Below are 61,649 nucleotides of genomic sequence, written 5' to 3' on the forward strand. Positions count from 1 at the left end.
TAGAGATCAGGATTATCCTACCGAAAATGAAGCCTTCAGCCCCCTTCAGAGAAGGGTGGCATGGACAGGAGCAGCCTGGCGGTTCTGTTCCTTGATTGCACCGAACCTATCTGTTTAGAAGTCGAGATCCCTTTCTTGGCAGCTCTTCCTATATTTCCAGGAGCACTGGCAGCGTTATCTGAATGAAACCCAAAGGCTGCATCGCCCGGGGACCACGTCTGTTGCAGTTCCCCCCTGTCTAGATGAAGTTGCGCACTGCCGGGGCTGATAACCGCTCTGCAGGGGCAGAGCGCCGCCAGCGAGCGCGGGCAGCTGTGCCCTCCCGTAGGGGGGGCAGGGAATGCCAGCCTGGTTGGAGAGCCCAATGAATAATACAGAACCTGCAGGCACTTTGCTGGCTCCTGCAGCAGAACTCGCTTGCTCCCCTGCCAAGCAACTGCTCAACCTGCGATCAGCAATCCAACTCAGAAAAAAAAAAAGCACAGACTGCAGAACTGAGAATCGATACTACATGTGCAAGAAAGCAAAAATTAAAATGCTTGAAAGGAGCCAGCCTGCATGCTGAGAGGGAGAAGCAACAGCTGGGGAACCGGAGAAGGAACAGAAGCTAGGGCAGAGGGAATGTAAAGAACCCCTGCAGGGGCCGATGGGCTGAAAGATTCCCGAGTAGAACAGGCAAGAGCTCAGCAGCCTCCCGGGAATAGTGATGAATGTGCACCAGTGTCACTGTCCCTTGCAGTGCACGTCCTCCAGCCCTGAGCCAACCCGTTGGGTGCCAGTCCTCCATCGCCCTCTCCCCCCCCCCCCCCCATGCCTGCTGGCAAAGGCGCAGGGTGTGGCAAAGCAAGCAGACAGGACAGCCGGCGTCCGAAGGTGGTGAACTCAGCGCAAGGGAGGGGGTGGGGTGAGCGGCCGCACGAAGGGTCTTGCTTTTCCACGGAATTGCCAGGCACAAGATCCGGCTTTATTTGTGTAAATCGTCCTTTGAAAAATTGCCCCGGGGGGTGTGCACCCAAAAATGCGCGCCAGAGCCATTCCACGCCGACTTTTTTGCGCTTACTAGAAAGGGGCGCTGCCGGGAGTGGCAGCGTAACCGTTTACACGCATGCTTTCCGTTTTCAAACGTACGCGCCTAAAGGGTACCCATAGACCTTTCTGTCTGCTCCCAAGCAGTAATAACTGTGTGCGGGCATGCTGGGCAGGGCGCTGCGTGCGCCCGCTGATTTTCACAGCAGCCTTGATGCACGTGAGTCCCCTTTGAAAATTCAGGCTGCAGCTCTAAGTAAGCGGTTATAAAATTGCCTTCAAAAGGAAATTTATTCCATAAAAAAGAGTGCAAAAGTTTTTGAAAAGAAAGGAGACCTTGGAAGATTAAAAAAAAAAAAAAAAAAAGTACAGTTGAGAAGCAGCCACAAGTTGAAAGATCTGGGTGCAGGGTGCACTGTAAACTTCTAACAGATTTTGGTTTTGCAGTGTGGTGTAGGGGTCTGGTTTCAAGCATGCTCCTTGGATGGGAGGAGATACAATCTGTGCCCAGCAATAGATTTAGTTTCTCTGTAAAATATTTTTTGGGGTAATTAAAAAAAAAAATAAATTTTTTTTCAGCCTTCTAAGTTTATCCCAGGATTGTCTGATGCCCGTGAGCTCTATGCCTCATCCCAGCCAGGATGTCTAACTGCTGCTTTTGTGTCCACCTTCGGAGGGACGGGCAGGTCGGCCCCATGTGGTTAATGATGAGCTCTCACAGGGCTCAGTCTTGGCACCATCACCCTTTAACATCTGTTTGAGTTGGCGATGCAGGCTTAGCTGTACAGGGACCTGCCAGCCCCTTAACCAGCGCCATACTGAATAAGGACCTTGAGGAACTGGAGCGATACAATCTGTTGCTCAGGACTGTCAGCTGCATTGGGAGGAGCAGTGATGCCCCCTAGTGAAGGGCTCCCTAATACACCTGCCCTGCATGTACAAGCACATTTGGTGGATGCATGTATATAATGTATACGGTATATTCATTTGTGTGTAGGGTATGTTGTGGAGGCGACCAGGGTGGGCTATGATTGCCTAGGGCGTAATAAATTATCCAAATCTTGCTAACCTCAACTGTGTCTGGGAGAGTCCAGAACAAGGATTTGAGGCATAGATGCCAGTCCTGTCGGTGCCATGGCTCTTTGAGACATTCCAGAGTTGAGCGTCACTGAGACCAGGAAGGGCTAATTTGTGCTGAGTTTAGCACTCCCAGTTGTTGGCTCCTGTTGAGGACTAAAAGCTGCTGCGGGTAGCCAAGTTTTCAGTTGCTTCCTGAAGGCAAGGAGGTCTGGCGTGCCAGCCTGATGTGAAGAGGTAGGATGTTCCAGAGGAGAAGGACCAATCCTGCAAAATTCAGGTTTCCATGGGGGCTGGTACCGCAATGCAGGTGTGAGGTAGTAAGCAGGGGGTGCGAGAAGGAAGGTGTGGCCCTGGTTGGTTCCTAAGTTAGCCTGGTGGCCGTCCCTTGAAAGCCAGGACTGGGATTTGGAACATAGTGCAGTAGGGCATTGAGAGCCAGTGTAGGGCTCTTAGGACTGGGCTGATGCTTTCAAACTTATTCTTCTTCAGCAAAATTTGCACTGCGGCGTTTTGAGGCAGTCGCAGCTGTCTGTTTACCTTTTTTTTTTTTTGGGTTGTTCAATGTAGAGGGAATGGCTGGAATCCAGGCAGGCGATGCCACAGGCCTAGATCACTGTTGCAAAGGCGGGGGCCGTTGAAGCAGGGACAGGGGTGGAGCAGTTGCGAGAAGGCTGGTTTTGCTGTTTAGGCTTCGGTGGAGTTGGGAGTCTTGTATCAAACCCAGGTTCCGGATTTGGTGGCCGAGGGACTCATTTTGGAGTGAATGTGGCCATAGTTAGTTTCTCCAATCCATAGCCCTTCAGGGGTTTTCCTTGTGGTTTGGAACGTGCACCGTGAGCGTGGTTTGTTCTTTTTTTCAAGCATGCTCCCCTTTAGCACTCAGGAGGCTTATCCTGTCCCATCACAGAATCTGCGCTTCCCAACCCTGCAACGAGTAAGTCCGTGCTCAGCAGGGACTGGAAGTGAGGGGAGGTACCCAATGCTAGCCCAAATGATTGCAGACAGCTCAAAGATTGTATTCATAAAAACAAAAAAATATATATGCATCAAATAAATATCAAGTCATTAAAAAAAAATGTAATGAATATTTTAGGGGAAAAAATCCCTTTAACAAATTATTTTCAAAAACTTTTTCTAAAGAAAAAATGTAACAGACTATGAACCCTGCCCTATCACCTGTGTCAATATCTATGATGAATTCACTTCTAATCATTTACCTGCAATTAATTTCCAATCATTATCCAAATATCATTTTAGTGCTCAAAACTACCCTTAAGGTATCCAACAAACATTCCCCAACAAAAAAAACCCCATGCAAAATGTATTCACAATGAGCAGAACAGACTGACTCTAAACTGCAGGAGTCTCCTCTCAGTGTACGGTCTATAGTGAATGTAGAAATAAATAAATAACCCCATTAAATACATTTTGTATGGCACTCAAGAAAAACTGCAGTAAGAAACACACAAGGCTTCTTTCTTTCTAACAGAGAAGAGAGAGCAGCAGTCTCACCTGCAGCAAAGCGGAGGAGCAGGCCTGGGTCTGCACCACTGTTAAGTGATGTGGTAAATCAGCCTGCAATGCGGTTCCTTGGGGACCCCCCTAGTCCCTTCCCTCCCCCCCCTCCCCCTATCAAACAGGAAAGGAGGTCTTTTTCCAGCAGAGGAGCTGGCAGGGACTTTAAGAGCATCACTCCAGGCAAAAGCCCTGAGACGGTCCTTCCCTGCCTGATCCGTCTCAATCATGCCATCTTGCAGGTCCTGCATGGGGGGCTGCAGAAAGCCCTGCTGCACTGTAAGAGCACAGGCTAGTAAGGCTGGCTACTGCCACAGGAGACGAGTGCTTTTTTTCTCTCAGCTCTGCAGCTCTATCCCTTCTATCTCACTGTATCCCACACTGCAAGGAATAAAGACCATCCCCAGGTGTTTCTATTCCTTCTATCTCACTGTATCCCACACTGCAAAGAATAAAGACCATCCCCAGGTGTTTCTATCCCTTCTATCTCACTGTATCACATGGTGCAGGGAATAAAGACCATCCCCAGGTGTTTCTATCCCTTCTATCTCATTGTATCCCACACTGCAAGGAATAAAGACCATCCCCAGGTGTTTCTATCCCTTCTATCTCACTGTATCACATGGTGCAGGGAATAAAGACCATCCCCAGGTGTTTCTATCCCTTCTATCTCACTGTATCACACACTGCAGGGAATAAAGACCATCCCCAGGCATATCTATCCCTTCCAGCTCACTGTATCACACACTGCAGGGAATAAAGACCATCTCCAGGCGTTTCTATCCCTTCTATCTCACTGTATCACACACTGCAGGGAATAAAGACCATCCCCAGGCATTTCTATCCCTTCTATCTCACTGTGTCACACACTGCAGGGAATAAAGACCATCCCCGGGTGTTTCTATCCCTTCTATCTCACTGTATCACATGGTGCAGGAATAAATCCCATTCTTGGAATGGCTAGAAATGCCCAAGGATGGTCTTTATTCCCTGCACCATGTGGTTGTAGTGAAATAAAAGAGAGAGTTGCCTGGAAATGCTCTTTGTTCCTGTATCATGTGATGCAGTGAGATTGAAGGGAGAGGAATGCCCATCTCACTGTATCAGCTGCTTGAACGGCTGCTGATGTCTCCCCTGATAATCCTGTTCCACCTTCCACATTTGAGGAAAGGTCAGTTGTCTCTCACCGAAAATGCCAGCCTCTGTGTATGGTAGAAAGCATAGCCAGCCGCAGTACTGAACAGTGTCCCAAATCCAATCCAATTAGGCTGCTGAGTGAGAATTTGTCTGGTTCCCCTAGCTCTGATAATAGACACACGCGCATGTATATATATATATATATATATATATATATATATATATACACACACAGATATAGGGATGTATGTCTGTATGTTTATGACTGTGTATGTGCATGTAATATTTATATACGTACTTAATCTAAATCCATGACTATTGTTTAAGCAATAGAGCCTTTTTTTCTTCAGGAAAATATTTTAACCACATAAATTAAAAACACAAAGAAAGGAGCCAAGGAATGCATTCCAAATATTAAATCATCAACATCCAAGGAGATGCAAGTGCAGTAATAAAGTCCCCAACTTTCAAGTGGTTTTTGAAGAAAAGGGGACCCTATTGAGAACTGTGTTTGTTCTGATAGATGAGCAATGGGGTTGCCATTTTAAAAGTCAAATTAAAAGTTATTTTCTTCACAAACCACTTGAAAGTTGGGGACTTTATTACTGTACTTGCATCTCCTTGGATGTTGATAACCACCTAAATTATTCATTAAAAAAAAAAAAAAAAAAAGCAGAAACCTGCCCTCAGTTTGTGAGGGGACTCGGGCAGGTCCCTCTCATTACGGTTCTGAGTGCTGGGTCTGTATGCAGTGGATTTCTCAGGGCAGGGGAACCACAGTAGCCTGGTTGGCCTCTCTCCCCTGCCCACCCATTCCTAGCACCATCTGCCCTTCTCGGTGTCCTTTCTCGGGCTTGTTACTCCAAAAGGTTTCAAATTAGCAAAGGGGGAGTAGTGAAAGGGGTCAGGCCCCAGCAATGCCGCTTGCCTTTCAAAGAGAGGGGAATCCACCGTCACCACGCCCACTGCCTACAGCACTAGGAGACCCAACTCTTGCCCCCTGTGTGCATCCTGCCCTCCCACGGAGAGGACCAGAGTGGGGAAAATCAGATGAGCAGTAACAGCATCCAAGTCTCCTTTTCTACACAAAACACTGAAAAAGAGCTAAGACCCCTCCCCTTATGGAAAAGCCCATCCCATAACCTACTGTAGAAATCCAGCATCTTGAAATCCGAGAGCATAGATTGAAACTAATTAATAAGAAATGTACTTCAAACCCCCAGAAAAAAAAAATGTCATTTTCTTTTGTTTTTTTTTTTACAAATCCAAGGACATGGCTGTAGGGAGAGTCTTATCCTCTGATCTCACTAAGGTATCTTTCAGAGAGCTATTGAAATATAAAAAGGAGGTATTCTTAGTTCACATCATTGACAGATACAAGCATGTAGAAAGGGCAAATGACATTTTGAAGACACCTAGAAGGTTAAACATAATGGATAAATCTCGCTCTCTCTGTCTATATATATATATCTCTAAAAGGCTCGTGTTGGTTAGTTGTGTCAGTCACACTGTCCTGTCTCTGTAGCCACCAGCTGCCGCCTGCAACAGTGGAAGATGTAAAATGAAGGACTATGCTGTGCCTGCAAAGCACAGTCGCAAACACACAGGTGTGTACAGAGATACAAGTATGCACAAGCAGAGGCACGAGCACACATAGGTGCACATACAATGCAGGTGGCTATTGACCAGAGAACCCAAGTAATGCCAGGGTAATGTTTGCTGAGATGCTCCAGCTGTGAAGTCCCGTTTCTCACGCTCCCACAACCAGGAACAGGCAGACATAGGTACCCGCAAGCATGCAGAAGATGTACACACGCTCTCACGAGGGCACCTAGCTCACCCAAAGCATGCACAAGCACACCCACGTTCGTGCAAGAGCTTGCATAATTGTACAGGGGCTCCCAGATACTCACACACGGATAAGCACACATACAGGCACACGCACAAGCAGAGCTACTCCCCCCCCCCCCCCACACACACACATGTACACAGAGGCAGACACATCCACAGGCTCCACAGGCTGTTAAAGATAAGGCACTTTTCACTAGTGTATGTGTATATATATATAGTTTTTGTTGTTTTTTTTTTTTAATTCAAATTTCTATTACATTTCCAAATATTATGTAACAAACATCAAAAAATGCAATACCAGTTACATTCAGCATAAGGTTCCTACATTTTAGAAGCAAATGCAAATATACAGAAGGAAAACCCAGAATTAAAAATAATGGAAATGGGAATTTACACTACCCTGCGAGTGACTGATCTCTTATTTACCATCTTGCCAGGCTGATTTATTCGATGCTGCCTTCCCGATCCAATTTGAAATGCCCGAAGCTGCATACAGCAATTAAATACACTCAAATGAATCAATAATAAGATAATCAATTTCTTTAATTATCATCGACCTCTTCTGTCCCTGGCGGCCAGTTAACTGAGGTCGCCCCGTACAGAGGCGTCACCCGTCATGTAATGCTAAGAAACTGTAGGCCTTGTTGATGCTTCGCTCTATGTTTGTGTCTTTTTAAAAGCTTTCAGAAAGGCATATCAAGTTTCATGGGATTTATCCCATTACGCTCCTGTCTGAAGTTAACTTCCCCGTAGCAGCACAGTCCCATACGCTGTTCAGCCAACCAATGGCTCGGTCTTTTTATAGTTGACTTTATATGGAGCGCTCAATTAGGTAGGGAGGTGTGCGGTCTTGATATGGCCAGTGGGACATCATGAGCAAATATCACTAACTTCACTTCATGAAGATCCAGCTTTACTCCTCTAATATTTACTTTCTCTCTAACGTGAGCAGGCACGGGGTCCATCATGTGTACAAAATCAGTGTGTGTGTGTGTGGGGGGGGGGGGGGGGGGGTGGGACAGGCATCCTTGTTTTCTTAGGCAACAAGTATGTTTCATGATCAGGGAGCCCTGGGGAGGAGAAGCAGCCCCTGATGGAGTCCATGGCCACTGCCACCAAGAAGAAGAGGGTGGTCAGCAGAGCCCATCGGCCGGTGCCATGCACTGAAGAGCAGCAGTCCATGGTGACGGCGATGGAGAGTGCCCGAGCAAGCCCGTCTCCCCAGTGCATGATCTCGTGCACCGCCATGTTAGCGTAGCCAGCTCCTGCGTTCTTTCCTGCCCGTTTAGGACTGGCCTGCTCAGGTGCCCTTTAGCAGCCACCACCGTGGGATAAGCACTGCTGGCCACCCCATCCCCATCTCTCTTTCTCCTTGGCGACTGGCCGGATGGATTCCACCAAGGCTGCCCCTGCCTCTGCCCCGACTCTTGGAGAGGTGAGGGCATTGCAGGTTCATACTGCTGCCAACGCCCATCTCCACCTCTCTCTCTCTGTAGGGTGGCTGGTGGGATGGGCTCTGCCAGCCACCCTCCCACTGCCAGCGGAAACTCTTAGTCACTGGGGCCAAAGCCCCTACCCATGCCAACTCCAGTCCCATCATCACAGGTTAGGGCTTTAAAGTATTTTGGGAAGGGTTAGCCTTCCTAATGCCGGCTGCCTTTATGTGTGTGGCCTCCTTCAGTAAGGTGGGGGGGGGATTAGAGGAACTCTCTCCCAGTGTGGGGGAAGCTACACCTCAGGGCCTTACTGGTGCCTCTCTGGGAAAGCAAAGGTAGCCAGCACTCAATCACCACACTCCACGCAAGGCCAGTGTCAGAAGGAAAGATCTTTACTCAAAATGAACTCAAGTCACAAACGGTCCATTTAGTGTCAGCAGCATCCATCCCCCACCCTTTCTTCCACACCGTAAGCAGTTAAATCTTGACTAGCAGCCCGCATCTAAGGAATGTCCTGGCCACTTTTTCGCGATTGGCATTGCTGCTGTCCAGAAACCTACAATTAAGAATTGTACCATTAAGAATCTTTGCACTTCCTGCTGTCCTTGATCAGGTGTTGCCCCACGCTGACAACTTTCTCAGGGAGTTCCTCTGTCACACTCCTTCAAAATCCTTGCTTTGAATTGCTCTCAACCTACTTGGCTGCAGGTAAGACCCCTCTCCTCTTTATTTGTGCTGGGTAGGCACGCTGTGGCTCTCGCTGGGTTTGTCAGATCCCTCCTTCAGGACCTGGATTCACATTGCATCTTCCAGAACGCCTTGGAGACCATTGGAAGACACCTCTTCTGCAACTGAAGGGGGCCGCCTCCTTTTACTGTTTTCTGGGACAAGGTACTCTCCTCTCCTGGATAGGGGAGATCCTACCCCTTCCTTATCCCAATAACATCTCTCTCTCTCCATTCAGTGTTTATCGAAGAGGGTAATCATAGACATGAAATATGCATTGCAGTCCCTACACTAGGGACAGTAACACTAGAGGGTAGCACAGGGGTCCCTGCATTTTTATCGTGCTTCTCCAGCTGATAAATTACAAATATATTGTTGTTATTCATTTTATTGCATTTAAAAACTCTGTTACTATGTAAAGTACCAGGTCGTAGAAGGAGCTGTCAAACCTCTCAAGGGTGAAACAGAAATAAAACCCAGCAAGGGAGCTGTTTCTGAATGCAGTGCAGCGTGAGGCACCCCTGGACGGATTGTCCCATGTTGGGAGCACAGCTCCAGAAAGCAGGGACGCACGGCAGCAGAGGCAGGAATACATAGCTTATAGAAAGGCCTGGGATCACCAGACACGGAAAAGTCAGGTGGGCTCCTCCGAGGGTGGAGATTCACAGGCTAGGTGTGCTCCTCGGAAAGGGAGGGAGGGGATGTGCTTCTCTGAGGGTAGAAGAGATTTACAGAAGGCCGTGTGCTCCTCTGAGGTGTGTGTGTGTGGGGGGGGGGGGGGGGGAATTCACAGAAAGCCGTAAGAACATAAGAAATTCCATGCTTGGTCAGACCAAGGTCCATTGAGCCCAGCATTCTGTCTCCAACAGTAGTGGGTCTGGGTCACAAGTACTCAGCAGATCCCCAGTAGTTTTAAATTTTACTCCCGAGTCTACCCAGCTAATAACTGGTCATGGACTTTTCCTTCAGGAACTTGTCCCATCCTCTTTTGAACCCCACTGTGTTACTTCACTTGACCACGTCCTCTGGCAACAGATTCCCCAGCTTGAGTGTGCACTGAGTGACAAAATGCTTCTATGAATTGTTTTAAATCTGCCGGTTCCTAATTTCATGTAGTGACCCCCAGTCCTCGGGTTGTTTGACAGAGTAAATAACCGCTCCCTATTTACCTGTTCCACCCCACTCAGGATTTTATAAATTTCAATCATCTCCCCTCTCCTTAAGGAATAGCCGTGCAGAATTGTGTAGACAATGTCAACTGTATGGGAGACCAAGTCACAGTGCTCAGAGCCTTTCACAGTCATCAAACGCTACACGCACTTCTAGCATATTCACTGGCATGGAAGCTGGGCACCAAAAGTCAAGGAGCAGTAACCAACTTATTACAGCAAAAAAATCAAACTGATCAAGCAGAGGCCAGATAGACTGGGCAGGGGCTGGGTTTGCTAGGCAGAGGCTGGATCATTCGTTGAAAGAATCCATGGCAGAGATCAGATCCTCTCAGCGGAGGCTGGAAAGGGTGAGCAAAGAGCCTGGATCCGCCGAGAAGAAGCTGGACAGGATGAGCAGAATCTAGTGCTGCTGGATCGATGCTGGACCGGGTAAGTCGAGCATCTGCATCTGTTGGATGGAGGAGAGACTGGGTGAGCAGAGAGAGTCTGGAGCCGCTGAGAAGAAGCTGGATTGATTAAGTAGAGAATCTGGATCTGCTGGACAGGGTGACCAGAGGTTCTGGGTCTGCTTTGAAGAGAGAGCAATCACTGGATTGGCTGAGTACATACACATTGTGTGTGAATCTGCTGCTCCTGGGGCGTGCGATTCAGCTCATGATCTCTTTCAGCAGTGGAGCCATGGCAAAGTTGTTCCTGTCTTGGATATGAAAAATCTGTCGTGTGCTCTCCATGGTCAGAGATCGTAGCTCAGTCAGCAGGGAGAGCAGTTTGGCATAGAGAAACCTGTGGAGAGGAGCCAGGAAGCAAAGCATAAAAATTACCACAGCCCTCAGATGAGCAGGCAGAACACTTGTCCAGTTTCTGTATCATCCTTAAATTGAACTAGAGCCATCTCCCTGCTTGCACCCTCTAGCCCTTCCCCACAAGTATAGCTTCCCACCCATCCCCATGCATACACCCTCCTGCCCATCCCCATGCATACACCCTCCTACCCATCCCTATGAGTTACACCCTCCTGCCCATCCCTATAAAGTACACCCTCCCACCCATCCCCATGCATACACCCTCCCGCCCATCCCCATGCATACACCCTCCCGCCCATCCCCATGCATACACCCTCCTGCCCATCCCTATAAAGTACACCTTCCCACCCATCCCCATGCATACACCCTCCTGCCCATCCCTATAAAGTACACCTTCCCACCCATCCCCATGCATCCACCCTCCTGCCAATCTCCTTGGATATTCTCCACTATTAGGAGAATAGATGTAGTTTAGGTGAATCAGGCAAACAAGGGTCATAGAAATAGAGAATCTAACGGCAAATAAAAGCCATACGGCCTATCTAATCTCTGCCCAATTTGCTTCCTGCATGCAGATGTAGCTCATGCCTATGAATAAGGGATAGCTGAAAAACTGTCCCGGCTGTGGTCCTCCAGAATTGGAATTTGCCACCCCTTCCATAGCTGATCTCTGGTTTTTTCCTTCACTTCTGTGCGATGATATTCCAGGACAGATGAGGTCTCACCAATGACCTGTACAGAAGCACCCCCTCATCTCTCTATGCACCCCAGCATCCCTCCGGCTCCGGCCAACACAGTTTTGCTGCCCTGAGAGCTTTAAACACGACCACTCCAAGGTCTCCAGCCTGGTTGGTGCACATTAATACCTCACCTCCTGACCCCAGTGCACTGATCTCTTGGATTTCTGCACTTTTCCTAAAATGAATCTTAGATACCAAGCACTTGACTGTTCCTCAAGTCTCCAGGAGAGTTTGGGGAATGAGGCTGGGGAGATAATCGTACAGAGGAGAGCTGCAGCTCTTGGAAAGAAGTGGTGGGCTGAGACGATGGGAAGAGAGGAAGAGGAGAGAGTTTGGGAAGGGTGAGTAGGTGGGGCAAGAAAGGAGGGTGGAGGTGATGGATATGGATAGGGCAGAGAGGAGGATAGTGAGGTGGGTAGATGCAGGGGACGGGAGAGGGAGGCATGGAAGTGAATGAGGAGGGAGAAAGAAGGGGCCTGAGTGAGCGGCGAGTGGGAGGAAAAAGGGTGAATGGTAGAGGGGGAGAGGACTGCATTAAGGATGGGTGGATGGGGAGGGAGGGAGAAGAGGAGAAAGACAAGGTTGCATGGTGAAGGGATGGGGTGTAACATATATAGTAACATAGTAATGACGGCAGAAAAAGACCAAAGTGGTCCCATCCAGTCAGCCCAGCAAGCCTCACAAGGTAGTAACTGCCGCTCCGTGCAGATCACCCCCATGTTTCTCTTAAGGGCAGTAACTGCCGCTCCGTGCAGGTTACCCCCATGTTTCTCTTAAGGGCAGTAACTGCCGCTCCGGGCAGGTTACCCCCATGTTTCTCTTAAGGGCAGTAACTGCCGTTCTGTGCAGGTTACCCCCATGTTTCTCTTAAGGGCAGTAACTGCCGCTCCGTGCAGGTTACCCCCATGTTTCCGTTAAGGGTAGTAACTGCCGTTCTGTGCAGGTTACCCCCATGTTTCCGTTAAGGGTAGTAACTGCCGCTCCGTGCAGGTTACCCCCATGTTTCTGTTAAGGGTAGTAACTGCCGCTCCGTGCAGGTTACCCCCATGTTTCTTTTAAGGGTAGTGACTGCCGCTCCGTGCAGGTTACCCCCATGTTTCTCTTAAGGGTAGTGACTGCCGCTCCGTGCAGGTTACCCCCATGTTTCTGTTAAGAGTAGTGACTGCCGCTCCGTGCAGGTTACCCCCATGTTTCTCTTAAGGGTAGTGACTGCCGCTCCGTGCAGGTTACCCCCATGTTTCCGTTAAGGGTAGTGACTGCCGCTCCGTGCAGGTTACCCCCATGTTTCTCTTAAGGGTAGTGACTGCCGCTCCGTGCAGGTTACCCCCATGTTTCTGTTAAGGGTAGTCACTGCCGCTCCGTGCAGGTTACCCCCATGTTTCTTTTAAGGGTAGTGACTGCCGCTCCGTGCAGGTTACCCCCATGTTTCTCTTAAGGGTAGTGACTGCCGCTCCGTGCAGGTTACCCCCATGTTTCTCTTAAGGGTAGTGACTGCCGCTCCGTGCAGGTTACCCCCATGTTTCTGTTAAGGGTAGTGACTGCCGCTCCGTGCAGGTTACCCCCATGTTTCTCTTAAGGGTAGTGACTGCCGCTCCGTGCAGGTTACCCCCATGTTTCTGTTAAGAGTAGTGACTGCCGCTCCGTGCAGGTTACCCCCATGTTTCTCTTAAGGGTAGTGACTGCCGCTCCGTGCAGGTTACCCCCATGTTTCCGTTAAGAGTAGTGACTGCCGCTCCGTGCAGGTTACCCCCATGTTTCCGTTAAGGGTAGTGACTGCCGCTCCGTGCAGGTTACCCCCATGTTTCTCTTAAGGGTAGTGACTGCCGCTCCATCCGGTTTAGCTTTTTTATTTATTCCCATCCTCTGGCCTTTTAGGGATCCACAGTGTTTATCCCATGCCCCTTTGAAATCTTTCACTGTTTTTGTTTTCACCACTTCCGGAAGGGTATTCCAGGCATCCACCACCCTCTCCCTGAAGAAATATTTCCTGACATTGGTTCTGAGTCATCCCCCCTGGCGTTTCAAATCGTGACCCCTAATTCTACTAAATGCCCCTAGTAACAGCCGGGGAAGAGGTGAGTGGGGTTGTGGGGAGGAGAAGACGAGGCCGGGGGAAAAGTGCACTCATCATATACTCCTGCAGTGCCAACCTTACCCCTCAAAAAAAGTTAGGGGGAGGTGGGAGTACCTGATGAATAAGTGCTGGAGGTTATGAACGCTTCCATGAGCGCATGTTCAATCTTATTCTTTTTCCCTTCTGGATATGACCTCTTCGTTTTCTCCACTTCTCTAATTAGCGACTCACTTCCTGGATTCCCCGAGGTTCACTCTCCTCAGCAGCCTCTCACTGTCCTCTCACGGTTGTCATTATGGAAAAAACTGAAACGTAATGGCCCGAGTGGCTGGCAGTCATTACAAAGCTGCTATTGCCAGCAGGGCTATTCAGGGGAGGATTCAGCACTAGGGAGATTTTGCCTGCGCCCAGGATATAAATATTGTTAGATCAAAGGAGAAACACCAGTTACAGTGCAGTGGAAAAACTGCTTCAGGTGTCAGAGGGGCACAGGGAGGAAGAACGACACGCTAACACCTACAGGCCACGCTTACCGTCACGGGGCTCTAAGGAATCACTGCAGGCCGCAACGGTTTTTATTGGAGTAACCTGAGGACTTATCCCAAAATGATGCTGAACACTACACTGCAAGGCCCTTTCTTCAGCTAATTCCTACTGTTGTCCAATGAAGGATATCAGCCTGCAAGGAATCCAGTTTCCTCCAAGGACGAGCAGGATGGTAGTCCTTACCCATGGGTAACATTATCAGCTGGAGCCCCAATGCAGAAAACCCATGACAACATTTCTAGAACTTTGACTAGGCACACTGAGCATGCCCAGCTCGCCTGTACCACGCGTCCACGCAGGGTCCCTGACCAGTCTGTATTTTTCCATGGAGCTGTAAGCCTCTCGCTGTGAGAGAGCTCACTTTTGGCTGTTTTTGGCCTTGTGGAAAACTTTCCTTGTGATTTTGGTAGATTTTTTTCGTGTTATTGTTACCAGGTCCCTCTCAGTGCCTTCCTGTAGTGTTCCTAGTCAGGGTTTCTAGCGAGTCTGGTAAGTTTCCTTTTGCGGTCAATTCCCTGTGGTGGTGGTGGTGCTTCAGTGCCAGCTGGCCATCGACGCCCACCACCATCTTTTTCGGTTTGAACCCCTTTTGTTTTGTCCGACATGGCCACCTCTGGTTTTTGGCGATGTCCCCAGTGCACGAGGACCATGTCCATCACTGATCAGCATGAGATATGTGTCCTCTGCCTGGGGGAAATCGCATGATGTCTGGGGTTGCCACTTATGCACCCAGGTGACCCCAAAGTGACGTCTGCTTTGACTCAACAAGATGGACCAGCTCTTCGAGTTGAAGAAATCTGAGCCACCGGCATCGAAGGACCAAGGAACAGTACCAATGGACATGAGCCATCGACGTTGGTGCCGTTGGTGGATAGGGATGCCGGAGACCAACCACCGTTCATCTCCTCCAGGCCAAGGACATTGAGTTCATCATCATCAGCCATGGCACCAGCGAAGGACCAGGCCGAGTACTGAGGGAAGCTAAAGGAGCATCGGCACTGGTCCCCATCGATGCACGGGGCTGCACCAGCTCCTAGCGCAATGACCCCAAAGCGACCTCGCAGCAAGGAGTGCCAGTCCTCCTTCAGTGTCGGGGGTCTGCGACAGTCTCCATCAATCCTGATGCCAGTCACCGATCCACCTCATGGGTCTGAAGAAGATCTGGCCACCCTGCCTTCCTCCCAGTCGACGTTGGCATCGGCAGTGTTTGAGGGAGGAGCTACAGCGGGTGCTGTAGGTGGAGCGGGGCACCATACCCGGTGCCATCTGTCCTCGTACTGCTATTGGAGAAGCTCAGTGTGCACATCAGTGCATTACCGACCCAGCTGGTGTTGGTTCCCGGGATGGAATCGGTGCCTGGCGTGACACCGAGGCTTCCCCCCATACCAGTAGGGTGGTTGTTGCCAGTTCCTCTGAGGAGGAGGAAGTTCCACCGGGGCTGGCAGAGACACCAAGGCTTGCAATCCCCTGTCCGGATTTACCGTGCCTGCACCTCTGGACGAAGGCCCAAGCACCTATGGCACCATCCCCTGTAGCTAACAGTGAGGATGAGAAGCCCTAAGACCCCCGGGAGGATGATGCCTCAGAGTCCTCCGACGAGGGCGCCAAAGAATTCCCATCAGACCCATCTCCTCCAAAGGACTTGGACCTTGCAAGGTTTGTGAGGCTGATGGTGGAAGCCATCCTATTTCAATTGTTAACGGAGAAGGATGCCAGGCACAAAATGCCTCCTAAGGAGATTGTGGCAGTTTCGGTGCACGAGATCCATAAGGATCTGTTGCTGAGGACATGGGAACACCTCCTCACAGTGCCTCCCATTAGTAAGAAGGCGGAAGGGGTCTACCTGGTTTGGAAGCTGACAGATTTGATAAGCGTCAGCTGCCCCACCAGTTGGTGGTGGTCGAATCCACCCTCAAGAGAGCCAAGCGTTCTTCTTTGGTGCCCCCGGGGAAGGACCACAGAACGATGGATGCTCTTGGGAGGAAGGTGTTTCAAGGCGCCATGCTCATTGCCTGCATTGCTGCTTACCAGCTCTAAATGAGCCAGTTCTCACAAGAAATCTGGAAGCAGGTGCAGGAGGTAGCCAAGCAGCTGCCTCAATAGCAGCAGGACATCCTCATGTCACTGGTGCATAAGGGCCTGAAGTGCAGAAAGTACTAGGTCTGAGCAAATTATGTTTTCCAGACAGCATCGATAGTCTCTGCGGCGGGAATCAGTGCTCACACAATAGCATGGCTGCGAGCCTTGGATCTCCGACCAGAGATATGGGAACGACTCACCAATGTGCCGTGTACTGGGGAGAATCTCTTCGGAGATAAGGTGAGGGATGCCATACCCCAACTTCGGGATCACCATGAAACCCTCTAACAACTCTCCGCCAGTATTCCGGAACAACCTTCCTCTTCTAGGAGGCCAGCAAGACAGGGGCAGAGGAAATTTTTCTATCGCCAAAGGAAGTATTATCCTCCATCCCCTAGCTCCTGTCAACAGCAATAGGGCTTCCGCAGCCGTCCCAGGCAGCAGAGACCCCCCAAAGCCCCAGCCGGGGCCTTAGTCAACTCCAGGGACCAGGTTTTGACTGGGTTTAGGGAGCATAGGCCAGTCGCCCGTACCCACGATGGTGGACTCTCCTATTGGGGGCAGGCTACAGTTCTTTGCGAACCAGTGGCCCAGTATAACCTTGGACTAGTGGGTTCTTTCTATCGTCCGTCAAGAGTATTAATTGAACCTATTGGGTGTCCTTCCAAATTGCCCTCTGTGCCCATTTTGGGGGCTGGTAGAGCATCAGGAGGTACTGCTAGCCGAGCTCTTCTCCCTCTTAATGGCCAGAGTGATCAAACCCATACCCCCAGGGCAAAGAGGGCGGGGATTCTACTCCAGGTACTTCCTGATTCCGAAGAGAACAGGAGCTTTCCATCCCAACCTAGACCTGAGGGCTTGAACAAGTTTCTAAAAAAAAGAAAAGTTATGGTTTCCCTGGGCACCTTAATCCCTCCCTTGATCTAAAGGACGCATACATTCACATCAAGTTCTTCCCCAGTCACAGGAACTATCTCTGATTTGTGGTGTGAAAACAGCACTTCCAGTACCGGTTGTTGATGTTTGAGCTAGCATCAGCTCCACAAGTCTTCACAAAATGCCTGGCCATGGTGGCAGCGTATCTCTGCAGGCTGGGAGTGCATATTTTCCCTTATCTGGATGACTGGCTGGTCAAGAGCACAACTTAGGCAGGGGCTGCCAGGTGCATGCACTTGACCATCTAGATGTTTGAGTCACTAGGGTTCGTTATCAACTACTCAAAGTCCCAACTCAGCCCGTCACTTCAATTGGACTCCATAGAGCCCTACTAGACAAGGCTCAGGCCAAGGCCTTCCTGCCTGATCAAAACAGACAACCAGGTAACCATGTGGTATATTATCAAGCAGGGAGGCATGGGATCCTGTGTCAGGAAGCGGTCCAGATCTGATCATGGGCCCTAACCCACAGGATCATGCTCAGGGCCCATGTACCTGGCCAGGATGGAGAATGTTGTAGCAGATAGGCTGAGTCAAGCCTTCAGACTCCACGAGTGGTCCCTGGACCAGGGGTAGCGAATTGGATATTCTACCTTTGGGGGAGCCCAGATTTAGATCTGTTTGCGGCTGCCTGCAGCAGAAAGGTGCCTCGGTTCTGCTCCCTGTACAGGTCAGATGGCAAACCAACCTCAGTCACCCTTCCCGTCATTGGGGCAAGAGTCTGTATGCGTATCCTCCAAATCCCTTAATAGTGAAGATTCTCTTGAAGCTTCATGAGGACAAGGGGACTATGATCCTCAGAGCCCCTCCTTGGCTGAGACCGGTCTGGTTTCCACTCCTATGGGAGTTGTCCATCCAGAAAATGATCAGTCTGGGGAGTTCCCCTGATCTCATCATGCAAGATCAAGGCAGGTTGCGGAATCCCAACCTCCAAGCCCCGCGCTCTCAGCCTGGATTTTGAGAGATTCATCCTGCAATTGCTCGATCTCTGAGAGGATGTGTCTCGGGTCCTAGTGGCTTCTAGAAAGCCTTCCACTAGAAAGTCGTATGGACTGAAGTGGAGGACATTTTCCATGTGGTGTGAGCAGAAGGCCCTAGATACATTCTCCTGTCCCCACAAAAACTACATGATAATCTTCTACATCTAGTGGAAGCTGGCTTAAAAACCAACTCCATTAGAGTGCAATTGGCACATACTACTATTATGTAGATGGTATGCCCATCTCTGTACAGCCTATAGTTGTACATTTCATGCAAGGCCTACTTCAATGAAAGCCTTCCCCTAAGGCTTCCTGCTTTGTCTTGGGACCTCAGTGTGGTGTTGGCTCAGATGATGAAAGCTCTTTTGGAGACACTGCGCACCTGTGACCTGAAGTACCTGATCTGGAAGGTCATATTTTTGGTGGCGGTCACCTCAGCGCGCAGGGTGAGCGAGCTCCAGCCCTTATTCACCTTATACTAACTTTTATCATGACAGGGTGGTCTTGCGTTCGCACCCTAAGTTCCTGCCTAAGGTGGTGATGGACTTCCATCTTAACCAGTCCATCATCCTGCCAACATTCCTTCCCAGGCCCCATTTGCGCCAAGACGAACGAGCACTGCACAGTGTGGACTGCAAGTGAGCCTTAGCCTTCTATCTGGAGCAGACAGAAGCCCATAGACAGTCCACCGACTTTTTATTTCTTTTCAGGCCGATGCAATACCGTGCGCTGACTGCAGTGCATGGCTCAATGGATGCACGTTTTGGATGGGCGTCCATAACCCCCGATGCAAAACGGGTGTTAGCGTGTCCAAAATGCACATCTAATCGTGCGTGTAGGTATTAGCGCTCATCACATAAATGTATGTTGATGAGGCTATCATCTATTCTCCCAATGCAAAAAAAGATGTGCGCTCAATATGCACATTTTTACTTGCCCCGAGCAGGAGAAGCCCAAAACATGTACAGAAAAGTAGAAAATACTTTCTGTACTTCCTCTGACTTAATATCATGGTGATATTAATTCGGAGGAACTAAAAAATTAGAAATGTCTCCCCAAAAAAAAAAAAAAAAAAGGGTGCTGCCAGTCAAGTTAGGAAAACGGAAACTCTAAAAATGAGTATCCGTTTTCCTAAGCGGCTGACAGCCACCTCTCCCTGGCACCTGCTGCCGAGGAGGTGCTAGTAGCGTGCAGTTTCCCTTAGCGCCTCCTTTCTACCACGGCACCCGATTTAAATGCTAAATTGTGCGCCCGGGAGAGGTGGATCGGCGCGTTAAGGGAGCAGGCGCTCAATCATGAACGCCTGTTTAACGCACACCAATATTGCATCGGCCTGTTTGATAGGAATAGGTTGAGCATTGCTGTTGCCAAACAGACACCATCCAGTTGGCTATCAGATTGCATCGCCTTCTGTTATGCCCAGGCAAGACTGCATCTTGGGGGTCATGTCAAGGCTCGGTCTGTCACAGCCATGGCAGCATGGGTAGCCCACTTACAAGCAGTTCCTGTGAGGAGATCTGCAAGGCTGTGACGTGTCGTTCTCTCCACACATTCACATCCAATTATTGTCTGGATAGGGATGGCCAACGCAACAGTAGGTTCGGCCAGTCTGTCCTTCAGAACCTGTTTGAGATGCAGAAACCAACCCTCCCCACCTAGGGCCTGCAGTTTGGGTTCAGGCTACCTCCCCCTCGGTTACTAACAGCACTGTTGTTGTATTGCCCCGTTGGCACCTGATTGGTGTTTGTTGGTCCCCTTTGTGTTGGCGGAGCAGCCTGTAGCTAGGGATTCACCCATGTGTGAGGACTACCATCCTGTTTGTCCTCAGAGAAAGCAGAGTTGCTTACCTGTAACAGATGTTTTCCAAAGACAGCAAGACGTTAGTCCTCATGAAACCTGCCTGCCACCCCGCAGAGTTGGGTATCTCCTATTTTTTATTTTAATCATAATTCTGTTATAAGACTGAAGAGGGACCCGCGTAGACACGTGGTATAGGGCATTGCTGGGCATGCTCAGTGTGCCTAGTCAAAGTTCTAGAAACTTTGACATAGGTTTTCCGCTTTGGGGCTCCATCTGATGATGTCACCCATGTGTGAGGACTAACGTCCTGCTTTTCTCAGAGAATACCTGTTACAGGTAAGCAACTCTGCTTTCTTTCATGTCCAATACAATTATTTGGTTATCCCCAGTTTTTGATACCATAGCATCTCATGTCTCTTGCCAGGATGTGACACTCTCTTGAGTCACCCTCCCTCTGTTCAGAAGAGCACCCTCAGCTCTCACCTGTCCACATCCCGCCTGCAAAATCCCTCACAAATTACATCCAGAACGTAAGTCTAAGAAAATTTCACACTCAGCACTGAAGTCTGCACATCTCAGAGTCAGGGAGCTTCTCTCTCACTCACACACCATTCCCAGTATCAGAGCCCCATGCAGTGTCTGCACACCTCAGAGGCAGGGAGCTTCTCTCTCACTCACACACCATTCCCAGTATCAGAGCCCCATGCAGTGAGTCTGCACACCTCAGAGGCAGGGAGTTTCTCACTCGCACACCATTCCTAGTATCAGAGCCCCATGCAGTCTGTCTGCACACATCAGAGGCAGGGAGCTTCTCTCTCACTCGCACACCATTCCCAGTATCAGAGCCCCATGCAGTGTGTCTGCACCCCTCAGATGCAGGGAGCTTCTCTCTCACTCACACACCATTCCCAGTATCAGAGCCCCATGCAGTGTGTCTGCACCCCTCAGAGGCAGGGAGCTTCTCTCTCACTCACACACCATTCCCAGTATCAGAGCCCCATGCAGTGTGTCTGCACCCCTCAGAGGCAGGGAGCTTCTCTCTCTTACACACCATTCCCAGTATCAGAGCCCTATGCAGTGAGTCTGCACCCCTCAGAGGCAGGGAGCTTCTCTCTCACTCACACACCATTCCCAGTATCAGAGCCCCATGCAATCTGTCTGCACCCCTCAGATACAGGGAGCTTCTCTCTCACTCACACACCATTCCCAGTATCAGAGCCCCATGCAATCTGTCTGCACCCCTCAGATACAGGGAGCTTCTCTCTCACTCACACACCATTCCCAGTATCAGAGCCCCATGTAGTGAGTCTGTACACCTCAGAGGCAGGGAGATTCTCTCTCACTCACACACCATTCCCAGTGTCAGAATTTGTCATTTGGAGTGTTTACCTGCCTTCAAAACATGGGCGTTTTTGATCGATGTAGCACTTCAGGGTCATAGCCATTTTTTCCTGAATTTTATCAATTAAATCTCGCTCAGTAAGTCCAGAACGGTCTAGAACAGATCAATCAGGGAAGAGAGAATCTTTCAGCAAATGTTGGTAGCCCAAGTATCAAACACTGAATTTCTCTTCTTAAGGATGCTGAGGGCCAAGAGAAAAGCTCTCCCCATCGTCTGTGCTCCCTTCCACAGTCTCTGGCCCAGAGCCATTGCAACCCTAAGGCAGGCAGAGAGCGGTTGGGTCTTTTCTCGGCCTGCGTGACCGGAAGGAGACCGGTCTTGCCCTGGTTCGTGCAGAGGGGGCCACTGTGCTGCAGGTGGAAGGGCCTTTTAGAGGCTGATGGAGTCTGGCCTGAGGAGAGGGAGGAGCACTGGTCTTCAGCTTTGGGGAGGGAGGGTAGACGTGGACGAGTGTGGGAAAGGGGAGGATGCTGCCTGGATTCAGCCCTGGAAAGGGGAAGAGTATTGCTGGAGTCCAGCCTTTGGGGGTTGAGAGGGGAAAAGTTGGGAGAGCGCTGCTATTGTCCACTGCCAAGGGGGGACGGGTGGGAAAGGGAGGGACTGCAGCTGTCCAGCTTTGGGATGGAGGGAGGGCAATGTGGGAGGGGGGAGCGGGAAGAAGTAAAGTGCTGGGGTCCTTCCTGGGGAGAATGGCCTGGGTGGGGAAAGTGCTTGCATTTGTCCTGGGGTGAGTGGGAAGTGAGGGAATGCTGGGGTCTCCCCCCCCCTAACTAATCCACAGGACTCTCTGGTCACCAGAACTCGGGTAGGAGGCTTCTTGGGGTTTCTAGTTCAGTTTTTGCCTGCTCATTTCTGTTTCTGGTCTCTTGTTCTGTATTTGCTGAGGGTCTTCATGTATTCTGCACGTGCGACAGAGGTGAAGGATTTGCAGTCCAGCTTGTTCTGTTTCCTCAGTAGGAGGTGTATTGGTGCTCTAGGGCCCCTTACTATATTTGGGATGCTGCCTTTTCATAGGAAGGGTTGTTGCTGTGTGAGACCTGGGTGTTGGTGCTATTGTGGTATCGCAGGTTTGTTATAAAGGGTCTAAGTGTGTTTTTGGCAGGGTTTTGTGGCACATTAGACTGTGCCTGCTAGTGGAGGGAGTTTACTGTGCTGTTTTTGAGATCTAGAGCCTAATTAGTTGAATTATAGGATTTTTTTATTATAGTAAGTAGAAGCAAAAAAGGCAAGCTCATTGAAGCCAGTGCCCTCCACTGGTAAAGGCTGTCACAGAAGTGCTGCGTGCCAACAACACTTCTTTAACTGACTTTGAAAATGTTCTTCAAAAAATGAAATGTTTGTCATTTTAAATTCAAAACGAACTTAGAATAGTTGACAGCAATCTTATTAAACCAGTCCCAAATCTTCGTAACCGACAGGGGGACTTCAACCGCTTCTGTTTGGAGAAGTCTCTCTGCTCCGGCCTAGAGCACGGTTTGGCCAAACCTGGCTTCCTCAGAGAGATTAGCGTCAGGGTGCTGGTGTTTTCACATATTTACAACGCGGCAATTTGTGAAGCTGATTTACTCAATGTATTAAATCCTCCATTGCTTTGCCAAGGCACGATTAAATTGTAAGCCAAGGGCTCCCGGTAGCCTTGATCAGTGGAAGGTACCGGCTTCAATGAAACTGCTTATTGCTTCTATTGCATTACAGGATTTTAAAAAATGTATTTTACAACCTTTTAACAGTCTCCCAGCTTGTGGTGGCGGGTACAAGGTGAGGGTGCACTTTTTGCACACGGCCGTAGGTGCCCAATTGTCCGACTATGGCTCTGCTCTGCCCAACAGATGCCTCCGGCTTTGTGCACTGGAATCACCAGGAGTACAGAGAGGTGTAAGAATGGCAGGTGAACAGCAGCAAACCATTCCCAGCCTGTCCACACTGCTGAGGATCGACCCTAGCCGTCAGCTGTCGAAGTTTCAGCAGTTCTAGGCTATCGCTTCTTATCCGTGTAAAGCTGGGAACAAGGCAGGGACACAGGAGTGGGGCTGTCACCCACCCACGCACACACACACACAATACCCCGCGCCCACACTCAAGAGTGAGCTCACCGGGCGAGAAAAGGGCGATGGCCTCCATCAGCACGTACTCGGCGGCATGGAGCCGCAGCCTCCGCAGACGGACGTGAAACTTCACGGCTGGCTCCAGGTACTCCCGCTGATAGCCGACTGCGAGAGCAAGACACAGGGGAGAAGAAGGAAAGGTAAAAGCAGTGCCTCACACCCCCAGTCGCTGAGGCATGAAAACCCTGCACTGTGTGTGTGTGTGTGTGGGGGGGGGGGTCAGCCTCAGCCGGCAGCCCTCGCACTCAGCCCTTCGCTCGACTTCTTCCTGCCTGGCTCTCACCGGGGAGTCATCGCGCAAGGGCCTCTCTCCTCGACTGGCTCTCCTTAAGGAGCCATCATGAAAGGCCTCATCCGGCTCTCATCAGGGAGCCATCACGCACAGGCTCTTGTCTCACTCCTTCCCGTGGGGGGTAATTAGGCTTCAAACAAATCATAAACAAACCTACCCATAGAGCAGGCCACACCCTGGACCTTATATTTGTTAACTCAAACATATCACACTCAACGCCACCTACATGCCAACCAGTCCCCTGGTCAGACCATACTTTAATATCCTCTGCCTTTTCGTTGGAACAAACAAGCAAAAAATGCGTCCCACCTCCAGAATTTATATACAGGAAATCCTGCACATCAGAGGAATTACACAATCATCTGGTCCCAGAACTCCCACTAATAGACATCACCTCAGCCAACGCAGCCCTTCACTCTTGGAACAAGATAACAGAAACAGCAGCAAACAAACTCTGTCCACTGGCAACAAAAAAACTCAAACAGAACACTTCCAAAAAACAACCTTGGTTTAACGAAGAACTTCAAAAACGTAAACACACACTCAGACAGAAGGAAAGCAAATGGCGGAAATCACCAACACCAACCTCCCTCTCCGCTTACAAACTCGCTCTACACCAATACAAAAACGCCACATTAAAAACTAAAAGGGACTTCTTTGCACAGAAGATCCACCACATTATTTTCGATTCCAAAGCCCTATTTGCTTATGTATCTAACTTAACACAAACCATTACTCCTAACATCCCAGCAAACCTAGCACAAGAAAAAGCTGAGGAACTGGCCCTCTACTTTAGCAATAAAATCTCCAACCTGATAACACAGCTGAGACCCAATACTTCAGATCCATCAAACCTATACTTACATCACAACAAAGACACTTCTCTACAATCCTTCGAACTATTCTCAATATCAGAGATACTCGCTGCATTGAAGAAAATGAAACCCTCATCACACCCATCAGACTACATCCCATCCAAACTTCTCCTGCTAATACCAGACACCATCTCTACCGCTCTGACAGACATCATTAACTGTTCACTAGCACAAGGAATCTATCCTGACGACCTGAAAATTGCATCCATCAAACCGCTCTTAAAAAAACCTAACTTAAACTCCAATGATCCCACCAATTTCCGTCCTATATCAAATCTCCCGTTCATAGCCAAGGTAATGGAAAAATTGGTTAACTCCAGACTATCAGACTACCTCGAAGAACATAAAATTCTGTTCCCGACCCAATATGGTTTCAGGAAATCCTTAAGTACAGAATCACTACTAATCTCCCTGACTGACTACCTTATCATGGGCCTGGATAAAGGTCAAGCATACTTGCTAATCCTCCTGGACCTCTCAGCTGCCTTTGATACGGTTAACCACTCCATCTTACTAATTCAACTAGCAAATATTGGAATAACAGGAACAGCTCTATCGTGGTTCAAATCGTACTTAGGAAACAGAAAATACAAAGTTAAACTACACAACAAAGAATCTCAGCACTACGCTTCCTCTTCAGGAGTTCCGCAGGGCTCCTCCCTCTCACCAACGCTCTTTAATATCTACCTGCTCCCTCTTTGCCAACTTCTAAACAAATTAAACCTTAAACACTATCTATATGCAGATGACGTCCAGATAGTCATCCCCATCAAAGAATCCTATACTAAAACTCTTGAATTCTGGGAATCTTGTCTTCAAAAAATTGATGGACTCCTCTCCAACCTAAACCTAATACTAAACTCTTCAAAAAGCGAACTCCTCCTAATTTCCACCGAAAACAGTAATACAGACACAAATCCTCCACCGAATTTACAAACCCCACAAGTAAGAAACCTAGGAGCTATCTTTGATAATAAGCTAAACCTTAAATCATTCATAAATCAAACCACTAAGGACTGTTTCTATAAACTCCAAGTCTTAAAAAGAATAAGACCACTGTTTCACTTTCAAGGCTATAGATCAATTCTTCAATCAATAATATTCGCGAAACTAGATTACTGCAACTCCTTACTATTAGGTCTTCCCTCTTCTCACACTAAACCCCTTCAGATGGTTCAAAACACGGCTGCTAGAATATTAACAAACTCCCGGAGAAGAGATCACATATCACCAATTCTCAAAGACTTACATTGGCTGCCAATTCACTACAGAATTATTTATAAGTCCATTACCATTATTTACAAAACCATACATCAACACTCTCAGCTCAACCTTCAAATTCCTCTCAAAATATTTACTTCAAATAGACCAATCAGAGAGTCCTACAAAGAATCCTTACAAATACCACATTCCAAAACTATGCGACACATAACAGCCAGAGACAGGGCTTTCTCCACCGCAGGACCATCACTGTGGAACTCCATCCCACCAGATTTGCGACAGGAACCCTGCCTCCCCACTTTCAGGAAAAGACTCAAAACATGGCTTTTTATGAAAGCATTTCCTGACCTAAACTGAACCTTAATCAGTCTTTGACTAATCACTCTGACTTTACCTTAACATAGAAATTAACTCCACAGCATTAGGGCAATTTGTTATTACCTCAAATGCATTGATATGCATATATGTATCATATGTATCTAGTTAAAAACCCCAGCTTCTTTTCTCTGTTCCAAGTTATTACTACCCTGTTTTATTGTAACTGCAACCCTTAACTTTCACTTGTATATTGTTACTATTCCTACTACCTTTTTTAATTTTTGTTATTTATTGTTATTTATGACCTCTTGTTACCTCTTCACTTGTTAATTGTAAACCGACATGATGCGATACCCATCGCGAATGCCGGTATAGAAAAACTTAAAATAAATAAATAAATAAATAAATAATTAAGGAATGAACGGTTACACTTTGTTTAGTAGCCCTCACCTCATCGATGACAAATTCACTGTTTGTCCATCCATCTATTAAACAATTACACAATGTGATATCTGATTCCAAGAATTGAAGTCTATAATAATTCCAATAGTAATGACTGCCCTGACTGTACAGTGCTGGGTACGCTGACGGTGCTTGATCACTGAGAAGCCAATACATGTAAAGCATGACTGTAACAGGGAGAACAGGACATATTTTAATATAAAAGCGGGTCTCTACATTCCAAAAAACCAAGAGTTATAATATAGAAGCCCTGTGGGTAAAATCCAGCAGGCAGTAAAGATCTAGACCAGCTCTTATATTTTAAAGGAGCCTCAGCTGACGTCTCTGCCTGACCCTACAAGCGAAGGCAGAAAGATGCCAGAGAACGAATGGTTTCAGTGAACACCGTTTCACACACATCTGGGTCTCCTGAGCCTGGAACCCATCCAGCAGGACCTCTTATGAAATAAGAGGCATTCATCACAGAGCATTCCATTTTCATCTGGATTTTTCAGTCTTTTTTTTTTTTTAATTAAAATATTCTTATCCTCAGCCTGTGGTTTCCCTGCCTCTCCCTTATTTTGGCTTGGCAGGGTGCGCACAGGGTTGAATGTCTCTTCTTCCCTGAAACAGGAGAAAGAGTTTGGCTTTTTTTTTTTTAGCTGCCTGTGTTTTACGTCATTCTTTTTCACCCTTTCTATGCTTTTGGTTTTTAATGTGCAGGCATGCTGCTCTCCCCCCCAGTCACTTCCTTCAGCTCCAATCTAGACATACATCCGTTTTCCACATTTTTTTTTCCTATATATCAAATTGTAATACAGGTGAAGGTGACACTAATTCTATCTGCCAGTCCCTTAACTATGAGAGACATCTGTCATAGCATAAAAGCCACAACTCTTATACCATAAGAGGCATTCAGAGAGCCGGGGCTCCCCGTTGGTGTTTAGTTTGGCTTCCGCCAGAGCAAGCGAAAGGGGGGACATGAGAGCACTGTCTGGGCAGCAGTGGAGAGCGGGATAGTGGTGACGGAGCGGGGGTGGGGACTGGAACTCACTCAGGATGCCATCCTCGATGGTGTAGCTGGTCTGGTCACACTCCCAGATAAAGGTCTGCTCATTGAAGACCGTGTTGAACTGGAGCTGGCACACTTCCAGGGTCGCCCCCTTCAGCAGAGCTATCTGATCGTCAATCGGCAGATTCCTAACCCCCCCCCCCAAAAAAACCCAAAAAAAAAACATGAAACACAGGCAGCAGGATGAGACCTGGGAGTCCCTCAGAGCCCTAACTAGATTTGTTGCATCCCCTGCCCCCAGCCTAATCCTCGCACCTCTCTCCTTCCACCCCCTCCAGTCCCTTTTTCACTCCTCCCCCCCCAAAAAATCACACTTGATAATAAGAGGAGAGCTGAGGCTTGCATTTTACTCATTTGCCCCCCCTGGGCGGCTAATTCCTCTCACCCACCCACTCTGGGAGTCCCCGAGCCTCTGATCAGCGCAGTCATTATTGGTTGCATCTTTTCAAAGCTGTTAAGTGTGAGATACGGCTGCTCCCTCCCCCACCCAGTTGAGTCCCAGTGTCACCCATGCCTGCCTCTGATCCCCAGCCAGTGCTGCTGTCGGGCGGCTTCCTTCCCTCCCGCTCAGCCACTTCCATTCACCTTTCTCAGGTCGATTCTATTTACGGCAGCAGAATCTCCCTGGAAGTGGGTGGGAGAGCAGCAGGGGAATCGGAAGAGAAAGCTCTGGCGGCAGACAAAAAGGATGAGTCTCCGAGTCTTGCTTCTGTTCCTCAGGGCTGGAGGCAGGGTTCGTTCTCCGGGGAGGGAGCCCTAGCCACGGTGACAGTGATGACTTGGGGCGCACCCGTGCTGGGGTTCCAGAAGGAGCTTGTGGTTCCTGGCCAAGGATTGCCTTTGCCACAGTTGATAGGGGAAGGGGGGGGGGGTGGCCCTTAAATTTAGGGTAAGACTCTCCCCAGTACTTGTGAAGGAAGCTAATGGCAGAGGCTGATTCGGCTTGAGCCTTTTGTCTTCATTGTACTGATGCCCTATGCTGAGGTCTATCACTATCATTTAAATAACCAGAGGGTACTGCTGCCTAACTCTGTGTATGTGGCTAAGGATGGACAGATGGACAATAGGAAACCTTCTCCCCCCCCCCACACACACAAACAAATCAGACAGACTGACCGGAAGTCGGGAATCTCCTTGGCAAACTTGACCATTTGCTGGATCATAAAAGTGCTGATGTCGGTCAAGTGCAGGAGCAAGGAGAAGGCTTCTGGGGCGATGACCTGGAAGGGCTGACCTTCTTCTTGAAATGCCTCGGAGTGGGGCAAAGGCGGGGACCCCAGGGAGTGAAGAGGACTGGAGCAGGTCCTGGACTTTACTACGTGCGTCAGCAGTCTGTTGGGAGGCTTAATAAAAAGAAATATTTATATGAATAGATAAGACAGACAGATTGGATAGATGATGGATGGAGAGAGAAGTTTGAAGCCATGTATAATAATCCGCTCCCTTTTTTGCTTTTCTTGTTGGCTGGGAATGCCAGGTTAAGAAACTTGTCTTTTTTTTCCAGCTTTGTCTGGGAGGCGTGGGGAGATAAAGTGACCTTGCTCGAGGTCAAGTGGCGAGCCAGTGGCAGAGTCAGAGGAACAGGGGAGATAAAAATCGAGCTAGCAAGTGATGGAGGCTCTTGGCTAGTCTTCGTTTTTTGGAACCTACATCCCAGAGCACTGTGGGATTTGTAGTCTCTGCTATGACTCTGAAGCCAGCACTGCAGGCACATGGTAAGACAGAGGGTGGTGGGTGGGGGCACTGTCAGAAATCCAGGACTGGGTTAAACTTTCTCCCCTCCTTAAACTGGATTTACTCAAAACGGCGCAGACGGTCATTAGTGAGAGGAATATTGAACTCCTCCTGTACCAGGACTTCTCTTGAATCACAACACCAACACACATACGCATAAATACACACACACACACACGCCCCAGAGGAAAACCAACAGTGTCGTTAAAACAATAACATGCTGTCAGAAAATCCCCTGCCTGTTTGATTTGAAGGCCCTAGGACAGATTTATAGACACTGGGCCTATCGATCCTAAATAAAGAAGGGCCAGCTTCCAGGAGGCTGTATCTAGACTGGGGATAAATAACACAAGCCTGATTTATAAGGCAAGATCCTATAGCCCGTGCTTCTGTGACCGGATTAATAAATCCTTTCCACATATTTTCCTGTGAGGTGCAGCCCTGATTTACACAGGGAGTGCCGAGTTCTCCAAAGCAACACTTCAGAGGTTGTGAATCTATAAGGGGCTTGCTGTCACCTTGAGTCTGACAGAAATGCAAATTTCTTTGTGAATGGGACTCTCAACACTGGAAAAGGCAGGAACACGTTTCTAGTTAAATCACAGGTCAAGGCCTCCTGGTATTAAAATGGCCATAATGATCTGGGGGGGGGGGAAAGACAGCGAATCGGGACACAAGATGCCCAACTTTCAAATGCTTACTTGAGAGAGATTTCAGTGGTTTAAGGAAGAGAGTCATGGCCAAGGTCCCACTGAAAGGCGGTGGATGGGATGAACTGTTTCCATGTCATCATGTGGCTTTTCCGTGTGATTGCACAGCCACGTATGCAAGCCAGCAGCTCCCCACGGTGGGGCCCGTGCCAAAGTCGGGGCAGGGGGGAGGGGAATCTGACCCAGTTTTATCACAGGCTGGGTTTTCCAGCTTGATGCATTGCCTTGACGTGGCACCATATCATGGTGGGTGGGGAGGGGTGTCATCAAACCGTATTGTTTTTGCGTGAAACGCTACCACGTTGCCACACAATGATGATATCACTGCCATTACTCAATGGAGTTAAAATTGGAGTTGGCTGGTATGAGCTTATAACCAAATTTAGAGAACAAACATCTCTCCAGCTACATAAGGTTTGGCACTTCCAATATGGAAAGCATGTTTAAAGAATTAGGGAAAATTTAAGCCATAGGGAAACTTTACCTGATAGAGAAAGAAGCTTCAACAGGGATGGTATTGTTTCTAAATATTTTAATAAACTATTTGGGGCATCAGTCACCTTTCAGCCATCTCTACCACTACCTCTACCAGGTGCATCTCCAATTCCACCATCTATATCATCTGCTCCACCATCACCTATTCTAGGTCCATCATTATCTGCTGCTATCAGGGCCATCCCCATTTCCAGCATTTCCATCACCTGATCCACCACATTCCATCACCACCTCTACCAGGTGCATCTCCAGTTCCACCACCTGTATCATCTGCTCCACCATCACCTAGTCTAGGTCTATCATCATATCCTGCTAGCAGGGCCATCCCCATTTCCACCATCTCCATCACCTGATCTGCCACTTTTCAGCCATCTCCATCATCACCTCTACCAGGTCCATCTCTAGTTCCACCACCTGTATCATCTGCTCCACCATCACCTAGTCTAGGTCTATCATCATATCCTGCTAGCAGGGCCATCTCCATCACCTGATCCGCCACATTTCAGCCATCTCCATCACCACCTCTACCAGGTCCATCTCCAGTTTCACCACATCCAATTCCAATTCCACCATCTGCTCCATCACCTATGCCAGGGTCATCGCCGCATCAGTCATCCTCACTTTCGCTAGCAAAATCGCCAATCTTCATCACCTTCTCCACCATTTCTATCGCAAATACTATCCTCACCATGTTCTCCTTTCCCTCCCTGGGTCTCAGTTTGCTGAAGGGTTTTCCCATCACTTCTCATTTCTACTTTCACTAGCTTGTGAAATGGGGATGGCAGAAGGCACTTTCTTATTGGTTGAATTTGCCCTCTGACCCTTAATTAGTCTGTAGTGTAAATATGAAGCTTGTATGCCCACGTGAGGATTAGGGATTTTTAGAGGGTCAAGCTGAATCTCCCTAAACTCCATGGTCTCTGCCATCTTCATTATTAAATTCAGATTTCATCATTGCACAGATGTAGCTGCTTCATTTCATCCTTACAAAGTGCTTGTTTTATGCCTCCCTCCCTACAACCTGAGACTAGGCCACTCCCAAGAAGCATCAAGTCAAGACAGTCCTTCAACTCCGGTCATCCCTCACGCGAAAAGCACCACCAGCTCGGCTAGCGCTACGATCTGGTATCGGAGGGTCATCTGCGTCAGCCTCCCTCTTACCTTGAACTCGATGAACTTGGGGAAGCTGGAATCGATGTTTCTCTTGTGGGCGTCGACGAGGATCTGGATCAGTTGCTCTTGCTCCTCCGTCAGTGCCTCTGCCCTTGCTTGTTGCACGTTCTGGAGCCGCTCCTGTTTTTTCCTGTTCCTCAGTGCCCGCCGCATCATCAGCGCCTCGTCTGACATGATCACTACGGGCAAAGAAAAATGAAGCAGAAATAGTTCAGGTTTTTTTTTTTTGTGTCTCGGCAGTTTCTTCGTGGTCCTTCACGCTTCCAACTCACCAGAACCGTCCTCTCCCGGGCTACATGTGCACCAGGAGCCTTCAATTGCAATTACTCTGGCATTTGTTTCCCTATTCTATAATCCCCTCTGCCCTACCCAGTCCTCTCTCCCCATTGTAGTGACAGTCTTTGGCCAGGGGCCGCAGACCATGGCTCCCATTTGCACCCCAAGTCTGAGCAATGGCAAAGACTCCCTCCACCCCAGGGACTATGACTTCTGCCTCCAGAGCAGCCTCAGCCCTGGCTGACCTGGGGAGCAGAAACCGGGTCCCAGAACTGAACCTGGGTCTTCCGCACAGCAGATCAATCCGGTTTGGTTTTCCCAAACAGACCAGGGATGGATCCATAAAGAGGTAGCTGAGGCAAACCCACTACGTTTTTGAGAGTTGTGGGTGGCCATTATTCGAAGGCAGGCCTTCAAGTGAAAGATATTTACTATTAAAATATTATGATGTCATGACACAAGTTCTCAGGTGCCATCGATTCTTCTAGCACGTTAGGGGTCCATAGACATGAGGTTACTCAAGCAAAAGAATCAGCACCCTCCCACCTTCACCAGGCCCGGATTTCCACACGGTGCTACTAGGCCCGTGCCTATGGCAGGAAAACGTTTAGGGAAGTTACGTGCTGAGGGGTCCACAAAATGTGCAAATCTGGGCCTTAGCCCTTTCGGTTGCCTGCCCTGTTCGACGGTGCAATTACATTCTCTCTCTGAGGGAAGCAGAGAGCTGGGCAGCCCCAGCTGTCCACGCAGAGCCTTAGGAGGTTCCTGGTGGTATCGGTCCGACCGACACCTCTGCAGCTTTCACTCTGTGAGGGAAGCTGCAACATAAGACCTGGGCCACTGAAACGCTGCCATGAGCTCCTGCCCTTGGTCATATTTGACCCTTCAAAAGGAAACGTGGGGGAAGGAGGTGGCAAAAAAACCTCAATCCGTCACTGGCCTGCCCCTCCTCCCGGCCCTCTCCTCTCCCTGCTCCCCTCCCCCACCAGTTTCTTCCCTCCTTCCATTTACTGCATGTGTCTCTCTCTCTCTCTCTTGATCTCTCTCCTCTGCATCTCTATCCCTGGAGAACGAACCAAGGCCGCCTTCCTGCTCCTGCAATAATTAGACTATTGTTTTACGCCAGCTAACGCAGCCAGGCTACTGAGCTGACATTATGGAATCGAGATAAAGTGGTATTTATTGTAAATCAAAGAACCCCGACCGCACCAGAGCGGATATTGAACAAAAGGGAATCTGTTTTTAATGCCCTGCACACGGCTGCGAGCGAGGGAGGGGTGGCTGCTGGATCCTGGGGGGGGGGGGGGGAGGGGGGAGGGCACGTCTACACAGAGCAGGAATATAGCACCAGGCAGGGCAGGGCATGGGCACAGCCCACGTTAACGCAACCAACCCCTCCCCCCCCCCCCCCCAATCTCATGAGGGAACAAGGCGAGGTGGAAGAAATCACAAAGATCTCCATCCGATCTCAAGGACTCCGCAAGATTCACCTGCCCCCTGACTTCCGTCCTCCACCTCTCCCCATCCCACCCAAACCTTTTCCTGCTGTCACTGGCAACAGAGAAAGAGCCTTACAGGTGGCGGGAAAGGGAACCCCCTCCCTCCAGAGAAGAAAATAAACTATTCACCATAGTAAAATGTGCGTGGGGGATGGGCGTGGGGGGAGGGGGGAAGGGGGAATTATTAGCTTTCGTGAATTTCTTTCGCCAGTGAAATTAACAAGAAAATTGTTTCAGATGGCATCAGCTGTGGAAAACTGTTGGGACTGCAGCAGATCGAACAAAATTGGGTTTCCATCGCTCATTTGTTCATTTTGAAACCTTCTGTCCTGCTCTACCTCTCCCCAGTCCTAGGCAGGTTACAAGCAACATAAGTAATCACATATTACAGAGGGAACGGTCATTCAGCATTCAGTTTGTCCCATCAAGCGTCCAGAAGCGAATCGATTTGGGAATTCTTTGCTCAATGGGAATCCCTACCATCTGGCACCCAATTCCAGGAAACACAGGATCTGGCAGCCGAAGAGCTCCAGCCCCAAGCAGCTCTGCCCCCCTTCCCTTCCTGCTGCAGAACTGCAGACCCCTCGCTGAGTATCTTCGGTGCGTGCCCCGCGCCTGCCTGAGCTCCGGTCCCAGCTCTTCTGGGCGTCCCTTCCATGCCTCCACCACCCTTCCAGCCTCAAATCCTGACCTCTTGCTTAGACCTTTCCCCTCTACGGCTTTGCCTCTCAGTCTGTAAATGATGACCATCAGACATCTGAAGGTTTTTCTCATATAAACCCCCTCCCCCCCTCCTGACCTCTCTTCTCCTGGGCCCGCACGTTTGTCCCCCTTAAGGTTCGTCTCCTGAGCTTTGTGGAGCAGATTCTGCCCTTCTGGGGGTCCTTCTGGAGTTCCGAGTCCTCTAGAGCCGGGCACAGCACGCGGGACAAGGTCTCCCTCACAACCTCCTTACCCATAAGCAAAAGCAACCTACTGTCCTTCCTCATGCCCGCGTCCAGGCACTTCTGCAGCCGGCAAGCCTGGCACTGCCGCCGCTTGGCTTTGGTGATGGTACAGTTTTGGGCAAAGGGGCAGGAGAAGCGGATTCCCTTGCTGATGGAGCGCCTGCAAGGGGAGGGAGAGAACAAGTACGGGTGTGAAAAAAAAATGAGGCTTAGACGGATAAAAATGCAGAAATATATAAACCACCAACCTCCCTCGAACATCCTTGGCTGATAAAGTCAGAGTAGATGTAGTGTCTTTATACATACACAGGCCGATACACTGTTAACGCGCATTTTGGACGCGCTAGTTTCCAACCCCCCCCCCCCAAACCTAATAGCGCCCGCAACATGCAAATGCATGCCCCTATTAGGTATGCGCGTGGGATACAGAAAGCAAAATGTGCAGCCAAGCCACACATTTTACTTTAAGAAATTAGCGCCTACCCAAAGGTAGGTGCTAATTTCTGCCGGCGCCGGGGAAGTGCACAGAAAAGCAGTAAAAACTGCTTTTCTGTGCACCCTCCAACTTAATATCATGGCGATATTAAGTCGGAGGTCCCGAAAGTTAAAAAAAGTAAAAAGAAAAAAATTTTGAAATAGGCCTGCGGCTCATGGGTTGAAAACCGGACTCTCAATTTTGCCGACGTCCGGTTTCTGAGTCCATGGCTGTCAGCGAGCTCGAGAACCGACGCCAGCAAAATTGAGTGTCGGCTGTCAAACCTGCTGACAGCCACTGCTCCTGTCCAAAAAGAGGTGCTAGGGACGCGCTAGTGTCCCTAGCGCCTCTTTTTACCGCCGACCCTAATTTAAATAAATTACTGTATCGCGCACACAGGAGAGTGTCCTGTGCACGCGCCGGGAGAGTGGGCGCTCTCCCACGATTTTACTGTATCGGCCCGAGTGTAATTAAACCTTTGACACTTATCACTATAGTGTATATATCCACCAAGGATATAATTTGAAACCTCATCATAAATTCCCTAAGTTGCCGTGAATCTGAAGCCATTCTGTGACACCTGGTTTACAATTGCAAAGTCACCATGGATAGAAACATAAGAAACATAGCAGATGATGTCAGGCGGAGACCAGCCGGCCCACCCAATCTGGCCGTTTGCTCCCATCCACACTGCTCTCTAGTGGAGGATATCTCTCAGCTCCCAGTCACACAAGCTTCACTGCCTGCAGTATATCACTTCTTATCCAAGGCGGTTTTGTTACGATAAAAGTGACATGCAGACGTTAATGCCCTGTCCCCCGCCCGGTCTTTTCTCACTCCCATGCTGTCTGTACATTTTCAGCCAATCAGAGGCTGAGGAAGGGAGCACAGATAGTGACCCCGATTTCTGAAATCATCTTGGACGTAAAATCCTATGCAGAGACTCTTTGCAGTAAAATCACTGGGTCATATTGTAAAAGTCACCACGGCTGCAACAGGTACCGTGAGGCGATGGAGGGGAAACCCCGACTGGCTGCCATCTGAAGTCGCCATGGACATAAATGCATGGTTTCTTGCTTGGCGACACAAGCCTACTGGTGTTTGTCCCTATTTGTTCCCTACCCTGGGAAACCGGCCCTGCCTGGATGTTTCTGAGCAGCCAGGGCCTGATCAGTAATAGGATCTTAACACCGCCGGTGCAAGAAAACCGCATCTCTGCTGCTGCCTTTCAAAAGCTTGGCAAGGGCAGCGGGCCTGTCCCAGTCAAATAAATGCAAGAATTCTGAACAAAATTCAGGTCATTTGCTGTGTACAGATACTGGGGAAAAAAAATGAATTGACAAATAATTTTCATCTTGCTGCTAATAGTGGTACTGCCTGTTACCAATGCAAAGCTCTTAATGGAAGGATGGAAACCTATAGGGTGAGCAATTGGCTCCATTTTTTTCCCAGACAGGGGGATCCAGGCCTGGTTTTACCCCCTTCCCCCTTTGCATAATTGCACCTGTAGTTCCTGCTGTTCTTGGGTGGAATGCATCATCCTGAAGCTAGTTGATAACAGGTGGATGGTGATTTATTTGGGATGAAAAACATAAATATAACCGCCTACTCAGAAACTCTGGCGCCTGGAATACTTCAGAGGCACACAGTGAAAAGTCAGTAATGGGACTCTATTTTTTTTTTCTTCAAAATATCATGAGAGGTCTAGAATGGGTAAATGTGAATCAGTTATTTACTCTTTCAGATAATAGAAGGACTAGGAGGTGCTCAATGAAGTTAGCAAGTAGCACATTTAAAACAAATCGGAAAAAACAATTATTTTTCACTCAACAGACAATTAAGCTCTGGAATTCATTGCTAGAGGATGTGGTTAGGGCAGTTAGTGTAGCTGGGTTTAAAAAAAGGTTTGGATAAGTCCATTAAAAATTATTAAGGTAGAGTTATAGACATCCACTGCTTATTCTTGGGATAAGCAACTTGGAATGTATCTACCCCTTGGGATCCTGCCAGGTACTTGTGACCTGGATTGGCCACTGTTGCAAACAGGATGGCAGCTTCTTACGTTCTTTAGTAACTCACCTAAAGAAACCCTTGCAGCCCTCGCAGGTCATGGCGTGAAAGTGGTAGCCGGTGGCTTTGTCCCCACAGACAGTGCAGATCTTTTCCTCGCCCTCGGGCTCCGTCTCCTCGCTCTCGCTGGGCAGGAGGTTTGGCGCCGCAGCCCCCAGGCTGCTGCTGCTGCTGAAGGTGCTGTAGCTGCTGTCACTGTCTTCATCACAGAGCCTGAGCATAGCTGGCACCTAGGGCTGCCCAAAACTGGCAAACACGGGCAGGCTGCCAACCCACTGCAACAGGCAAGAAAAGAACATATAACAGGGACCCGGACTGCAATGTGCTACACAGACAGGCCCTGACATCACTGTGGAGGGGACGAAGCGCTAAGAATTGTAGACAGATTAAACAGTAACAAATCCCCAGGACCAGACGGAACCCACCCCAGACTTTTGAAAGAACTAAAACTAGAAATTGCAGACATAACAATTTGCAATTTGTCACTAACAACTGTTGCAGTACCAGAGGTCTGGAAAGTGGCTAATGGGACTCCAGGTTTTGAAGAAGGGCTCAGGGGAAACTGGGAAATTATAGACCTGAAAGCCTCGCATCAATACCAGGTAAGATGGTGAAGACAATTATCAAGAACAAAATCGTTAAGCAGATAGAAGGAAATGGAGTAATTAGGAATAGCCAGCAAGGATTTCGAGAAGGGAAGCCACGGATCACAAATCTCATAGAATTCTTTTGGAATTGTAGCTGGGTGCATGGATACTGGTGAACCGGTCAACAGTGTGCATTTGAACTTTAAGAAGGCATTCAACAAAGCACTGCACATGAGATTACTTGGGAAACTGATAGGGTATGGGATAGGGAGCAACGCACATTCATGAATCAGGAACTGGTTAAAAGAAAGGAGACAGTACATGGGGTTGAATGGTCAGTTCTCAAAGGCGGGGGGGGGTTCATAGCCGAGTGCCCCAAGAGGCAGGACTAGGCCCGGTACTATTCAGTTTCTTCATGTGATCTACAGCAGTGTTCCCAGCCAGTCCCAATGTATGCAAATCTCAGGCATATACAGTATGGATATCCTGAAAATCTGACTCGTACGTGCGTGTGCCTGCAGGAGAGAGTTGGGAAATGCTGATCTAGAGGACGGCGCAACAAGGGAGGTTTTAGAATTTGCAGATACCAAACCATGTAAAAAACACAAACTAATCGGGCCTGATATTCAGAATTATCCATACATGTAACTTAGCCGGATTTGATTTAATAATAACCGGATAAGTAGCACCGCCCCGATCTGCCCACTGCTCACCCCCCCCCCCCCCCCCAAACGTTCTCCGGCTAAGGGATAACCAGATAAGCAAACTTATCCAGCTATCTAGAGGCCACTGACTGTAACCGGATATTCAGGATAAGTCCTACTTATCTGGCTATTGAGTGCTGAACACGCTTTGAATATTGGGCCCATTGTTTAAAACTGCAGGGGGATCTAGAAAGATTGGGAATTTGGGCATCCAAGCGACAAATGGAATTTATCATAGACAAGTGCAAAATGATGCAGATGCTGAAAATAAGCAACGCTCAACTCTGTAAACAGGATGGACACAGCATGCTAGCCCCGCCTTCCCTACGCCAAGGGCTTCAGATTCCAGGGGGTCTGGACACCACAGGGACTGTCACGATAACAGTTCAAACAGCAGAATGGTAACGTCCACCTTTACAAGATCTACTGAGTGTTTCCAGAGCGAGCGCATGCTCAGAAAATACACAGTGGAAGGTGTGGAAAAACATGAGGAGGGAGGGTCTGGTGAGGCTTGAGGAATGATCTGGAACAGGGGTGAGTAGGGTCCCGCCCCCCCCCCCCTTCCATCCATGCAAGTTGTTGAAATGGGTTTATATATCCAGGACAAAATGCAAGGCAAGGAATACGCAATGAAGTGGCCCTGAATACACACTGTGCCTCAGGAAGGCCAAGGAACATTAATGTATCAATCACAATAAAAAGCTATTAAGAGAAATATTCATTGAAGTAACTTATATAAAGCGAATACAAAAAGGATTTATATATATACTCAAAAAATGCTGTAAAAAAGACCACATCTGAACCAAGTTTCATGCAACTGGATATAACCAAGCTCGAAGGAATGTCGAAGTCCATTGATACCTTATAAAAACCTCATGGAAAAATGATCAAGTCCAAAGGTCGGATGTCAAAAGTCGTTATACTGCTTGAAGCCTCCTGTGTCACCGGAAAGATCGAAACAAAAGAGCTCCTCGTACCCCAACAAAGGTCTTTTGTTTTCCCAGTGATGGCTTCCTCGGGGGAGAGTTTGTAATCGGTCTGAATGCGGTCGCTGAATGGGAAGCTTTTTTTTTATCAGCTTGGATTTTACGCACCAGGCAAGTCGTGTTTCGCGTTGTGCTGCTTCAGGGCTCAGTGGCTCACTCTTTGAAGTTGAAGTTTTCTATTGCACCGCTCAATCGTGCTTGACTTCTTCAAAACTCACATCTCACAGAGTCAGGGAGGAGCAGCGTTCTTTGTAGAAGCAAAGTGGACACCCTTAAGAAGTAACTTTTGTTTTGTGTGTTTTGGGGTTTTTTTTACTTCACTTGCCTTGCTTGTTTTTTATTTACCTCACCAAAGACCTGTACAGGGGCATTATCACCTCCTTTTTCCTGCTGGCTGTGCTTCTCCCTGTGCAGTCCAGCATTCCTCTAGCCTAAGTCACTGCCTTCTCACACTGCTTTGCCATCTTCAGATCGTCAAGACGCTGTCACTCCGAGGTCTCTCTCCCGGTTCCTGCACATCAGTTTCTCACCCCCATCACCTACTTCTCCTTTGGATTTCTGCAACCCAAATGTTTGACTCTGCTCTTCTCGGCATTGAGTCCCAGCTGCCAAACCTTCAGCCACTCTTCAAGCTTTCTTAGATCGCTTCTCATTCTCTCTGCTCCTTCAAGGGTGTCCGGTCTAATGCAGATTTTAGCGTCATCTGCAAAAAGACAGACTTTGCCTTCTAACCCCTCCGCAATATCACTCACAAAGATGTTGAACAGAACCGGACCCAGAACTGACCTTCACTCGCTGTTGTCTGTCGGTCAATCAATTTGTAATCCACTCCACCACCTTGGCACCCACTCCCAAGCTTCTCATTGTATTCATGAGCCTCCTATGCGGGACCGTAGCAAAAGCTTTGCTGAAATCCAAGTAAACCAGGTAGAGTGCTCTTTCTTGATTTAATTCTCTCCTTACCCAGTCAAAAACAATCACCCAGGTTCATTTGACGCACCCTTCCCCTGCAAAAACCATGTTGCTTCAAATCTTGCAAACAGCTGGATTGTAGATGTTTCACTAGCGTCTCCATTAATTTTCCCACCACGGCGGTGAGGCTATCTGGCCTGTAGTTCCCAGCCTCCTCTCTGATATCGCTCTTGTGAAGCGGGACCACCACCGCCCTTCTCCAGTCTTGTGGCTCCTCCACTCCTGTTTCCAAGGATCTATAAGCGGACTGTTTCTTACTGGAGAGGGGGTGGACACATGGAACAGCCTCTTCGTGGAAGTGGGGGGGCCCATCTCGGAATTCAAGAGAGCCTGAGCCAAGGGAGGAGAGGAAAGGACGAGAAAACTGAGCAGGAGTTGCAGATGGACAAAGACTGGGATTGTTTGGTCTTTATCTGGTGTCCTGTTTCTCTGTTTTCTGGGCTTGAAAAAGAGGGGTTTTTTTTTTTAAATTTATTTTTGCAGCACTCCAGGTGTTTCACAAAACATTTCAAGCTTCACTCTTGCAGGCCGCTCCAATATCATCACGTAAAAAAACATGCATCCAAACCGGGCGCACGTCTTTTTGAACACGATCACATCCACCTCTCCTGGGCGCTCCATTCAATAGGCAAATGAGCGGCCGCGCTAAAAGGGACGCGCAATGGGTAATTTGTGCGTTCCTAGCGCTCTGCATCGGGTGCCCAGGAGATTTGGCCGTGCGCCCACAACAGCTTGGCTAGAGCCCCCTCCCCAACCCCAGCAGCGCTGTTCCCGATTGGTTCTTTTCACTCACACTTGTCAGTAAAAAGGACCAATCCCCTTTTCAGGACAACCTTCTGAAAGGGGATTGGTCTTTTCACTGACATGTGACCGTGAAGGGACCAATCGTCAGTAAGTGAAGGAGTAAATAAATTAAATTACCCGACACTTAACATTAATTAATTCACTCCTTCACTTACTGCCAGCAGGGGATTCCTGGGCCTGGGCTCTGGGGGGGGGGATTTGGAGTCTGGCAAGGGCTGTTTTACCACAGGGACCTCAGATGCCCCATTTCAGGGGCCGACCCGGACTGCTTGGCTAGTCGGGCCAGACCTTGGGATGCTGCCTCCTATGCTTCCCTCTATGAGGAACCACAGAAAGCAGATTTTGTTTTTCCTTTTTTTTCGGTGAGCCCTTGAGCGTGCCGTGCTTTAGCACCAGCTCCCAAGCAGGCGTTTAAGTTTGCCACGTTAAAACGGGCACCTTGTCTGTGCGGCAGTTTTTGGCATGGCGGAGTAATAGCTGATATCCCCCACATCTGCATGGAATTTGCATGTGACGAGCGCTGTTAGTTATGCGCTCGAGAGGACGCACTGGGGGGGTTATCGGAGCGCGTCCAACAGAGCGTTACCCGGTGCGCTAGCCCGAGCGCACTTCTCTTGCATCGGCCCGATGGTGTGAAAAACAAAACAGCCAACCTGCTCCCTCCCCCCACCTGCTTTACCCTGATTTTTCTTGGCCCGTAAAGGAGTTTGTGCTGTGAAGCAGAGGCTGCGGAAGAGCGTGCTCCAACCAGAAGGGATCTTTCATCGGTCAGAGGCCGTGGGAGGGAGTGGGAATGTGCATTTGTTTGAAACAAATGGAAAATATGCAGTGATTGAATGAAACTATTTTTGGTTCGTTCTGAATGGAAAGAACCAAAAAAATGGCCTTCTACAAAAATACCCCAAAATAATTAGGTATTTTCTTATTTGTGGCATTTAAAAAAAACAAAACAAAAAAACCAAACTCACGCCTTCACTGGGTCTGGAAACCCCCTTCTTCCCCAGCAAAATGTGAACCCAGGGCTTGGGCCTGCCCGATTGGTCCTTCCCCAGGACCAGCTGGGTTTCCCCCTGGCCCTTCCGACCCCCACTCCTGCCCACAAAATGTATCTTGTCTGGCCTGGCTGAGGCCTGCCCAGTCCCCTCCCGTCTCTTTAAATCTGCTGGGGCCAGGGGACTCCCAACCCAGCCCCCATTTACCCCCCCCCCCTTACCAGATACTGAATGATACCAGGGCAGGAGCGGCGCCCACCTGCTCCCGACTGGTTCTCAGCTCTTTAAAAATGGCCCCTTCTGCCAGGAGGATGCTGCCAGAGCAAGATGGGCTACGGCGCCTTCCTCCGGCATGAGGACACCAAAGTAGCACTGGCCACGCCGGAGTAAATGTGAGAGGCGGAGATCGTCCCCACACGCGCCATGGCTTACGGATGAGGCTCAGTTCCGTCAAGGTTCTGCGCAAAGCAAACCCAACTGGGAGACATTGCCGAGGAAGTCCCTGAAATGACATGGTAAAGTGCTGGAGCAAGGGTAGGTTTCCGCATAACATCTACCTCAGTGCCCTGCCGTGGTGTTTGGCCTCAATACCAGGGGCCTGCGTGTGGGGTACCGTGTATTATCTCTTCTGTGTGCGAGATCTCGTTATTTGCGGTCTGCAGGGAGGTGCTGTATAGGGCTGGAGCAAGGGTATTCGGCACCATAGGCAAACTTTCAGCCTTATGCACCCTCCCTCTCATACACACACATTTAGCTTTCAGACCCATAGGCTACCACTCCCTCTCCCCCTTTCCTCCAGAAATTTTGATAATTAAATTCAATATGTAATACAACTGTTTCAGAAATCAGGTCACAATGTTCCATGAAGGCATCATCTGTGAGTTTTGGGGAGCAAATGCAAAAGAAACTTGATGGAGGAGGTCCATATTCAGATGGATAACTCAGACGTTATTCCTGCTAAATGACTATTTGGACACTTGGCTATATTTTTACCAGCTATCTTACGGGCCAATTCAGTACAGTGCGCTCCGACGGTGCAAGCCGCACATTTTGCTTTCAGAAATTAGCGCCTACCCAAAGGTAGGCGCTAATTTCTCCGGGCACCGGTAAAGTGCACAGAAAAGCAGTAAAAACTGCTTTTCTGTGCACCCTCCGAGTTAATATCATGGCGATATTAAGTCAGAGGTCCCGAAAGTTAAAAAAAGTAAAAAATAAAAACATTTAAAATGGGCCCGCGGCTGTCGGGTCGAAAACCGGACGCTCAATTTTGCCGGCATCCGGTTTCCGAGCCCGTGGCTGTCAGCGGGTTTGAGAACCAACGCCGGCAAAATTGAGCATCGGCTGTCAAACCCGCCAACAGCTGCCACTTCCGTCAAAAAAGAGGCGCTAGGGATGCGGTAGTGTCCCTAGCGCTTTTTACCGCCGGGCCTAATTTAAATAAATTAAGATACTGTATTGCACGCACAGGAGAGTGGCCTGTGCGCGCGCTGGGAAAGCGGGCATTTACCGGCTTTCCCGCGACTTTTACTGTATCGGCCCGTTAGTAAGCAGCTACAATTTTGCCGGAAAACTTAAAGGCATTTCAAGGAGGAGTTACGGTAGCTAGTTGACGTCTCTAGCCAGCTCTGATATTCACATTTAGCCAGAGTACTTATCTGGCTATAAGTCTGGTTGGGCCAAAGAACTGTCCTAATGTTAGTGCTATCCAACAGTGATTGAATATGGACCTCAACATTTCTAAATTAAAAGAAATCCATACCACATTGGCTAAAGGAAATCTCTGAAATGGCTGGCTGGGCTGAACCAGGAGCTTTCCCCTTATTACTCGGCATAAAAAAAGAAAAAAAAAAAGTCACATTCTGGTGTCACCTCAGTAAACGTGACAGAGACGCCCTTCATTAGCAGGCACGTGGTCAGGTCACACAAAACCGTGTCAAAAAGAACCTTTATGACAACCCACCCTGCCGTACCCAAAATGGCACTAACTCCCAGAACTCCAGCAAAAGCCCAAAATGAAAATGCAAACATTACACCAGGTCTGAAACAGCAGCGCTGTTCTTCCCCACAGGAAGAATAAGTGGCCTGGCGTTTAAAGCCATGAGCTGAGAGCCAGGGAGACCGGGGGTTCAAATCGCACTGCCACGCCTCGTGACCTCTGACAAGTCGTTTTAGCTCCCATTGCCTCAGGCACCCGTTCAGATTGTAAGTTCTCTGGGGCAGGAACCTATCGTACCTGAATTCTAAAAACACCGTGAGCCACCCAGAGCACTATTTGGCAAGGCGGGCTAAAAATCCAAACTTAGTATTTAGCAATGCACTTCCTGTTGGGAAATCAGAGCAGGCAACAGCAACTTAGACGTCAGCAGAACATCTCGCTTCAGTCGCACACACACAGAGCACAGAAAAACCCTCAGAAACAGAACACGTGACTGCTCATTATCAATCCATATAGGCAGATGAAAACCTGAAGTCTTGTCCACGCCAGACCATTGGTGTTGGAACAGGGTGAGCACAAAGAAAAAGGTGATTGCCCCAACCTTACAGTAATCAAAAACAATAACCGATGGGGCAGTGAAGTCTCAGATTGTCCCACGTCTCCGACGCAGTTGTACGAGACATGGTCCGTGTCGGGGGACCGTGTAAATAGACAGCAAACCTACAGTTTTTCGTGACACATCTGCGCAACTATAATTAAATATCTCTTAAAGAGAAAGGCTTTGGACAGTCAGAGGCTTCACTGCCCCATCATTTATTGTTTTGGACACAGGGTGAGCTGCATGGGTTTAAGGCCTATCTCGATCTGGACAGGGCAGGGCTCCCCAGTCTCCTGCAGTTCTGCAGCCACGGGGGAAGGGACCCACGATTTGTTTCCTGCTGCAGGAGAAGGGGAGAGCTGGGTCGAGCAGCAGCAGCTGCCGTGCATCTCTCCCCCTCCTCGTTGGCTGCTGATTGGGGGGGGGGGGTTCCTAATCTAGCAGCGGCAGCTCCTCGGCCTGCTTCCTTTTCCCCTGCGAATGGGCCGGTGCGGTTTGCAGCTCACGGTTATAAGCGCAACGCGCCAACCCGCGTGTGGGAGAAGGGGAGGCAGCCTGAGGAGCTACCGCAGTCAGATCAGAACGCTCAGATTGGCAATCAGAGGGGCAGGGCCAGTGCTGCTAGGTTCTTTGCTGCCCTGTGCGAACAATTACTGTGCTGTCCTCCCTCCCACCAGTTCATTCATTCTCCGTCCCGGGCCCAGCAAAAAAAAAAAAAAAAGCCCAAACTTTAAAAACTGATACCATGGCTGGTGCAAGGGTATCAGCTGCTCCAGGCAAACCTTATGGCCTTGCACAATGCCCGCCCCATTCCAAATACACAGTTAAGGGTTCTGCATTCATAATTTACATGAAAAATATCAAAGTACAGCTTTCTGAGGTAAAAAACTCACTTACATTATGTTTACATGCACTGCTGTGATGCCAATCAGAAATCCCTGCAAAAATAGACACCTGGAACCCATAGGGTATTAGGCCTATTGCGATGTGGTGTTGGTTGTGGGCTTGACCCTCTGAAAGCCCGAAAACACTTCCCATTATGAAAATGCCTCACCTCAGTCACACATGCAGAACACACAGTCCCTCTTCAAATACAGAATAGAGCAACCATAAAGTAGAAATACAAACGCACAGACAAAAGCTGAACTGAAAACCGCAAGAAGCCAGACACTCTGTGCAGTGCAACAATGAAAAAGCAGAGCCATCACCATTCCTCAAACATCAAACAATAACATCAAGAAATAAAATAAGCACATAATCATAATACTAAAAACATACTAATAACATCATTTCAAAAAATGCTTATGAATAAAAGATCAAATAATTAAAAACTCATGAACAAGTTTTTTTAAATGTCCCAAATACCAATAAAATATTTCAAAACAGCAGACATAGCAAATAACTCCTGAAAAATAAAACTAAAAAGGATTTTAAAAATTCGCACTCACCATACCTGGGAACTTTTGATTTCCAGTCACCCTGGGATTTTCGTGGAGTAGTGGGAAGGGGATGCACAAACTTTCACCTCTCTTTCTTATATATATATATACACACACACACACACACACACACACACACACAAACTCATACACACATACGCTGTCTCTCAGACAAACCCGCAGGCATCTCCAGCTCTTCTTTGGTTGGGATCTACCAGCAGCCCCAGGCCTTCATCTTCATTTCAGCTGCTGGCAGGTTGGAATCCACCTGCACATAACCCCCCCCCCCTCCCATTTTCTCTCTCACACACATACCCCCCAGACAAGCTCCCATTTACATGCACACACCCCAGGCAGGCTCCCATTCACATCCACCCAAATCCCAGGCAGGCTCCCACTCAACACACACACCCATCCCATGTAGATTCCCATTCACACACACACATATGCAGGCTCCCATTCACACACACACATATGCAGGCTCCCATTCACACACACACATATGCAGGCTCCCATTCACACACCCATCCCAGGCAGGCTCCCATTCACACACACACATATGCAGGCTCCCATTCACACACCCATCCCAGGCAGGCTCCCATTCACACACACACATATGCAGGCTCCCATTCACACACCCATCCCAGGCAGGCTCCCATTCACACACACACATATGCATCCTATGCAGGCTCCCATTCACACACCCATCCCAGGCAGTCTCCCATTCACACACACACATACACACATATACATCCTATGCAGGCTCCCATTCACACATCACACACAGACACACACACATACCCATCCCAGGCAGCCTCCCATACACACACACACCCCCATCCCAGGCAGCCTCCCATACACACACACCCATCCCAGGCAGCCTCCCATTCACACACACACACACCCATCCCAGGCAGCCTCCCATTCACACACCCACCCATCCCAGGAAGCCTCCCATACACACACACACCCCCATCCCAGGCAGCCTCCCATACACACACACACACCCATCCCAGGAAGCCTCCCATACACACACACACACACCCATCCCAGGAAGCCTCCCATACACACATACAGCCCAGGCAGTCAGCGTCCTTGGGTCATTCCTCCTCTGCTGCCAACCTGTTCCTTTATGGAGAAAAGCCATTCTGCAGCTCCTCTTCCTGTGCGAGCACCGCAGTAATGCCACACTTCCTGTATTCTCATCTCGCGAGATTGCAGGATGTTCTAGCACTGCGAGTGTTCAATATCATGGGGCCAGCACCGGAGGAGGAGCTGAACGACGAGATTCCTCTGCTGTGGCCTCCTGCTTCTGCCGCCGGTGGGATCGGGTCCACCGGCAGCAGCACAGGCCTCTCCCTGCTCCCGATGCCGCCCCACCGCATGTGCCGCCCTGTGCAATTGCAGGGTTTGCACACCCAGTGGCGCCGGGCCTGCAGTGGGGAGGGGGAGAGGTGCACCAGCTGATGGATCAACAGGGAGAGGAATGAGGGATTGGTAGTGAGGCAGTGTTAACAGTGTATGCACGTGTCAAAGTGGTTGGAGCGGTGGGGCCGTGGAGGGTGTGTGTGTGTGTGTATTTGAGTGAAGCGATGTGGTGGGTCATGAGGATTTGGGGATACAGGGAATTGGATGGAATATCAAAAGAATGAGTGAGAGGATAAGAGAGGGTGTGGAGGGATGTACACGTATAAGTGGACTGGCACTGGGAGGTGGGTGTGAGTGGTTTCCTCTTCTTTCTCCCCCCTCCTCCCCTCATCTCACATATCTCTCCTCTCTCTGTTCCTCCTTCCTTCCCCAATCCCCCATTCCTCCTTGAGCTCCTTCTCCTTTCCCAGATCCTCTCCCCTACCCCTTGGAGAAGAGACGGCTGAGGGGGGATATGATAGAGATATTTAAAATCATGAGAGGTCTAGAACGGGTAGATGTGAATCGGTTATTTACTCTTTCGGATAGTAGAAAGACTAGGGGGCACTCCATGAAGTTAGCAAGTAGCACATTTAAGACTAATCGGAGAAAGTTCTTTTTCACTCAACGCACAATTAAACTCTGGAATTTGTTGCCAGAGGATGTGGTTAGTGCAGTTAGTATAGCGGTGTTTAAAAAAGGATTGGATAAGTTCTTGGAGGAGAAGTCCGTTACCTGCTATTAAGTTCACTTAGAGAATAGCCACTGCCATTAGCAATGGTAACATGGAATAAACTTAGGTTTTGGGTACTTGCCAGGTTCTTATGGCCTGGATTGGCCACTGTTGGAAACAGGATGCTGGGCTTGATGGACCCTTGGTCTGACCCAGTATGGCATGTTCTTATGCCTTAGGTCCCTCCTCTCTTTCCAGCATTGATCAATAACATCCCTTACCCCCAAACAAAACGAACAAACAGGATGGGAGCAGGAAAAAGAGAAAGACAGGTGAGGGTCAGAGAGCAGGAGGGGATGTGTGGGTGGGGGGAAGAGGGTGCAGTTAGGGGGTAGAGGACGAGATGGGGGCTGGTTGGTTTGGACATCCCAACCAAAAGGCATCCTGCTGCCCCTGCCAGGCTCATCTCTTCTCCTTCTATTCCCTGTAGGACAGCAGGGAAGGGAGAAACAGCAGGAGAGGAGAAGAGGGAGCAGAGTGGCTCTTCCTTGCTGTGCTCTGCTCTGTCCGCCACTCCAAATTCATCCTGCCTGGGAAGGGAGGTGCTGGAGTAGGGGCTCTTCTCTGCTGCCTGAGATTCAGGGCACCAGCCAACCGAGTCATCAGGCAGATGCTTATGTGCTCCTGCATAGGGAAGCGTCTCTTGCCATCTTTCCAAACAGCTGTGCTCTAGATGATCACCTACGAAGTCTAATTGGCTCTGGGGCTGCGTAATATCTTATTCGGTGTGAGGCCTCATTGTCTGGTTGGGGGTTTGACAAGAATTAGGACAAGAGCCTCTACAGGAGCTGCTTCTTCTCTTTGGAGTGGTTTCCAGAAAGAGTTAATAGAAATTGGGAATTACCTACCCTTTTGTTGTGTGCTCAAAACCTGGTTATTTAACCATCTATTGTCCAGTAATTTCTGGACATCAGGAATTTAAATATGAGTTCATGAGTTCCCGTCAGGGTAATCAACAACCTTTGACAACTCAATAATGTTCTTTCTTTTTTAATTTGGCAGGTTTTATTTACCTTGGTTATTCTTTTGTTATCTCATTATTAATCTCTCTTTTGCCTTCTCTACATTCCAAGTTGCATTTTATCCCTGTTTTATTGTAACTGCTACCTTATTCTTCTATCACATGTTAATGTTTTTAAGTTATTAAGTATTTATTCTGTTGTCACACCTTGTTATTTGTAAACCGGCATGATGCGACTCCCATCGCGAATGCCGGTATATAAGAAATTTAAATAAATAAATAAATAAATAAATAAATAAATAAATGATGTCAGCTTTATTTTGAATTGATGTTATGTATACATTGTTTTGAGTTTTGTAGTTGTATGAATTTTAATTTTGTTTTTTTAATGGTGTAATTGTATGATGCGTTTAATTCACCTTGTACTTGCTATTGCTTGAAAAAAGTGTAATATAAATATTTAAATTAAATTATTTACATCGAAGGCTGAGGATATGTTCTATAGTATTTACTCTGTAATAAGAAGACAAGAGACCAGACATGCTGCTTTGGGATCTGCATGATCCGGGACCCTGGAAACAGCACCTGAAGGTCCGATTCCTATGGAAAGCGAGTCTGAGCTCCCCCCCCTACACACACACATATGTTGCCATATGTCTGAACCCTATGGCAGGGTGAGTGAGTGGCAGCTAGACCCATTAACAACTCCAGTGACCATTGCCATTCCCCTCATTGCCCTTAACCCTGAATTATTCTGCTCATCTCTGACTCTTTCTTGCCCTATCCTTTGCTGTCTCTTACCATCTCTTGTTCCATCATTTTCTCTTCCTCTCTGCCTGTCCCTTATATCATTTTCTCTTGTTCTCTCTCTCTGCCTGTCTCTTCCATCATTTTCTCATGCTCTCTCACTTTGCCTGTCTCTTCCATCATTTTCTCATGCTCTCTCGCTCTGCCTGTCTCTTCCATCATTTTCTCATGCTCTCTCGCTCTGCCTGTCTCTTCCATCATTTTCTCCTGTTCTCTCTCCCTACCTGTCTCTTCCATCATTTTCTCTTGCTTTCTATCTGCCTGTCTCTTCCATCATTTTCTCTTGTTCTCTCTCTCTGCCTGTCTCTTCCATCATTTTCTCTTGTTCTCTCTCTCTCTGCCTGTCTCTTCCATCATTTTCTCTTGTTCTCTCTCTCTTTGCCTCTCTTCCATCATTTTCTTTGCTCTCTCTGCTTGTCTCTTCCATCATTTTTTCATGCTCTTTCTCTCTCTGCCTGTCTCTTCCATTATTTTCTCTTGCTTTCTCGCTCTGCTTCTCTCCTCCATTATTTTCTCTTGTTCTCTCTCTGCCTCCTAACATCTTCTCTAGTTCTCTCTCTGCCTGTCTCATTTTCTCTTGATCTCTCTCTCTCTGCCTGTCTCTTCCATTATTTTCTTGCTTTCTTTCTGCCTGTCTCTCCTAACATCTTTTACTCTCTCTCTCTGTCTCTTTCATCATTTTCTCTCTCTCTCTCTACCTGTCTCTTCCATTATTCTCTTGCTTTCTCTCTCTGCTTCTCTCCTAACATTTCTCGCTCTCTGTCTCTCCTAACATTTTCTCTCTGTCTGTCTCTTCCATCATTTCCCCTTGATCTCTCTGCCTGTCTCTTCCATCATTTTCCCTTGCTCTCTCTCTCTTCCATCATTTTCCCTTGCTCTCTCTCTGTCTCTTCCATCATTTTCCCTTGCTCTCTCTCTCTCTCTTCCATCATTTTCCCTTTCTGTCTCTCTGCCTGTATCTATCATCATTTTCCCTTGCTCTCTCTCTGCCTGTCTCTTCCATCATTTTCTCTTGCTCTCTCTCTCTGGCTGTCTCTTTTCTTCCTGCTATCTTTGTTCCACCCATAGTCTGTTTTCTTCCTGCTGCCCTTTTTCCTCTTTCACTCCATGTGGGTGTCTTTCTCTCCCTTCTCTGGCCTTCTCTCTCTTTTTTGTTTCATGCAGCAGGAAAAAGTATCCCCAACATTAACCTTTATGTTTCCTAAAGCTTTTTTTTTTTCCATGGGCTGCAGTGGGTGCCTGCGCCGGCCTCACTACTCACCCTCACGCCGATTAGCAGCAGCTACGGCCGGAGCCCGTGAACCCGCAGCTCCCCCACCGCCTCTAGGACTCCGAAACAAAACCACTTTAAGTGGAAACCAAAAAGGCTTCAGTGGCTTGGAAGAAACGTCCAGTCCCCGGCAGGCGGGATCCCTGGGCCCAGGGCCTGCCCCCCGGAGAGAAGGCTCTGCCTGGGGTTTTTCCTGGCTTGAGTTTGAACTTTGGACTTTCTGGTTCAGTGCACAGGAGGAAGCAGCTGACGGCGGGGAAGGGGGCGGCGCGCGTGGGGACAGAATTAAAGGCAAAGCTGCGGCCTGTGGCCCGGGGGAAGGTTGCAGGGGAGACCCGACCCTCAGGTGCAGGGCCCGGCTGGAGCTGCGGGAAGCTTCCCAGTCATGTCAGGCTCAAAAGCCAGCCCCTGGGATCCCTAAGTCCCCTCTTATTAGGGCGGCAGATTTAAAGGAGGTTGGGTCACCGGATGGCTTCCATGCCCTGAGGGACAGTCCTGCTTCCAACCCCTTTTGTATCTCTGTTTCAGGTTTTTTTTCTGGGGAAAGCAAGAACTGCAATTCATGGGGGTGGGCCGCCAAAATCAGGACCGGATCGGCCTGTCCGCATGACACGGAGCTATTTGGTAACCCTAAAAAAAAAAAGGGCTGAGGACCTACCCACTGGCTGATTGCACAGGAAGTTGAGGAGAATACTAAAAGACCTGCACTTCTTTACTTGGTCCCTTTCTTGTCTGAAGAAGCAAGCATCTAAACAAGCATTCAAGATCTTCTAATTCTGCAGCTCGTTTTTGTGTGTGTGTGTGTGTGTAAATGTATATGAGACAATGGGCCCAAATGGTTCGTGCTTAACCTCTACCTAAACCTTACTTAACCTCTACCTATATAGAAAGCACTGGGCCGTGTCTGAGTGGTGAAGAGTGGGTATTGAGTTTGCCTCTTTAAGCCTTGATGACCTCAGCTGTGACATCTCGTGGCAGACCGGGTGCGAGCCTGCTCTCGGTGCCTGCACTTTGCCTCTCAGTTTATGGGCGTCTGCCTGCTTGGGCTCCCCGGCGCGCAGAAACCACCGTGGAAGCGACGTTTCCCCCCCCCTGGAGGCAGCAAATAAAAAAAAAATACTCCTAGGCTTAAGAGACTCCCACCCCCGGGAGAAATCATGGGGACAGCAACAAGGAAAAGAGCCGGTATTTTGCAAGTCTCATTTATCTCATCTGCAAAGAAGAATGTAATCTGCTCTGAAATGGCAGAACTAAATAATTGAGCGCGTGACCTTTCCTTGCTGAACTGTGCTGGAATGACTTTGTTTTGCTGCCGAGGATATTTTGCTCTTGCTACTGACCGTCTTTACTGTGGAAAAGGTTGAACTTATTGAAGGCAGCCCATCGGGGGTTTTTTTGCGCGCGCATGTGTGTTTGAATAAATGTGGTATTACTGAACTGATTTGCTGGGCATGGGCTTCGCCTGAGATAGAAGAGAGCCCACCCCCCCCCCCCCCCCCTCTGAAGCAGCCGTTTCACGTCGGGAGAGTGAAGTTTGCCCCTCCGCGCGGAGGGAAGAGCTTTTCCTGGCCCAGTAAAGATCCCACTCTGAGCCTGGTGCACCGTTTTCCAGAAAAAGCCCCAGTGCCTGCTTTGGACCCCAGTTGTGGCTACATATATGCACTGCATGTACCTACCTAATAACATACATACGATTCCCGATGGTTCAGACAGGATCGTATGGCTCGTGGGAAGGGGACAGCGCTCTCAGTCTGTGTTACTCCCCTAGGCAGGGGATTATATTGCCTGAGGGACTATAATGCCCTGGGGGGAGAAGGCCCTCTTTCTGCTGCTGACTTCCCTGTTGGCACCCATTATAGATGAAGGGAGAGGAAAACAGCACCTTTATTATTATTATTATTATTATTGCGGGTAAGGATCAGCTGGGCCCATGCAGTCTGCCCAACTGGCTTTCCTCTCTGGTTCTCTCCTGCTTTGGATGGATGGAAGTGTAAATTCCCATACACACAGGGAAATCGGGCCCATAATCTTTTACCGGGCCTGCTAGGGCCCTGAACCTGCTTAAACTCGGTCACAGGGCTGGACTCTACTGCTGACTCATTCCAGAGCTTGTCACCTTCCTCTTTGCTTTTTACCAGCCTCCCTTCCATGTTTTACCAGTATTATTATTTATTTTATATTCCACTTTGCCAGGTACTTTTTTTTTTTTTCCATTTTAATGTTTATTGGAAGAATAGAAATCACAGACAACAGTAACGTAACCGATCACATAACATAAAATGTCATAAGCAGTAATGTTAACATACATATTATTGCCAACTCTCGCAATACACTGATTAATGATCAATGGTGTAATATTCTTATCTAAAATAAACAACATGCAAATGTTATGACCGACATCCTTCTTGTTTTTAATTACTCCCTTGTTTTCATCCCTCCCATCCCTAACCCCTCCCCCCTCTTGCTCTGCAGTACTAATTATTACTATTATTATTATTATTACGGTGGTGTTTCACCTTTGTATCAGATTGAACCCGATAAGTCTCCTCCCTATAGGCCCCGCAACATCCCACTGTCAAGAATCAAGCGCACTTGAATAGCATAAATTACGAATGTTATATTATGAGGCACCCCCCATATCACCCAGGCATTTGCCATGGTTCATATGTAGCCCCTGATCTTAGTAAACACAGGTAGGGACTTATTTTTTACAGGCAGTGATCTTCCCTAATCTATAGATGGCAGAGACTTTGCGCTGTACCTCAGGCAATTGTGGGAGTTTGGATGTCCTCCAATATTTGGCGAGGACACATCTCGCTGCTACAAAAATGTAATATTCTAGCTTCCGTACATTCAGGGCCTCTGAGTTCCCTGGCATATTTGACAAGACTTAACCAGCTGAGTCAACATTATCCGTGTGACACATCTCCGATACCCATTGGAAAATCTTGTTGCCAATACTGTTGGCTGTGAGGACATGACCACCATGAATGGAAGTAAGTGCCTTCCAGTTGGCAGACCTTTCCAGCATTTCTCAGACAGCTTGGGATAAATTTTGTGCAAATAAGTTGGACTATAATGCCATCGGTACAGCAGTTTATAGCAGTTTTCTATGAGAGGAGGCTATCAACTCCTGTCCCATACCTCCATAAATTTCCCGCCAGCTGTCGTTATCCATAACCAGGCCCAAATCCCGTTCCCATGCCTGTACAAAGTGTGGTTTGCCTGGAGTATCCGAATTCAAAAACCCATATAATTTGGAGATGATTTTTGAAATTTTATTCGCCCCTCTACATAGGCCTTCAAAAAAAGTTACCCCTTTCAGCAAGGTGTCCGAAATCTGGGATGAGGTTAGAAAGTGTCTAATTTGGAGATATTTATAACGGTCGGAGACAGGTAAGTTGAACCTGGAACATACATCCTCAAAGGCAATAATCCCCCGAGGGCTCCATACATGATCTACGATCTTTATGCCTTGCTTTTTCCATTCATGAAAAGCTCGGGGGTGGGATCCCCAGGATCAATGCTGTGTTATAAAAGAGGTGGCTTAGTGTAGAATAAATTCTGTTTCCCATGATTTTTTTTTCTCCACTGTTCCCAAATTTGTATGGTAGCATTTAGCGGGGAGGAAATCATCTGCAGCTTTGGCCATGTCTTTTTCTGGTTGCCAAGTAAGGGATTGCAAGGGCATATCCCCCAGCACTGCCTGCTCCGATTTTAACCAGATTTTAACCACGGGAGATTTATGCCATTCTAGTGTGGCCCGCAGATGGGCTGCAGCACGACACCAATGCAAATTAGCACTCCCAGACCCCCCTGTCCTTTCGTTAAGTACAGAATCTTTCTGGAGATATGAGGGGCTTTACCACCCCCATATAAAGCACAGCAAACATCGCTGTCATCGCTCTGCCTGTGGTATAGTGATTGGGAGGGTCTGAAAAAGATATATGAGGCGTGTGCAAAACATTCACCTTTAACACAGCAATTCTGCCCATCCAGGGGATGTGATACCGGTCCCATTCTTCCATTTCTTTATAGATTTTCGTTAATAGTGGTGTGTAGTTCAGATGGAATAAATCCTTAAGCATACCTAAATATACCCCCAAGGTATTTTATCGTCTGCGAGGGCCACTTAAACACATAGGCTGCCTTTAGATCAACTGCCTGCCTGGGTGGGCCTGAGATAGTGAGAATCTCTGATTTATCCCAATTCATTTTAAAACCGGAAATAGAGCTGAACCTAGATATTTCCGACACAATCTCTGTAATGAGGTACTGGGCTCAGAAGCTGAAAACAGTATGTAATCAGCAAAGAGAGCAAGTTTGGATGTAAATCCATCTAATTCTATACCTTTTATCTGGGGATTATTGCGGATTCGAATGGCAAGGGGCTCTAAAAAGAGTGCGAACAATAGGGGGGAAAGTGGACACCCTTGACGTGTGCCTCTTTGCACCTGAAAACCGTCTGAGTATCCCCCATTTATCTTAAGACATGCCGAAGGAGAATCATACAATTTAGTGATCCATTTGATAAATAGAGGTCCAAATTGCATACGCTCTAACAATTTAAATAGATATGGCCAATGAACTAAATCAAACGCTTTTTCAGCGTCTATAGTTAAAAGCAAAGCAGGTATATCCTGATGTTGGGTCCACCATATGAAATCTACGGCTTTTCGGACGTTGTCAGATGCCATCCTACCCGGTATGAAACCGGATTGATCTGTAAAAATAAGGTCCCCTACCACTCCCTTCAACCGATCCGCAAGTATCGTCGCTAGTATCTTTAAATCAATATTTATAAGGGATATCGCACAATAGGAGCCACATAAGGATGGATCGTGACCTGGTTTGGCTAAAATTGTAAATCCAGGACTGTGGAATTGTTCCTGATTCCCTCAAAGTGTTAAACATATGTGAGGGGTTCAACCACTACCTTCGAGAAGGTTTAATAAAATTTAGCGGTGTAACCATCTAAACCTGGGGATTTCCCCAGCTTTAAGTGCCGGATAAGCTGCCTGCACTTCCAGTTGCGCCATTTCCTTATCGAGGCATTTGCTCCCTGTCTCATTTAGCATTGGCATGTCTATGGTTGATAGGTAAGCTTTTACGTCTGGTTCAGTAATATGGATGTCTGCGCTATACAAGGCGGCATAAAAATTTAAAAACCTTTGTCGTATATCCTTGGTGCCGGTTAAGAGTTCTCCTTTTTCATCTTTCATTTTAATCACATTATTTTGAGTCCTGAGTTTTTTCAACTTTTGTGCCAGGAGTTTGCCCGCCTCATTTCCTCCTTCAAAAAGTTTTTGGTTGGCTATATCCAATTGAAAAGCTATTTCAGGTACTTTCAAGTGGGTTGCATTCAGGCATTTCCCTATCCCCAGAGGGTTTACAAGCTTAAGTTTACACGGGAGGCAGTGGAGGGAGAAGTGACTTGCTCAAGGCCACAAGGAGTGGGAGTGGAATTTGGACCCTGGCTGCCTTGGTTTGCAGCCCGCTATGCCAACTGCTAGGCTACTCTTAAACTCCAAGCTTTGTAGCCATCCAAACAAGCACCAAAATTAGTGAGGCTAGGGTTCGAAGCATCTGACCAACCCTGTGCTTGCAGAGACCATGGGGCTGCGGCAAAACAGGCGCCAGTTACGAGCGCAGGTTTTGATCACCGCGTGCGGCTGAAGATGCCGTTTCTGCGGGATGTAAAAAACATAAATTGAGCAAATGATTTGCGCGCACGAATGGAAAAACACGTGTACCTAAGCGTGGTAAGGGCCTATGTAATAAGCAGCCGCATCCGCGCCGACAATCCGCACATAAAAGTGAGCGAATGAAGGGGTCTCCCTATTAAGTGAAAGTATGACCCTGGAAAGTATTTTTAATATTTCCAATAACTGCAGAAAACATGGCAAATATTTTCATGGGTGCTAATTCACACTGGCATAGCAGCGAGATAGGGGCTCAGTTGGGCATCAGTCTGGATGCTCGGGTGCCGACACAGGCCCTTAGCCAGGAGTGAATATGGATGTTATGGTGCCCAGAAAGGTGCCTAGCTAATCTTGTTGCTCAGGTGCTCAGCTAGGTGCTTATTTGGTCGCAAATCTATTCAATCGGGCACCCAGAAAAGCGCCTAGGGAAGCACCTACCTAAGCTCCGACACCGAGAAAGCGCCTAATGATGCTGGTCGCTCGGATGCCGAGATAGGCGCTCAGTTAGGTGGGTTTTCAGGACGCTCAGATGCCAACATAGGCCCCTCGAGTCGGCGCTGACACTTAACTCGTGCCCTGACCGTGGCGGTCAAAAACCCACTTTAAAAATCCTGCACTAGCATTAGCGCGGCTCCCTACATTGCTACGATTAGCTAATCGCCTCCTTTGCATGCCATTAGCATGCATTCGCGCAGGAAAAACCACGGGTCCGTAAGCGCGTTCTTACACGCTTTTTTCCCCGTGCACAAAACCTTTATTACATCCCCATATAGGGCTTTGCGCGGGAAAACGCTTACAAACGCATGTACAGGGAATACGGTCAAGGCCTTTGTGATTTTTCCAGGATTGTTTCACCCATCATCTCCTTAAAAATGAGAAACCTTTCCTTCATGGAAAAGGGCGGCGGATGCCATGGGACAGCCTTCCAGAGGAGGTGACGGAGGCAAAAATAGTAACAGAGTTTGAGAAAGCCAGGGACAAGCACAGACGATCCCTGACTGAGAACAAATGAAGGGAGAGCCAGAGATCAGCACTGCACCAGGAACTAAATTGTGCAGACACTGGTTGGGCCTTCTGCTCCTCATCTAAGTTTCTATGTAACTAAACACAAAGGTGGGTTCCCCAGTGATCTGGAGGCTTCAGGTCTGACTGGCATCCTGCGCAGCTCTGAACCAGAGACGCACTCGGGGCATTTATCCACCTCTGCACATCTGGAGCAAAGTGATCGGAGTGTGCCAGTTCTGATTGGCATTTCTCCCTGTTGTTGTAGCAGGTGGGGGGGGGGGGGGTGCTTCAGGGATATGACCCTGGATCTAATAATTGCTCGGCCCTGCTTTCAAGGACACTCAAATTATGCATTTCTCAAAGAAGAAGCAAAGCAGTCAGCAGCACCGCAGCCCTGCCACCCATTACCGTGTTCCTCCAGGTCCAGGGTGAGCTTCTTCGATTGTGACAAAGGTTGAGGTTGTCTTCCTTCCCCTCCTGCGGCCAGGGAAACTGGTGCTTCACCAAGCAAAATGCCTGCGGGGCGGGATGTGACGGGGGGAAATCACCCAAGTATCAGCAGACTGGCAGGGGCTGGTGAGGTGAAGGGGTCAGAATCCTTCTGCCAGTGCCGTGCGCTCCCTGCCTCTCTCCCCACCCGGGTCTTTCTGCTCGTGGCTTCTCCCTGCCCAGACCTTTGAGAGCTGACAAGGAGGAAAACAGGATGGCCAGCTCTCAGCCGTGCCTGAGGAATGAGGCTGGGCCGGTGTGACCTGTCCTGTGAGAATTCTGGGAGGAGGCGGCAGCAGCAGCAGCGTGGACCACCTCCGGCTGGCTTATCGTTTCAGCCGCCACGGCTAGGTTTTGTGACGGAAGTGCGTCCTGCCCACATGCCACACTTAAAAGTGCCCCTCTGGCGAAGAATGTCCCTTTGTAAAATGGAGACCTGACGACAGTCAGGGAGTGTATATTAGCTTAGAATAAAATGATTTATTGCGACTTCAGCAGCCCTCTCTCCCATCCAGCTGTCAACAGCAGGCCTCACCTGCAACTTGTTTGTTGACCCTGGAAAGCTACTCTGCATGGCCTCCCTTCTGATATTCTCACCCACATGTCTCTCATCAGGTACCCATCACCTGCAACCTCTCTTCCTACTCCTTCCCATTTGCCTCCCATCAGGCAGGTCTCCCCATTCATCCCTTCCCATCCAGCCCTCACCTGACGCCATGGAGCAAAGCCCTCTCCCCCCATTTCCTCCCACAGTCTCCTGCTGCTGGCCAATGACTGCACTGCCCCCTGGTGGTTAGAAGAGCAGGATGCAGAGGTAATAAGCACCAGACCTCATCAGCAGGACAAGGGCATCCATGGGCGTAAACTTGCACTGTCTCCCGCCGGCCTCTTGGATGGCTGGGGAATTCCAGGCAGCATTTGAACTCTTGGTTTCTGCTTTGGGGTTTTGTATTTTTTTTAAACATGGCTAAAAGTGGAGCTTCTCTCCTTGGGGACGCAGCTTTAAAATTCAGGATGGGAGAATGCCAAGGCATGTGGGACTCTGTGTACGGTTGGAGGAGGATTGTGGGACATGGGAACGTTTGGGCAAATAATATCCTCTGGATCCCTGTCTAGTGGTCAAGCAGCAGCATCGATTATGCACAGATTTGTTTTTTATTGTGCCCTGAAGCAAACCTGGAATTTTTTGGACTATCTAGATAAGTACACACTGCCACTGCTGACCATCTGACCTTGCATCTCCTGATAATTTATTTTTTATTTACACATCACTTATATCCCGTACCATCCCACAGAAATGGTTTGAGGTGGAAAAAAGTACAGTCATAAAATCATGAAATACAATAAAAAATTGTAAAATGCACATAATCAAAAAATTATGCAAAAGCTTGAGCAAAATAAGTGGGCCTTAACTTTTTTCCTAAATACCTTATATCTTTCTTTCTGCGTACCTCTAGGTGAAAGGCATTCCACAATAACAGCCCAATGTATGAGAATGCTCGGTCACAAGTAGGTTGTAGTCTAAAACTGTGCAAAGACAGAATAATAAATAGCTGAGAATCTGCAGATCACAACCTTTTATTTGGATGATATTTTGACATTAGTTCACGTCTAATGTAGTGATGCTTACCATAAACCAACTTCTGAATAATAACTACTAACTTGAATTTAGAATGCCAAGATACTGGTAACCAATGTAGTTTCCTCAGTATTGACGTAATATGGTCAAACCACTTAAGACAAAATTCAGTCTTGCCGCCATATTCTGAATCAATGAGGGGTATCCTCTCAAGCCAAATTCTGCATGGCTAGAGGGGAAGGCCTCACCAGAAAAGTCGTATGTAGAGTGATCAGCCTGCTCTCGTTCGGCAGGACAGGTAGATCCAGTCCCAGTTTTGACACACATCCCCCCCCTCCCAATATGCATGTCGCCACCATATCCCACCTTCTCCTGCCTCTCCTTTAGGGTATACAAGTTTGGGTAGTTTAAGTCTTTTCATGTGGCAAACTCTGCACTGTTTTGAAAATGTGTCTAGTGCACATGGAATTGAATCTAGCATCCTCTGAGTCAGATGTGCCATCCTTTTCATTCTCAGCAGAGCTCGGGGATCCCTCAAAGGGCACAGGCAGTATGCGAGCATGTGAGAGAGGCAACATTACAGCAACCTAAACAAGGGCCTAAAAAAGTATTTTAAAAAAAGGGAGAAGGAAATGGGAAAGAAGAGGTGGAACCATAAGAAGAGTGAGGAGAGAGAGAGAAAGAAAAATCAAGGGGATGAACAAAGAAGGGAGGGAGAAGAGAGAATGAGCAACAATGAAAGAGGAGGGAGAGATGGAGAAAAGAAAAACAAGAGGATGAAAACCTACTCAGAGGGATAGAGAGAAATGAAACAAAAACAGAGAGGCCGCGGCAGAGACAGCAGCGGTGAAAAAAGGTGCTTTACAAGGTGTTTAGAGAATCGTGTTGTATTTCTGTGGCCAGCCCTGCAGTCCCTCATATTCCCCCCACTTCCTTGTGCTGTCAGGCAGCTTAAGTGAGGTTAATTAAATGCTCTCTGAAAGCGAGCTCCAGTTATTGGAGTGGAAGAAACAGAGTATTGCATACAATACGCACAGCTGCATGCCACTAGCCTACAATAATGAAGTAGCCTACAATAATGAATAATGAGTGTGTGAGTGTGTGTGTGTGTGTGTGTGGGGGGGGGGGGGATAGTTTGTATGTGTGAGAGAGAGAGGTTAGAGGATCTGCTGGGTTGCAGTTAGCAGGGGCAAGGACCAACATCTCTTTCTCTGTGTATCACAGGCGCGCATCCTCAGGCTTTGATAGCAGACGAAACCTTCCCCTGTCATTATCAAATCTTTGGTGGGAATGTCATGTTGGCAGTGCGGCTCTTATTTCGGAAAGCCCTTGCTAAAAATAACACATTGAACTCGGGAAAGGCGTGATGGAAGATTAAATGAAGCCATGCACATCTCCGGGTAGGCCTTCCCCCTGCTTCTGGCTTTCCAGAGAATAGAATCAGTGACCTACCAGACAAATAGGCAGGCGGGCGCCCCTTTCGCGGACGGTGATTATTTCCCTGGCACCTTGTGTGTATGTGGCGCTGAGCAGGACTTAGCATGAGGATTTAGCTGCTTCCTGATTGGTTCCTCTATTCCCAGGCCAGGACTATCTGCTTCCTGGGGGGGTTGGGGGGAGTCTCAGCCATCACTCCGTGGTGAGAGCTAGTTGACCGGACTTAAGGGATTAAC

At 48.4% G+C, this 61,649-nt stretch overlaps 2 protein-coding genes across 3 annotated transcripts; both read right to left on the bottom strand.

Moving 5' to 3' along the window:
- Nucleotides 1-8,416: 8,416 nt before the first annotated feature.
- NR1I3 (nuclear receptor subfamily 1 group I member 3) lies at nucleotides 8,417-51,737 on the bottom strand. 2 transcript variants are annotated; one of them, XM_029580548.1, is made up of 9 exons: nucleotides 51,193-51,737; nucleotides 37,015-37,280; nucleotides 34,490-34,620; nucleotides 31,727-31,917; nucleotides 28,743-28,969; nucleotides 27,609-27,754; nucleotides 23,396-23,512; nucleotides 21,294-21,395; nucleotides 8,417-10,726 (listed from the first exon to the last, which is right to left on the bottom strand). In XM_029580548.1, exons 2-9 carry the CDS (start codon nucleotides 37,224-37,226, stop codon nucleotides 10,695-10,697), a joined length of 1,158 nt encoding a protein of 385 aa, XP_029436408.1. In that variant the 5' UTR covers nucleotides 37,227-37,280; nucleotides 51,193-51,737; the 3' UTR covers nucleotides 8,417-10,694. The 2 variants fall into 2 exon arrangements, with proteins under 2 accessions (XP_029436408.1, XP_029436407.1); XM_029580547.1 differs by having other exon boundaries at nucleotides 21,290-21,395; nucleotides 51,193-51,736.
- Nucleotides 49,367-53,351, bottom strand: LOC115077490 (golgin subfamily A member 6-like protein 1). The gene is made up of 3 exons (XM_029579778.1): nucleotides 53,259-53,351; nucleotides 50,409-50,462; nucleotides 49,367-50,198 (listed from the first exon to the last, which is right to left on the bottom strand). Exons 1-3 carry the CDS (start codon nucleotides 53,349-53,351, stop codon nucleotides 49,968-49,970), a joined length of 378 nt encoding a protein of 125 aa, XP_029435638.1. The 3' UTR covers nucleotides 49,367-49,967.
- Between the last annotated feature and the right edge of the window lie 8,298 nt (nucleotides 53,352-61,649).

The sequence above is a fragment of the Rhinatrema bivittatum genome, chromosome 16, assembly GCF_901001135.1.
Source record: "Rhinatrema bivittatum chromosome 16, aRhiBiv1.1, whole genome shotgun sequence".
NCBI lineage: Eukaryota > Metazoa > Chordata > Amphibia > Gymnophiona > Rhinatrematidae > Rhinatrema > Rhinatrema bivittatum.

Excerpts from the sequence above, each read along its gene's own strand:
- NR1I3 (XM_029580547.1), bottom strand. The coding sequence starts at position 37,226 with ATGCTCAGGCTCTGTGATGAAGACAGTGACAGCAGCTACAGCACCTTC. Across the intron at positions 34,621-37,014 it reads GGCTGCAAGGGTTTCTTTAG|GCGCTCCATCAGCAAGGGAA; the intron begins GTGAGTTACTAA and ends CTCCCCTTGCAG. Across the intron at positions 28,970-31,726 it reads CCAAGTTCATCGAGTTCAAG|CCTCCCAACAGACTGCTGAC; the intron begins GTAAGAGGGAGG and ends CTTTTTATTAAG.
- LOC115077490 (XM_029579778.1), bottom strand. The coding sequence starts at position 53,351 with ATGGAAGGGAGGCTGGTAAAAAGCAAAGAGGAAGGTGACAAGCTCTGG. Across the intron at positions 50,463-53,258 it reads CTGTGACCGAGTTTAAGCAG|GCAGAGAGAGAACAAGAGAA; the intron begins GTTCAGGGCCCT and ends AGATGTTAGGAG. Across the intron at positions 50,199-50,408 it reads GAAGCAGAGCGAGAAAGCAA|AGACAGGCAGATAGAAAGCA; the intron begins GAGAAAATAATG and ends AAATGATGGAAG.